The sequence below is a fragment of the Cebidichthys violaceus genome, unplaced genomic scaffold, assembly GCF_023349555.1.
Source record: "Cebidichthys violaceus isolate CVI_PGR_0920_01 unplaced genomic scaffold, fCebVio1.0.p SCAF_20, whole genome shotgun sequence".
In the NCBI taxonomy this organism is placed as follows: domain Eukaryota; kingdom Metazoa; phylum Chordata; class Actinopteri; order Perciformes; family Stichaeidae; genus Cebidichthys; species Cebidichthys violaceus.
Window position 1 is genome coordinate 12,377,661 of NW_027176373.1, and position 71,465 is coordinate 12,449,125.

Here is a 71,465-nt window from a genome sequence, read left to right on the forward strand (position 1 = left end):
AGATGAAAGCTTTAAATTAATTTGCCAATGAGTTGTATGGGACTTACTAGTGCAGGTATAGTGTTATCTGTTGATATTGTGCTGCTATTAATATGTAATATGATATGATATAATATGATAAAAAATGCACTTGAGAATGGAACCGGCAGACAAAAAAGCAAACCGAAAACTAAACAAACACTAATCAATTAGATATTTGTTTAAAGTGCAAATTACACCACTAGATATCACATTGCTGAAAGGGAAACATGTTTTGACACAACCTTTCTTTGTTTTACACAAGAGCCTTGCAATAGTAATATGGTCTTTAATATGAATGAAGCCTTTACTATTGCTAGTGAATTGAATTGCCCAATAAAACTATTATTGAAAACTATATATTTTCGTGTAAAGTTGCAAACTTAATTTTATTGTTAATATCACAGATTTAATTATGCATCATTTACATTTACCAGAATTTTGAGACTACCCAACAATTATAATTATTGTATGACTTGTTAAAAAAAGTAAAAAAGTCATATTGTCTCAAGTTTTATCTCAAAACGCCAGTTCTTTCTGCAGGTGCTGCTTTCATTTATATCCTTGCCGTTTCATTTCTTAACTCAGGTTTTCTCCTGTTCACAAAAGCATAGCCTGACTGCATTGGAGAAAAAAAACTGGAGCAGGCAACTTGAGGATTTGGAAAGTTGCCTAAATGTGAAGTGACAGGAGAGAGCTTTTGGCTCTTTGCGTGACGCCAGCGAACTGGCGCCGAGTCCGCCTTAATTAACAGATCCATGCACTTCATCAAAAACCTTGGGTGTTTTCAGAAGATGGATAAGTGAATGAGTCAGGCAGCCTTCCATGAATTCAGACAAAGAATGGTTTGTATTTTTTCATTTAAGGAAAACATTATTATTATTATTATTATTATTAGTCGTATTTCACATATTTCACACAAAATAAAAACACAAAAATGTATGAAAAGCTGGGCTAAAAAGATGAGTCTTCACTCTAGATGTTAGGTATTATTCTCATTCTTATTCACTATAACGGTATTTTTAAAAAAAAGCAAAGTTGCTAAAAGTACTGTAATTATAATTCATTCATGGTGTGCCACTTATTAATGCTGTTTATCCACGCTGCTGTCTAATCCACTAAAATCCGGCTGTGTCCCTGTGGTATGAGCGGTTGAACCCCCCCCCCCCCCCCCCCCCCCTCGGTAATTGGTACGGACAGTGAAGCGATGTCAAAAATATTTGGCTCATTATAGCGTACCGGGAAGAGCAGACGTGCGTTAACACCATCCCTTTGACTCTCTCTGTCCTCACTCCTCGGTCCCATTACTTTTATTTTTGCGCATGGCCCCAAAGTGCGCTGCCCTCTCGTTGGCGGATCTATCAGTGGACAAATAAAGGACCATCCTCACCTCTCAGCGTCTACTTCTGCAAATTTGTATTCCCTTCATTCTTTGATCTCTCGGGCATGCTACACAACTCTCAAACTCTCAAACTCTCAAAAAGGTTGTCGCAATTGGATGCAGACGCTCGCGCGCCGTACAGCAGCGACAGCATGTTGGGCTGAGACTCTATAGTATCGACTTGTCAGATCGGATGTCCTGATGAAAGATCCAATTGCCACAGCGGCTGCCATGGCTTACAATACTTTCCAAGCTCATCAACCAGGTGCCTTGCCATTACCAGCCTTCTTCGCCGCCGCTCGGCCCTCGTTTTTCCCCGCGCTGGCTTTCCCAGACGTCGCCTCCCTGTCCGAGCCTCTGTCCGAGCAGGCAGCCTCTGACGCGGGGCAGCGCGCAGCTCTGGGACGCCAGCATCAGCCAGTTCACCCGCGGTCCTGTAAGAGCCTGCAGACGGAGGAAGGGCTGGACGACGACCCGAAAGTCACGCTGGAGTCCAAAAAATTATGGACTGAGTTTCACAAAATGGGAACTGAGATGGTTATTACAAAATCTGGAAGGTACGTGAACAAAAATGTGCACATTGGAAGTGCCATTGCAGTCACGTGTTTGAAATGCCATTATTTTATTATACAGTCTAATATGATGTAATTTAGTATTATTATTATTATTATGGGGTCGGTAGTTTGTGATTTTCAAGAAGTAAATACATCATGTTGGGGCCCTGTACCTTATTTCAGAGGTCCAGTTCAATACTTTTTCAATTAGCTGCTATAATACAAAATAACTAAATAAAAGTAAATCTTCTAGCCTCTATTATTTTAACGGAAAAAGGGAAGCTCCTTGCATGCAAAAGTTACAAATCAAGGTTTCTAATGCACGAATACATCGATGTTTCGTTAATTCTTTGCCATAGGAGGATGTTTCCGGCGTTCAAAGTGCGGGTAGACGGGCTGGTTGAAACGGCTAAGTATATCCTGCTGATGGACATTGTCGCTGTTGATGACTGCCGCTACAAGTTTCACAACTCCCGCTGGGTGGTGGCTGGAAAAGCTGACCCGGAGATGCCAAAGCGCATGTACATCCACCCGGACAGCCCGTCCAAAGGGGAGCAGTGGATGAGCAAGCCCGTCGCTTTTCATAAACTCAAACTCACCAATAATATTTCGGATAAGCATGGATTTGTAAGTAGATATAATACTGTTTTATTATTGTAGCATAAGCATAGGACTTATTTTTGATAACCCATTTTTTAAATTAACTATAATTAAAATCCCATATCAATGAGTTCACAATAACCTGACTGACTATACAATTGTCAGTATGTGTCACTCTAGCAAATCATGTCCTTTACTAGCCAAACACACTGACTTTCGAATTTGTTTGTCTATATTTTTCCAGACAATTTTGAATTCAATGCATAAATACCAACCCAGATTTCATATTGTGAGAGCCAACGACATAATGAAGCTTCCGTACAGCACCTTCCGGACTTACGTTTTCCCGGAGACGGAGTTCATCGCTGTCACTGCGTATCAGAATGAAAAGGTACCCCCCCCCCATATCCTCCCCGCACATGCAAACACAGCAGACTTATGCACTTGGCAACGATTTTGTAGTGATGTTGATATTCTGTGTATGAAAAAACAGTCTTGCGCCTTTTGGGATGGTTTGGAAACTAACAGGTATACAGTTTAGGGTTATAATATAATGTAATATAATATAATATATACTGGATAGTGGAAGCTGTATTTTTGCAATGATTAAGTTGCTGATGTGTCTTCTTTCTCCACAAGATTACACAGCTAAAAATCGACAACAATCCGTTTGCCAAAGGATTCAGAGACACGGGAAATGGGAGGCGAGAAAAGAGGTATTTGCTTTGCCAGCATGATTTGTAAGGTATATATATATATATATATATATATATATATATATATATATATATATGTATATGCCTCTCTGGAAATGATGTTTCTGAAATATGTTATAATAATAAAGTTGTTATTTTGACTGTATATATATATATATACATACAGTATATGTATATATATATAGCTAATCTCAATTTGTGGTCCGCAGGAGTAAGCAGTTCATTTCTTCAATGCATGAGGGCCAAAACAAAGTGGACCCGGACTGTGCTGATTCTGATGACTCGTGTGAACAACCCAGTACCAGTGATCCGTTTTATTCCCCTCGGGAGCTGGTGAGCAGCCCTCTGATGTCCACACCAACCGGTCAAGGTGGGTGAACTCACAGTCTACTATGTCATTAAAGCGATGAACATTCACTCACTCATTCAGTCACTAAGCAGAGACAATGTTCATTTATGATTGACAAACAACTGAATAACCTTAGGCTTTGGGCTGGACGGCCCATCTGTGTGAAGTCTGCATGTTCTCTCCGGGTTCTCCAGCTTCCTTTAGCAGTCCACATACATGTGGCTTAGGTTAATTGATAACTCTAAATCGCCCGTATGTGTGAATGTGAGTGTGAATGGTTGTCTGTCACTGTATGTTGGCCCTTCGATAGTCTGGCGATGTGACCAGGGTGTTCCCTGCCTTCGCCCAGTGTCACCTGGGATCTGCTCCAGTAACCCTGCGACCCTGAACAGGATAAGCGGTTAAAGATGATGGATAACAAATGGATGGATGAATTACCTTTAAGCAGCAAACTAATCACAATGTCAGTGACGGTCCACACAAAAATGCTAAAATGGATGCAGCAGAACCAGAGATATCATCTTTTGTACGCCATGCATTCTTGTCCAATTTTCCGTGTCGAAATCTGGCATCTACATTAGCCACAACTCGAACACCAACGGTTCAGTGGTGATTTGGGTGTGTTACTAATAGGGTGTTTTACTATAGGCTAATGTAGCCTGTAGCCGCTAGCATCAAGCACAGATGAGGAGCGGACTACAGGTCTCATAAACTCATTCCTCTGTAACTCCACACCACCAGATAGTCTCTGTGACATCACTTGTCAGCAGAAGGTTCTTCTGTACAATTTTTCTTTTCCACGCATGCAGTGGCACTTATCAAGACTGATTGTGTGTGTTTGTGAGGGGAGGGACTCAATTTGGCAAAACAGAAATAGCTTTGCTTTAAGGAATCAACTGTATTGGCGCCTTGGGGTTAGTCAGAAATGATCACTTTCTCGCGCATGGCTTCCAGATGTAACCAAGTCATCTCTGTCCCCACTGTGTTCTAATAATATATTGCTCTAACAAGGCAGAAATATGCTCATACATTTAATTAATATAATGTCTTTTTTCCCCACAGGTGACGACAATATTGAAAGTGATTCAGATATTGATCAACAAGATGATGACATTGCTGAAGCCAGCCGTTCCAGGAGTGAATATATTCCTTCTTTGAGTCAGAAGAGCAAGGAGATACTGCGGGACAGGCCTGATCTCAGTAAGAGCAATGGCAATCAGGACACAACCAAAGAAAGAACAATGTTTAGATCATCGGATTTTATGTACTCCGTGGAGAGCGATTCTTCAAAAAAGCACATGGGCGAAATCCAAGATGGCGTCCTGCCGATGATGTTGCAAATGCAAAGCTCGTTGCCCCTCAGCGCTGGTCCCCTTCAGACTTTGGATTTCTCGAGTGCGCACAGCCAACAGTTTCTTAAGCTCGGGGCACCTTTGTTGTTTCACCCGGGACAGTTGTCAGTGAAGCCAGAGGGTATGGGACGTCTGTTGCCTTCTTTGCCTGTAGCAGAAAACAAAGGCCTGCCTTCTCAGAGCATCACCTCTCCATCTCCCTTCATGTTTCACCTTTCACAGCACATGCTGGCATCTCAGGTACGCTTCTTACATCACACATATTTCTTATGTACCTAGTGAACAGACACCGGAAGCCGGGGATGCCGGCTCCTCAAAGGGTACATTCACAAGCACATATTTTCCTCAGAGGAACGTCTGCCACCACTCCAAGGGAAATGGAATTTCATTGCTCATCAAAGAACTTGAGTAAGCAGAAAATTCAGAGGTGATATCTCTCGCCCTGCTGGGATAAAGTAGACATTTTTTTTTTGTGATTTGGGTGAGCTGACTCTTTAAAAATGTCTTTCTGTCTTGGACAAAATAATGCTATCAGCCTCCAGCCAACGCTGTAAGATCATGTTTGTAATGAGGTTTAAGCACTCCAATTTTAAGGCAGCATGCACATAAATTATGAAAAGCAATTTGTGTTAATTTGAGATTATGCCTTGACAAATGAGATAATTATACTTTTGGCAATTATATATATTTACATTCTGATCAATACAGTCCTTGACTGCCAAATTGTTCAAGTGACAATTAAGCAGGAAGTGCAGTGATGCCTTAGAAGAAGAAAACATATGTTATTGATCACTGAGGGGAAATTTGTTATTTTTACACATTACAAACACACACAGGCCTGAAATGAACACACATGCAAAAACAGGACCTATACACATGCAGTAAGGGAGAGATGTCAGAGAGGGGAGCTGCCCATGAAAGGCGCCTAGTAACCTTCCTTCCAATATTCCTCTGATGAAAGAACAATTGTCTTTTTTTTTTTTTTAAAGTGCTTGTAGAAGAAGTAAAGAAGGAATATCATTAAAATCATGTGATATCATTGAGTGGAGAGAGAGAGAGGAAGAGCCTGTTGGCCAGTAAGGTCGGGGCTTGAAGGGTATGGAATGGAAGGCCAATTTGAAGTTTGGAAAGGATATTTCTAATGAGGAATTGGATGGAAGTGGAAAGAGATCTGAATTGACAGGGTGTTAAAGCATGCAAATCTGCATGGCCAGGTTTTTTTACAGTCACACCAATATGCTAATCCAGGCCAATTTTTCCCAACCTACAAAGGGTCAAAGGAAGAATCTTAGTGGGTGCAAGATGAAAGAGGAAAAAACAAACAAAAGACTTTTCTCTATAAAACCACTCCTCTGAACTCACAACTCATAGACATGCAGAATGTGACGCTGCTGTACATGGAAATGTAGGAACATCGGAAAATCTATGGTGTTGGTAAAATTAACAATTGTTTTCTTTCGTGCAGGGAATCTCACTGTCACCCTTTGGAGGATTGTTCTCCTATCCATACGGCTACATGGCAGCACCAGCTCTCCCCACCTGCTCGGCAACCCCTACGTTGGCCAGAAACCCCTGTTTCCGCAGCTCTCGGCCTTGGTTGCGATTCAGCCCTTATCAGATCCCCACCTCTGCCCCCTCAAGCCAAAACCTGCTTTCAACCAGAGCGCCGGGCTCTTCAAACTCGCAATCTGAGGTGTCCAAGTCAGGGAGCAGAGAGTCAAGTTTAGTGCCTGACAATCACAGTCACCAAATCAAGGCCAAGCATAAGACTTCGCCACCAAAAATCATGAAAGGTTCCGCTGCAAAGCACACATAACCGGGTGGACTTGACAATCAACTTTATCCACAATACACTTTCTTACAGTATATGTTGTTTTTCATCCTACACCTGGTGGATACAGTGTGATGGACACAGACAAGTTTATAAAATTGCACGTAATAACCACCTAAAATAAGTATTTTGTCAGAAACTGCATGTGTTGCTGCTATTCAACTTGTCATTATATCATCAATAATCCTACCTAATAAATACTGATTTAGTGATTTGCAGGTCAAAAGACACCCACACATTTGTGTTAACGCTAAGCTTCATTGTATTTACTATTTTACAGTGTGAATATATAGTCAAACAACATTTATATGCATATCAGGGAGTCTTTTGATTTGCAAACATACCAAATCAATGCTTACTGGAATTTCTAAAGAAATACAAAATATATAGAAATATGCTAATTGGAATTCCTTTGGGGAGAACGAGCTATGCAAAACTATAGGACAACAATGTGCTTTAGATATGAATAAAACACATTTGTATTGCTTCATTCTGTATGATGGTGTACATATCTTGCTCGTAGAAACTGTAAACCACCTGTTCACTGTTTCACATTGTGTTGATTTACCAAAGCTGTTGACTTTGAGGAGAAACTCAGGATTCTTTTTTTTTATTTGTTTTTTACCAGCACTTAAGAAAAATGTCTTCAGTAATCTCGCAGGTTGTCTGCCAAATTATCGAGGTTTTTGCGTGTTTTTTTTCACAATTTAAATAAAGATGTTGTTCACATTTTCTTGATATGTTTATCATATATAAAGTATTGTTGATTTTGCACATTAAATATTCAGATGTCTATTCTCACAAACAGATCACAAAGGTGCACATAGTAGAGTGCAGATCTCCTCCAGGTGTGTCTGCAACGACTACTGCTGCATTGTGTCATTAAATGAACACAACCCACAATTGGCTAACCCCAGTCTAGAAAATAATGGTCTGTAAGGTGTCGTAAAACTAATTTCATTCAAACTCAAAAACAAGTGCCGATGTATGCAGGCAATTGGATCAAAGTCGTTGCATAAGACATAACTTACACTCCTGCCAAAAACAAAAGTCACCAGGCTCTCTGCCTGCCTGTAGCAGCTGCTGAGAGGTGGAAATGTACTCAGCAGTGTGTGCACCAAACACACCTTCCAAAACAATGAAAGTGTGCAAACTGTTTCTCCCCCCACTGTGTCTCTGGCTGCAGAGTAGCTGCTGGGGATTCGGAGATGCACTCAGCTGTGTTATCACTAGCGGCATCTACCAGCTGGGTGCCGGTCAAGAGTAGTGAGTGAGGAGTCAACAGGGAGTCAATGGCAGTATAAAACAGGCAATAAAATGGGTTTCGAGAAAATGTGAGTCACCACAACCACGAGAGGTTCTTGAGCATGCAGCTATGGCTGGCCAGCCAAAATATTATGCAGTTCGCTGAAGCATAATACGAGATCAGCCGTGGACGGACACAGAAGTGCACACTCACTCACTCACAGATGCTTGAGTTATTATTATTATTATTATTATACAAATTAAATAAGATACAATAAGCCGTTATTTATCCCAGAGAGGTGTCAGGTGTTACATCAGCCCAAAGATAGAAATAAGTACAAATGTACAGAGTAAAGTAAAAATTTGTATCAGAATAAATAAAATAAGATTAAAGTTAACATAATAAGTTTTATGCACGTGTTATTGAAAACATGTACACATGTTAAATATTGAATGAATGAACCCAGATGAATAGATTCCGGTGGAGTTAACAGGCTCATCTTTTTCCTCTCACCAGTTAAATAAACACAACGTAGGCTTGCCATTAATTTCAGATTTAATATTTTAAGTAGGCTACAATTATCAGAACAACATGAACATTCAGGCTCCTTCTTGTGGCTCAAATGTGTACTGCAGATATAAATGTTTAATAAAAGACAATGAAATTCAGCTAATTTATTTGGCGACCTAATTTATTTTCTCCTGTGACCCCCTGTGGGTTATGACTCTGTTTGTGGGAAGGACTCTTGTCAACACATGGACATATGTATTATAGATGTGTCAAGAGTTGGATTGGATGCAAGGGCTGGATTCAATTAAACCAGCTCATCCGGCACGGGACCAGGGTCTGTCTGGATGTCAGGTCTAATCCTTTAAGTTCATTTGACTAAATTAAGCTTTCGGTTTCTTTTGTACCTCCAAATATTGTTTTGGCAAGGCCTGCCCTAGTTGTACCCTTCCTGGCTTGTCACTAATTCTCTGTGTGTTTTTGTTGTAGAAGTATACTGTGCCTTGGCCCTGGCTGCCTTTCTCACCATATTACTCACTCTGTCATCTGTCTGCCACTGTAAAGGCACTGGCATTAAAATGCATCATCAGGCAAAGATTTCTGTGAAACAAATGATCTTAGTTCTGAAGTAATGTTTTTGGAACACAATCTTAGGATACATCTTAGCACTGCTACTCCATCTCTTCAGGGATCAATAATGACCGGGGTTTGTTTGTTTTTAAACACGCACATTATTAATAAATGTGTCACTTAAGTATTTTACTTCAGTAATTGCTGTTTCATTGTATTGTTTGTTGGAGCTTCACAGCAAGCTGAAAGTGGTTCTATGCAACAGCTGCTGTCATGCCCTTGGCCATAGCAATGGTGGCTGAGCAATAAAGGTGAATGAGCGGTTCTGTGCACTTCATTCCGTATGCATGACTGCAGCTTACTGCTTGCTAGGGCAATTCCCAAAACATCTCTGCTTGTGACAGCAAAGTTACACTTGAGTTGCTAATCCCTCTGCTCGTACATCTGCTCAAGCTGCACAGAAAAATACTTCTTTTCTGAATACATAAATGACATATCGACTCATATGGTCGATGCAAGGTGCTTTGAAATATTTCTTGGATATTTAAAAGTGTATGACCTTTCCACACACTACAGCTTTCACAGAGATTTGCCAACATATGTTCATGCAAACAGTGGAAGTGCCTGATTTTACATACGATAGGGCTCACAAAGAAGAGCTATGGCTTATGCCTCTTGACAAAAAATGTTAGGAAATACTTTAGCTATACACTTTTACTGTGTTTATACATGACAGGATAACGTCGTAGATTAAGGGGCAGAGAGAACAATGACCCCCCCTGCAAAGCTTCACATGGAGAGCAATGAAGCCGTGCATTAGAGAGTTGTGGTACATTGTGACAAAGGTCATGTCACTTAGACAATGAGGCTATAGTCCACCGATGTAAACAAATGTACTGTAGATAGCTGCATATGTATATGCAAAAGAGATGGTTGGTGCAATGTTTACTCGTGAACAAAAGCCAGAGTTCATCATGGCACATTATCACACTGGATACAGTGGGGAGAATTCTCACACACACCGAGTAATAACAGGCCACCAGTTTTCCTGGTGACGTGTCATCTATCTGCCTGACACCAGCAGGGATTTTACATTTTGGATTTTTTGAATGCTGCCTTAAACTATACCACGGGCTGCAATGCTTGAATTAGCAATGCAAATCAATCAAAGGCCCTAATAAAAATCTCAAATGTCTCACAGACTGCTGTAATATTAGCAATACTAATATCGTCACTTGTAAATTACTAAAAGAACAAAATCTGTGTTACTTCACATTCTCATATTTATGAAGAGAACGATTACATTGCTCAGCAGCACCCCTTAATCTGAAATACATTTGTGCTCAATTTTCTGTCATGACAAAATAACCATGGCATGGCAATCCATAGCAAAACTGTTCCTTTTTTTCCACTGTAGCTGATGGTGTGAAAAAGTCAGGTGGTCTCCCAGGAGGAAAATTGATCTGAGAGCCCTCCCACTGTGCTGGGCTCCTGTCAAACCTCTATTGTGTGCATTTTCTCCTTGGCTGAGCGTAGCGGTATACCGAATGAACATCTCCACTGGCTCAAAAACATGGCGAGGAGGTCAACCGCAAAGTTTTGCAGACAGCAGAAAAGTTCTCCCTGCAGTGCTGGAGAGTTTTTGGGGGGTTGTGGGGAGAGAGGCTCAGAAAAGAGAGGAGAGTTCTTGTCCTGTCAACCACATCCTGCCTCGCTCATATTCCTCTTTTTTAGATCTGTTTGACGGGGCAAGCAAAAGCATAGGTGTAACAGTTATCTTGCATATAACTCACAGATAATTAGTTATATAATGATAATATTTCAGCCACACATGGTGCTGCCCCTCTATAGGTGATCTGGAACGTGTCAAGAGAAGCGATATTTCTTCTCTGATCTGTAAAACTCAGATGGGATTTTTTTAAATTAATCATAACGCAGTGTCAAAGCAACACGGCGCATCACATATTCCTGGGAGAACACTAGTGCTCTAAATCTCCTCTGAAAGTATAAGTGCTGAGATAAGAAATGTCAACACAGATGGCTTTAAGACACCAGATGATAGTCATCTGTAGCATACAATATGAATAATGCTCTTTACAGGGATATCATCCGAACGCCTGTGTTATCATGAATAAAGCACCACAGCGTGTCTTGTGATGCTTTGCAAAAGTGCTGATACAGAGAGGTGTGTAGATGCTTTCTAAACACAAGTTTAGAAAAGGAAGATCGATGATGATCACTGAGAACTTCCTCTGACTATTCACAGTTGCATTGTGGATTTGCTCACCAAATGCATTCATAAGGATATAAAGTCTTAGTACACGAAAAAACAAATCAAGCCTCACGCTGTAGAGTCTGTTGGTAGACTGTGCAAATATTCTCATAGCAAGCATGTTACATTAAGGCCTACTGTTCTTTGCATGGAATAAATAAATATGCAACATTCTTTTTTTGCATAACACATAGATGTATCCCTTCCTTTATACATAGCCTATAATTTGCTTCTCAGGTATCTTGCTGTTAGCTCCAAGGCCCAAACAAATGAAATATAGTAAAAAAAAAAAAAAAAACGTGTAAATATTTTATTTGCATAGTTATAATAACCCAATTTGATAGAATACATAATGCTACCATTTCTACTAGGCCTTGCTTGTCTGGACCATTCGACCTAATTTACTCATCTTAGAAATGGCCTCTGAAGCCATCTAGTGGATCACAATGGCAGTTACACTGCATTTTCGACAAACATTCAAGTGGAGCTACTCTATAAAGATTAAATTTGGAATGTGGCATTGAGAGGTTATTTCACTAAATGCACATGTCCACATTAAAAACAACAGGTTGAAGTTATTTTTGGTTTCGATTCAGTATTGAGCTCATATCTTTATACTCGTCTGTTCTGATTGTGTGTGTCTTAAAAACCCCTGCAGCTGAAATCCACCTCAAACACTACGTAGAAACCACAACATATTGGGAAATTAAGTATATTTTTAGCTCCATTACTACAAAAATGTATTTTACGTTTCTGACTTCATCCCACCGCACTAATCTGATCTTTACCCTCAAATGGGGTGATTTTTGGAAGCTGCGCTGTAAATCATGTTACATTCAGATAACTAGTTTTTCCTGCTGCTACAATGTTGTGACAATTTCGTGGTATAACAGCGGTTTTATAACTCCAGTAGCGGTATTGTCGTTAAACATCATGTTAGATAAGTGGGTTCGTAGAGGGCTTCAAGCACAAGACCTGCAACTGTGTAACGTTTTATCAGAACAAAGCACACTTGAAGTCGGTCTTGTTTCAGACACCCAACAGAGCCCGACAGTAGGCTAAAGCTACGTTTATGCTTGCCGGTGCAGCTACATCGTGGATGTATAAAAAGAAGACAACCTCTTCCGGGACCCGCCCCTCCTATAAGCCCTCTAAACCCGCCCAATTAATCGCTCTTGAATGTGATTGGTTCCCTGCGAACGACACCATCCTAGATCTTGGTGTAATAGATACAAAAGTATTTACTGCGTACAATAAATACTTCACAGAACTTTATTAATGGGGAATTCTTATTACAGCAACCAAGTTACAACTATCACCAAATCAAAAGAAACGGATGGAGGCAAAGAATAAATAAAACAACATCATTAACAGTAACTGTATTGAACTATTTAAACTATGAAAATGAAAGTGCCCTGTAATTGGTTGGAGTTTAGTAGCGTTTATATTTTATTACAATGTGCATTGGAATTGTACAGATTAAACAATACTTCAAAACTACTACAATACTTCAAAACAACGTTCTTCACTTCACCTGTTATTTTTTCTGTTTGTGTAGCTGTTCACACATTTGACATTATTTTAATAATTTTAACACAATTGAGAGCAAGTTTGTATGCATGATTAGGAATATGACTATTTCTACAATACTTTATAATAATTTTGATATGGAAAAATAATTAACATTTTGTTTCAGCTGAAGAGGGTTTACATGTTTTAACACTACGCAATCATTATATTTTTATGTTATATACATTTTTTTTCATTTTTCCACAGAACATCTTGGGTGTGAAATATGTTCTACCTCAACTATTTCTATAGCGGAAGTTGCGCTCAGAGGTCAACGTCCAGGAGTAACCTGCATGCGCATCATCACATCACCCCACACTGCTGTTAAAGCGTCTGTTACCTCATCATGATGGGACTTTTTTTCCCCATCATCACTGGAAACAGAGATGTCTAAAAGACACCACTGATTCATCGATCTGTTGTACTCAACTTTTGTCAGGATTACTTTACGGTGCATCTCCACCGGTGAGTTGTCCGCCGAGATGTTCATGTTAGATTATGTCTGTCTGTCGTTAGTGCGTGGACGATTTCGACCACGCTGCGGTAACAGTAAACCTGCAGACAGTCGGCAACACGGTATCAGTGCCGCTGCTGGATTATTGTATGAGCTACTTCCGTAGACTGGCTAACACTTATCTGTCACGTTATTAGCATCTGCGCCTCCGTTTATCTGCGCCTGGTTAGGAAGCTAGCTTTGACTTGACAGTTTGCGTTACCGTTGATTAGTTGATTTAACGCTAACCGAGGCTAGCTATAAGGCGGTTCACCTTTTTAAAGCTATGCCATGAAATAATATGGCTCGAGTCAGAAGTTTCGGTCTGCTAAATGCAGCTCTAGGATCATTGTGTGATGTTCCCCTGGCTCACGTTAGCAGTGTGCGTGGCCGCAGTGCTCTGCTTGTTTTTCTGGTCCCGCAAGCAGCTATCGATAGGTAAGGTGTGCCATACCTGGGAGTCCACTCCTTAACCGAGCAGCTAGGGGGGAGAAAAAATAGTTGTAGCATCGTAAAGGAACAGAGGCAGGTAGAACACCCACCGTTATTCTTTCCATTGGGTGCCGTAATTAACGTTGTATAGGACGTCCTTGGTAAGTTAGCTAGTGAACTGAAGTGAAGGAGAAGTCCAATACTATAGAGCAGGTACAGTAAGTCTTGTCAGTGAAATGTGCCCTGAAATCAAGTTGAATGCAACAATCAGTTGTTATCATATAATTGTCTCCACCATTAAATTAGCTAAAATGTTTGTTTTTCTTGCCTACATGTAGGATTTATACATTTCTACATGTTTTATAGACAGTTTTAATATATCCTTTAACATAGGCAGTGTTTTTTTTTAATTATTTTTCATGCGTCAGATGCTTATGGTGAATGATAGCCGTGTGAACAGTGTGCATGTCATTATTTAAACCTTCTTGCACTTTGATATTTATTTTTGGCATCTTTAATAATTGCCCCTTTTCAGACTCTTCACACAATGTGCCATTGCTCCCAGTGTGAGTCCAAGTGTTGCAATATCGGTTGCATTATCAAGATACATAAGTTTATGTAACTCACTTTTGCAACATGACAAACAGCACCGCATGCCAGACGAGGCAGCCTTGTGACACACTGTACCCTGATATTTGGACTCTCTGTATCTCCTTTTATAACCGTTGCTGCCACTGTCGTGTCTCTTGCCAGTGTTAGCAGCCTGTTCGTGTCGCCCGGCCATGGCACAGCAGGACGGTGCTGCCAAGAAGAACCCCGTTGTGGAGGCGTTGCACTCGCACTTCATCGTGGGATCCGTGTCGGAGGAGAACTCGGAGGATGAGATCCCCGGGAAGCCCGGCTTGCAGCTGGAGGAGAGGGAGACCCGCTCCTTGTCACCATCCTCCGATAGCTCAAGCAGCACCTGTGAAATGGGATTCGACCACATTGACAACCCCTTGCACAATCTGAGGTTAGAGCGCAAACCCAGTCCGTCCGCATCACCTCTAGTCTCTTGATGTTCATTCACTTGGTTTTCACTGAATAGTGGTATCAGTTATGTGTGTGGATCCAGGTTCTTTACATATTATGAAGACAACGTTTTAGCAGCCTTGTATTGCATCGTTGCTTAGTGGCTAAAAAGGGAATCAGCAATTTCGAGCGCTGTCTCTGAGACTAGTCCCTTTAGTGCAGGCCTGTAGTCGTGGGTAGCCCCTTCACCAGTGCTTGTGAAAATATGTAGTTTCACTAGCTGCACGCTGCTAAAGGATTTCTTTGTGTCCTGACTCGTGGTGGGCCTGGAAGGTAGGCATAGACTTCAGCATGTTGGTTTGGCAAAGCTGGACAAGTGTTCACACATTCCCAATCTGACGGTCGGAGCTTTTCAGTACTGGGAGGACTTTGTTTAAAGCGTGCAGCAGTCTTTTAGTTTCTCTGTCAGCCCCAGGTCTTTCACTGGGCTGCCTGGGCTTCACGTGTCACTGTCACTTTCACATGTAAAGTGCTCGTGAATTACATTTTCCTTTTTAAAAGCCTCGCAGAAGATTTGGATCACATTAAAATGAGATACACGTGCTGACATACAGAACAGCCTTTACCATGATTGCTTACCGTTTCCTTTCCAGTGAGATCGTATACATGTTTCTATGTTAATCTGTCAATTTGGTTCCTAAACATTGTTATGTTAAGCAGCCTGCCATGTGGATAGTGGTGTCTTGTGCTATTCCAATCAATCATCATCTGCTGTCTACGAGACATGGGAATCATTGGGGCTTAACTTAAAAGAAGCTGGGGCGGATGTTTTAAAACTGGAAATACTGGATGGGGTGTCTGCCACCCCCACCCCACCCCTCCCCCCTGTCATAGGACAGAAAAGAACTCTGGCAGCTCCACAGTTGGTTTGAAACCAAGGCCTCCATTCATTACGGGCTTGTTTGACTCTTGTCAGTAACCCCTACAGTGATGTAATAATGCAGCATCAGGCCACAGAAATCAAACAGCCAAATGAGCCCCATAAGCACTGCCACACCCTCCAGCTGATGGCCAGTTTGCTCCCCATGTGCTATCCACTCCCCCCCCCCCCCCCCCCCCAATATGGTTCCCCATGAGGTGTAGATTGAGTCAAAGAGTCAAAGAGTTTGAGGACTGTCCTTTGCTCTTACGTACAATATGTTCTGCTCTGTCAGTTGTTAAACTGTAAGCTCCATAAAGATAATATTGTTGACCTTTTACTCTTTTTCTGTCCAGCACTTTCCTAAATCATTACCATCGTTCCTGTCATCAGTACGTTTTCAGGTTTTCTTTCATGTTTACTTATAGATTAAGCTGTAACTCACCCACAAGCTATAAAGTTCAAGTTAAGAGACGGTAGTCAAATCCTGTGCTCCTTAGACCAGTCGGCATCTTATCAATATGAGGTGATATTTTTTTTTTATTTTTTTTTTTTATAAATCTTCTGGGCTGTAAACATAAACCGTGGTTTTCTCCTGGCAGTTTAAAAAAAAAAAAGAAATATCTAAATTCATGTCTTGTGTTTTGCACATCTGTCTGCTTGTTATCAGAGCTACATAATACCCTATTCCTTCCAAAACTAGAGATGGTACGAATGGCTGTAACATTCTTCGCCCTGACAGGCCAAGTATGTCAGGGCTGCACCTGGTGAAGCAAGGCAGAGATCGCCGGCGTATTGATCTCCAGAGGGACTTCACTGTGGCCTCTCCCGCTGAGTTTGTCACCCGCTTTGGTGGCAACAAGGTTATCGAGAAGGTGATGATTTTTTGTTTAGCACAATATGTGCAACCTCTTTATTTTTGATGAGAACCAATTCTGTTAGGATCACACAGCCTTCAAATGTATTAACTTACAATATGAAGTCATAATGCATATAGACACAGCAGCATCTGTGACGAGATTAGACCAGCCATTGTTAATGAAGTATTTCAACCTATGTGAGCAAATCAACATCGGTAACTCAACTATTTTGCTTCTCCAGGTGCTCATCGCCAACAATGGCATTGCAGCGGTCAAATGCATGCGCTCCATCCGCCGCTGGGCCTATGAGATGTTTCGCAATGAAAGGGCAATCCGCTTCGTTGTAATGGTGACCCCAGAGGACCTGAAGGCCAATGCAGGTGAGCATTTTAGCCTCTGAACACATAAAAACACAGCCAAAGTACTATTTAAGAAGAGCCTACACTGGTACCCAGTGAGGAATGCTGACTTGGGGAAATGTGTGGTTCTGTTTTTCACAGAGTACATCAAAATGGCAGATCATTACGTGCCTGTGCCAGGAGGGACTAATAATAACAACTATGCCAACGTTGAGCTCATTCTGGACATTGCTAAACGCATACCTGTTCAGGTATGACCGCTCACTTATAATATCTGTAGTTTTCCCCACAGTAACTAATACTTGACTTAATACCTGTCGTCTCCTGGTCCTTACAGGCCGTGTGGGCTGGGTGGGGTCACGCCTCAGAGAACCCCAAACTCCCAGAGCTGCTTCACAAGAATGGCATTGCTTTCATGGGTAAGAGAAGCTTCTTACATTGCTTAACACTTTAACTAACCATCACATTATTTGTTAAATATATATTTTTTTAATTTATAACTCCTACCTCAGGTCCCCCAAGTCAGGCTATGTGGGCTCTTGGAGACAAGATTGCCTCATCCATCGTGGCTCAGACTGCTGGCATTCCAACCCTGCCCTGGAGCGGCGCAGGTATGTCACAGTTTGTGTATCTTTTGGCTTATGATGAGCTTTGAAAACAATCAATGATTGTTGAATGTAGTAGGTATTTGCTCGTATGCTGAATATGTTATCCGTCTGTCTTCCTCAGGCCTCACAGTAGAATGGACAGAGAGCAACCAAAAGAAGAAAATTATCAATGTTCCTACTGACGTGTATGAGCTTGGCTGCATCCAGGATGTGGAGGATGGCCTGAAGGTAAGCATGTCATTTAAGTGACGGTTTAAAAGAATGCCAAAAGAATTGCTTAAGTATACAGTGCATAGTTGCATGTGTGCTGGAAAGCTGTATGTTTTCTGTTGCCAGGCTTCGGAGAAAGTCGGCTACCCCGTCATGGTGAAGGCCTCAGAGGGAGGCGGAGGAAAAGGCATCCGTAAAGTCAACTCTGCTGATGATTTCCCTAATCTCTTCAGACAGGTGTGTGGAAACTCAGACCAAATCCAGCATTTCATTTGACACATCATGCAGGACATAACACATCACAGAATAGGGTTTGAATGTACTATTAGAGATCCAAATGGGGGGAAAGTTGGGAAATAGTATTGGCAATTTATAATAGGGTTTTTGTGAATTTGTTGACAGCGAGGGTTTACTTTCTCTTTGGTTCTCTAGGTCCAGGCAGAAGTCCCAGGATCACCTATTTTCGTCATGCAGCTAGCCAAGCACGCCCGCCACCTAGAGGTCCAGATTTTGGCTGATCAGTATGGCAATGCCATTTCCCTATTTGGCAGAGACTGCTCTGTGCAGCGACGGCACCAGAAAATCATAGAGGAGGCTCCTGCCACCATCGCCCCCTCTGATGTGTTTGAGGATATGGAAAGGGTACAAACCAGCTTGCGTTGCTTGTACTTGTATATCGCTGATAAGTGGAGATCTAAGACCAGCCAAGTGCATTCAGATGAATTAAATGCATTTGAACCTTGATAGGAATGGAGTTGTTTTCTCTCCTCAGTGTGCAGTGAAGCTGGCTAAGATGGTGGGGTACGTCAGTGCAGGCACAGTGGAGTACCTCTACAGCCAGGACGGCAGCTTCTACTTCCTGGAGCTCAACCCTCGTCTGCAGGTGGAACACCCCTGCACTGAGATGGTGGCCGATGTCAACTTGCCGGCCGCCCAGCTGCAGGTCAGTCCCACTCAGACCCAAGAGCACACTTTACTTCAAATCCAGTTACGTTAAGAGTCTGGGACTCGCCTGGAGCAGACAAAGTTAGCATGCTTCACCGCTTAACACTAGACGGGCCCCCTGTCTCCATGGCAACGGGCTGCAAAAGAAGGAGACAGTGCGCAGAAACACTGTGTAGTAGATCCATTGGTTGCAGCAGCACTGGGTCACGTGTGTTTAGGATTGTGTGGAAATAGGTCAGTGGCAGTCAAGCTGAAGGGCAGTGTTGCTGGGAAAGCTTTGTTACCAAGCTGACTGGATGTTGCTGTGGGAGTGACACACACTTTCTCTGGCACAAAGGATGAGTGTTGTTTTTTTTCTCTCCAGGCAACCGGACTCACTATCTGTCAGAAAGATGGTGTTTATCGGTTGTCTAGAAAAACTGTCAGATAAGCATGTCAGGAAATACGTATGTGGATCATTCAAAGCAAATACAATCATAATCCATGTATGTGCCCATGAATTTGTTTCTTAAATGTGCATTGACTTGGTACTATACCCCTATCTCCTGTCAGATTGCTATGGGTATACCTCTTCAAAGGATCAAAGACATCAGGATGCTTTATGGGGTTCAGCCCTGGGGAGACTCTCCCATTGACTTTGAGGGCCTGTCGACAGCCCCCTCCCCACGGGGCCATGTCATCGCAGCACGTATCACCAGTGAAAACCCTGATGAGGTAAGCCTCACTCTCTCCAGGTACACCGAGTAATTAGAATCCTGTTGTACCATAAATAAAGGCCATTTTTATCACTTCTTAATGTTACCCTTCTCTGTGTCGCATTAGCTGTTGTTTTGGTTCAGTTTACAAGATGAAACGCGGTGTGATTGCAGGGTTTCAAGCCAAGCTCAGGCACAGTGCAAGAACTGAATTTCCGCAGCAACAAGAACGTGTGGGGCTACTTCAGCGTTGCAGCGGCTGGAGGGCTGCATGAGTTTGCAGACTCCCAGTTTGGACACTGTTTCTCTTGGGGAGAGAATCGGGAAGAAGCCATCTCGTGAGTACACACAACATTTCGAAAAACATTGCTTAGTCTGAAAGAGCAACCAAAAAAAAAAATATAGGAGGACTTTCTTACGCAATTATTTAATCAGAGGTTTTTGCCGTTGACATATGTGGTTTTGTCTCATACCTTTTTCTAGCAACATGGTGGTGGCTCTGAAGGAGTTGTCCATCAGAGGAGACTTCAGGACCACAGTGGAATACCTCATTAAGCTGCTGGAGACCGAAAGCTTTCAGCACAACAGCATTGACACTGGCTGGCTGGACAGGCTCATCTCGGAGAAGATGCAGGTATGTTGAGATATTCCAGCTGTGGCCGCTGGGAAAACTATAATAAGAAATTATGTGTTTGACGTATTATGATGTCAGTGCTGAAACCACACTACATCTCGGATAGTAATTATACTTTTAGTATAATAATAAACTGAAATAAAAGTAAGACTTTAACCTACTGGTAGTGTGCAGTTTGAATTTTACCAGTAGTGAAATGTTGTGCAGGCGGAGCGTCCCGATACCATGCTAGGAATTGTGAGCGGTGCTCTTCATGTGGCTGATGTCAATCTAAGGAACAGTGTGTCCAACTTTCTGCATTCTCTGGAAAGGTATAAATGTGGCGCGTTGTATTAATCCATTTAATCAATTAATCCAAAAAACAATAAAAAAATAACATGAGATCCCCTCTCTACTCTCTGACTAGGGGCCAGGTGCTGCCAGCACACACACTTCTCAACACTGTGGACGTGGAGCTGATCTATGAAGGTACTAAGTACGTCCTGACCGTGACCCGCCAGTGTCCCAACTCCTACGTGGTCATCATGAACCACTCCTCTGCTGAGGTGGACGTCCATCGGCTCAGTGATGGCGGTCTTTTGCTGTCTTATGATGGAAGCAGCTACACTACTTACATGAAGGAAGAGGTTGACAGGTAAAGGGGAAACAATGCTTTAGAATTATATAATCATTCCTAAATGAGCTGTACCACAGGGTAGAATGAAATTGAATGATAATGCGATGACGTGTTTATTTTACTGATTGTGTATGATTGGCTTGGATATAACTTCATTCGGTTAACAACTTTACAGAAATTAGTTGATGCACTTAAGACTTCTGGTTTCTGTTAAGACAAAGTATCTTATCCCCCCCCCCCCCCTAAAAAGGTATCGCATCACGATTGGGAACAAGACTTGCGTTTTTGAAAGGGAGAACGATCCTTCGCTGCTGCGATCTCCTTCAGCAGGAAAGCTCATCCAGTACACAGTCGAGGATGGCGGGCACGTGTTTTCTGGCCAGTGCTATGCTGAGATAGAGGTACCGTATGTTATGGCTCATGTGTATGTTGGCCACAAGAAAGCCAAAATCAGTTCACGTTCACTTTAGGTTTGTTTGAGTTGTATAGATTTCAACTTTGTACTTGTAAATTCCAGGTGATGAAGATGGTGATGACCCTAACAGCTTTGGAGTCTGGTTGTATTCACTATGTGAAGAGGGCAGGAGCAGCACTGGAGCCCGGCTGTGTCATTGCCAAGCTGCAACTGGATGACCCAAGCAGAGTGCAACAGGTACTGTGTGTCTGACGTGTGCAATCTACACAGGTATACGCTGTATGCCAGGTAGGATTTCCCATAGGCCTGCAAAACGATATGTAATGTATACAGTGTAGATACGGTTAGTAAGTTCAAAACGCATATACAACTCGATATTTATGTGATTCAAACAGCTGTCTTAGCAGATTGCGCTTCATTAAAGGCGACAAAAAAGACTTGAAGAACAGAATACAGGGGTCTCTGTCAGCTTCTCACGGAGTCGGTGTGGATTGATACATTGACGAGCATCAAAAACGCTCCTAAAACGCTTTCGTTGGAGGTTGGTCGTTAGCCTATACAATAGATATTTGGTTGTGTGCCTTTTTGTTCATGAGAAAATGTATCTGAACAAAGCCAGAAAGGCAGACTTAATAGAGAAGGAGCACAGATCAACAAATGTAAACTACACATGACAATGATGGTGAATGAAACATCAGTGTGTTCTGCCCAACAAAGTTGTAAAATGTGTGCAATAAGTGTTCATGTTTGTCTTGTAGGCAGAGCTGCACACTGGGCCCCTACCTATTATCCAGGCAGTAGCTCTGAGAGGGGAGAAGCTACACAGAGTCTTCCACAACACACTGGATCATCTTGTTCACATAATGAACGGCTACTGTCTCCCTGAGCCCTTGTTCAGCGCTAAGGTAAGAATTCACACTCGCACACCTGGGTACGCGTCGGCATCAGCTCGTCCGACCGTGAGCAGTTCCTTAAACAACATACCTCTTGTGTCTGTCCTAGTTGAAAGACTGTGTGGAGAGGTTGATGAAAAACATGCGCGACCCCTCTCTGCCGCTGTTGGAGCTTCAAGACATCATGACCAGTGTGTCAGGTCGCATCCCCCCTGCTGTGGAGAAGTCCATCAAGAAGGAGATGGCTCAGTACGCCAGCAACATAACCTCCGTGCTCTGCCAGTTTCCCAGCCAGCAGGTGCTCCAGCAACTCACGCTCACCCCCTCAGAATTATTCTGAAAGTGTACCTTGCCAATAACAGTAAAACTCCAGTTGAGCACCTCATCGTTTTTTTTCTCTGCCATTTAATAATAATAATAACAATAGTTTTCCACGGTAACCCCCACAGTAAACAGTAATTAGTAGTTATATTTTGGTATATAGCACACATTTAATGCTGCCACATTAGATCATCTACAAAACAGCAGTAAACGCCTGTTATAATAAATGAGTGTTTTTGGTTTCCAGTGATTTATTCCATATAAAAGTGGTGTCTCAACTCTGGTGTTCATTTGCACTCTAATTTTCCAGTTGGCTAGAAAAATACGGTGTCCTTTTTGTACAGTTTTGTGTGCAAAGAAATTGTACATCAAAATATAAAATTTCTAATATCCTTTTATAATTCAGTCTAATGAGAAAAGATGCCTGTCTACCAGCAATTTGCTGGATTATACAAACAATCCACTGGATTTGAAGTGTTTTTACTGATAAAACCTTTTGTGCACATTCATATATTCATGCATAGTTTATGCAGAGCAAAGACAGGCCAGCTCACTAACATAAGTAGTAGTAACAGGGTCTTGACACACCTAATGAGTTTTTTTTTATATATATATATATATATATATATATATATATATATATATATATATATATATATATATATATATATATATATAAAAAATACCCACTCAATTAGGATCCCACTCTGGATATAATGGGAGCAAGCTAACTGAGGGTTCGTCGGTGTGACTGTGATTAAATGCTTATGACTCTCCACTGCTGGTGGGATTCAATTCTCGTATTGTTTGTCTTTCCAGATTGCAAACATCCTGGACAGCCATGCTGCTACTCTGAACAAGAAGTCCGAGAGAGAAGTCTTCTTTATGAACACACAAAGCATCGTTCAGCTGGTGCAGAAGTGAGTGCGATACTTGATCACTCACATTTACAGCACAGCACTATGACCCAAAGTGGCAGATTGCGCGGACCAGCTTCTTGAACATAATAAATAGGTCAAGAACAACCTTCCTGGCAGAAGAAAAGTTTAGAAGCCTCATCTAAATTTGCTGCTGCGTTCTTGTTTGTGGTTGTTTGTCTTGAAAAGGTATCGCAGCGGCATCAGGGGTCACATGAAGGCTGTGGTGATGGACTTGCTCAGACAGTACCTGAAAGTAGAGATCCAGTTTCAGAATGGTGAGCGACTGCACTTAATTATTGGTTTGAAGTGCTCATTGTTTTGACACGTTGCCACATGCCAGAGTAATGTGGTTTTAGCTTTACTGTCCTTCTAGTTTCTCGGAAAGGTTGCACTGACTCATTCTGTCCACTCGGTGGAGCTCTTACCCAATAAACTCCTCAGCATCTGTGACTCTGCAGTTCCCCTGTGCTAAGCCCTTACATGTGGGCTTGTTAACAGGACACTACGACAAGTGTGTGTTCGCGCTGCGTGAGGAAAACAAGGGCGACATGGCAAACGTGCTCAACTATATCTTCTCCCATGCTCAAGTCACCAAGAAGAACCTGCTGGTTACTATGCTCATTGTAAGTGTCTGCCCCATAGCTGAGTCAGAACTAAAGAGTTTTCAGAAATCTAGCTAGCGATACTACGTAACATTCTCCTCTCCTGTGTCTAGGATCAGCTGTGTGGCCGTGATCCCACACTGACAGATGAACTGATGGCCATCTTGACTGAACTCACCCAGCTCAGCAAGACGACCAACGCCAAGGTGGCACTGCGAGCCCGGCAGGTCAGATGTCAATTCCTAATTTTTGTTGACAAATTTATTAAGATATGGTGTTGTGCCAGCTTAAAGCCAAAACCAGATAAAGAGGACTTCTTCATGTTGAGATAGGATAAATGTTTTTATCCATGTTGTACAGTGAGAGTCTCACCACCAGATGTCACTATATTCTCTTTTTCATTTTTATTGGTGAAAAACAAAACAATAGAAAATTAGAACAAAACAATTGGCAATGCTCAGAAACATATTAAAGCTGGAGCAAAGATAGATGCTATAACTAATCATTTGATAATACATAAATTAACTGACAGTATTCCATTAATATGTTGCATCCAGGTGTTGATAGCGTCCCACCTCCCCTCCTATGAGCTGCGACACAACCAGGTGGAGTCCATCTTCCTCTCTGCCATTGATATGTATGGACACCAATTCTGCATCGAGAACCTGCAGGTAGGCGATAAAGGAGCTGGCTTCATCTAATGCTCTGATAATGGTGAAAGTGTTCAAGATGACTAATTCTCTGTTGTTGTTTTTTTCTAGAAATTGATCCTTTCAGAAACGTCCATCTTTGACGTTCTGCCCAACTTCTTCTACCACAGTAACCAGGTCGTCAGGATGGCGGCCCTTGAGGTGAGGGCAACGATGATCTTTATTTGCCTTTTTGTTGAATGCTAAAATGCAGGCGATTCACATATCAAACTAATATCTTCTGTGGCTTTATCTCTAGGTGTACGTTCGCAGAGCCTACATCGCCTATGAGCTCAACAGCGTCCAGCATCGACAACTGAGGGACAACACGTGTATAGTAGAGTTCCAGTTCATGCTTCCCACCTCGCACCCCAACAGGTATCCCGCACATAAAATGCCAGCAACCCTCATGTGCCATGCATCACCTCTCCCGCTGCTCCCCACTTAACCGGCACTATGGACAAGGATCAATATTAATGACAGGGATGGATATTGAATTTCACATCAGTGGCGGCAATGCCGGCAAGTTGGCAGCACTGCTATATATTTGACCATCGTATTGGTGGCTCCCTCTATAATTGCATCTCCTCTTGCCTCACATGCCACTGTGTTATGCAACTGTCTAGATGTTTGTAGCATCGGTAGAGGTGTGCTGTGGTTACACAAAACATGTCACTCCAATGCCTATTATTATTATTATTATTATTATTATTATTATTATTATTATTATTATTATAATAAGATGAATATTTAAGGCGCTGTTGATAAGTTCATTTTAAAATCACTGTAACAGTGAAGCGCTCCAGTTTACTTCACAATCTGACATCATCCATGGTCCCCCGGTTCCTCTCCCACCTTCCCAGCTATCTGCCATTGTTCATCGTTGTTTTCCATGTAAATGTTCCTCATGTGCAAAAGAAGGTATTTTGCAAGACTGAAAAATACTTCATCTTGGTTTGTCAAAAGTGTGTGTTGGCCATGAGCAACACAGCTTCCAGTTGCCCTTCCTTTTAAGTCCTGGGAGAACATTGGGGCGCTCTTACGCCACGTAAAACTGGAGAATCCCAGAGAAACTCGGGATGAAAAAAAAATAAGTTTATTCTCGACGATGTACTGTGGCATTTCTGGTGCATCCTACCTGTGTTGTGTTGTTTTGTCTGTATGTATGTTCCGGTGTATTTGCTCATCATCGCCTCGCAGTGCTCGTATTTTTCTTTTGCCATGTTCGGTTCAGCTCGTTTATGCAGTTTGTTTTTTTGAAAATCCTTTTAAAATGCCGTCACACATACATTTGATCGCATGCCTGTGATTGTACGTGTCTGAACTAACCTTCACGTTTCGCTCGTCGCTGTGAACTAAAGCCAGCCTGAGAGTGTGAAATGATTCGCTTACTTTATCAGGACATAATGCATGTTGTCAAGGGAGCAGTCAGGAGGAAGTGAAATGTGTGTTTACTGCTGGAGAGCCACTACCAATTTACTTTATCCTCCATTTTTCCATTAATTAAATTCATTTAGGTATTGATCAGCACAAAATACATCCATCACGTTAAAGGGCACACACACAGACACACACACACACACACACACACACACACACACACACACACGCATTGCTACACCTTGACTGTCTTCCTCTCCTTATGCCTGCCACTAACCACTTAGTAATCAATGTTGTTTGATTGCAGAGGGAACATCCCCACTCTAAACAGGTATTGTAAACATTCTTTTCATTGCATAGACTAATAGTGTATACTGTAGATTAGCTAGCTGCTAGGTCAAAGCAGCAATTCATGTTATAATTAATTCATCTGGTGATGAAGTCAACAAATTGTTTGGTTATTCAACTGTTTGGTGCTGGAAATATTTAGCAACTGGGATTTAGTCTGATCGAGAAACACAATGTTTCTAAATCTTACTGACAGCAGCATGGCCCTTGGCATTCAGCCTCTGTGTTACACATTTTTTCAGTGTGTGTGTGTGTGTGTGTGTGTGTGTGTGTGTGTGTGTTTGTGTCTTTGTGAAAGAGTGTTATATTGCGGTAACGGTTGCGTGTATGCTCTTCAGTATTGCGGATATTCAGAATTACCTGGGATGTCAGGTGGTGTTAAGATAAACTACATGTTGGGGAAATGTTGTACACCAGTGCGAATCCCCTGAACTGAAACCGTTGACTGTGACTGTCCTGCCAGGAGAATGTCTGCTCCGATCCTGGACATTGCAAGAGCAGCGGACACTAGATTACAGGCAACTAAACTCCAGGACCTTAAAGATAGTAAATCTAAGGATGATAATGCTGAAAAGAAAGAGGCCTCCGATTCGGAATCTGTGGACAGGTTTGACACACAAAACCTCTTAAATGCTTTCAGTGGGTGTAACTTCTGGGACAGCTTCTTTCAATTAAAGGACTAACACCCAACCAACTGAAACGTGGATACTTAGAAGGGTCTTTCTGGTGGTTTTATGTTTCCTTGTTCCTAGGAAAGGAACACTTTGTTTTAATTGGACCAACACGTGATCTTTGTTCACATGCAATGGTGTTTTATTTTTTATTCCTACTTGCTTTTTATAATTTCAACCTCATTCAGTTTTTATACTAACAAACTCCCCTTCAATTTACACATCATTATATCCCAGATTCTCAAATTGCCGAGAAACTGGGGTGCCGTGAGGTTCTTAAAGGTAGATGGGGAACATCTTCAGAGTCATTCTAGTGTTGTGGCAGATTCCCATTGTAACTGCTCTGTCGATACCCTAGGATGTCATTCTCGTCCAACCTGAACCACTACGGCATGGTGCACGTAGCCAGCGTCAGCGACGTTCTGCTTGACGCGTCCTTTACGCCGCCTTGTCAGCGCATGGGAGCCATGGTCGCTTTCCGCTCATTCCAGGAGTTCACCAGGTCAGTCCATTTTATAGTTTCTTAACTTTGATGCATTCCACCGGTAGGTGTAGACGACGTTTCCTGTGATTAATTGCATGCGTGATTTTTTTATTTTTTTTTAATTGTTTTTCTCCTCTACAGGAACATAAATGACGTGTTGAGCTGCTTCTCTGACTCCCCTCCGCCAAGTCCAACCTTCCCAGAGGGAGGCAATCCTGTCCTGTATGGGGAAGAGGACAACAAGGTGACGAAAACGGAGAGTCACAGGCCTGTCATTGACTGTGTACTTTTGAGTGTAACGTGTAATTGCTTTGTGATCCAGAGTGTCCAGGACGAGCCTATCCATATCCTGAATGTGGCCATAAAGACGGACAGCGACATCGATGACGACGGCCTGGCAGCTGTATTCAGAGAGTTTACTCACTCAAAGGTGGGAGCAGTAAACAACAAGACTTCATGGTTTCAGCAGTGAGAGTACATTTTTTTTAATGTCTCATTATCATCCTGATGTTTTTGCCTTTTTTGTCTGCATTTCAGAAATCTATGCTGTTTGAACACGGCATCCGTAGGCTGACTTTCCTTGTGGCCCAGAAGGTGAGGGCCCTGTTTAATATTTACTAAGTCAACTACCGGTGTCCACAATGTGCTGCCCTGCATGTCACCAATTCAGCAGTTCTGAACAGCATGTCTCCAGATTTTTTTTAAAATGAACTGTTTCGCATCTTTCTTTTTGTAATTACTAATACTTTATTACTTTGTTTGTATGGAACGACATCATGTGGTAATAATTTGCCTTTTGAAATCAAGCTTATTTTCCTGTTTCTCTCTGTATCTCTTTCTGCATGCCTTGCTTTTTGCTGCATTTATGATGACAGGATTTCAGGAAGCAAGTCAACTGTGAGGTGGACCAAAGGTTTCATGTAAGTAGAGGAGGACAAATGAAATGAGGAAGAGTGACTCTTTTCGTCAATGCATTTGGTTGAAACTGTTCAAACATGCCCTGCCAATGTTCACATTGAATATCTAGCCAGTCAGTTTTAAACCCCAGAACCACAAACTCATTGCGTAGATGTTGTTACCAGGAATGTCAGTCGTAAGTGCCATGCAGTAACATGAGCACACATTTTTAGCATAAATAGCAAAGCAGGAATTAAACCCCCAATCACAGCAGGTTTGTGATACGCTCTATTGTGCTGTAGTGCACAGGGCCACATTTATCTTTCCAGGATTGACCCTTTATCAACAGAACACCCTCTAGCCTTTGAATGATAATGACAGGGATTTAGAACAGGATTAGATTTGAGGAATGCTCTTCGCCTCTGCGGTCATTTTTTTTTTTTTTTTTTTACAATAGGCCTTGATTTTTCTTTTGATGGGACAACCGTCTCTGATGAGAGTTAATCATGCTAACTCGCGTCACCATCATTATGTGGCCCTTGTTACACGTAGGCGGTTTTCAGTAGTCAGCACCATTCTGCATACTCATACTAAAATGTTTTTTTTCCCTCTGTTCACGATATCTCAGAAGGTGAATATGATGTGTAATCAGTGTCAAATCATGGCTGTGAAGGTTTCCAGTGTGTGTCCCTGCAGTCCCCTTGTTATTGTATAGGCTTTGAGCCGATGAGCCCCAATCGGTCTGGCATTGTTTTGGCAAGTGGAGGACTACATCTGATAAATGGGGAATATTTAATTTACTGCCGTTGTGAGTGGTGAGATGGCTGCATGTACAACACGGTCCTGATCACTGCATAATACTCCACACTTACTGGTGTAGTAGAGCCCAGCTTAGCTTACTGTCCCCTGCTGTGATTAGGTTTATAGTTTGTACATGTCTAACTGATTTAGTATCCTTAACCCTGATGTGCCTACAACCATGTTTTTCTGTCATAGAGAGATTATTGATTTATTTGTGTTCTTTCTATCTCTGTCTCACTTTCTTCCACACAGAGAGAATTCCCGAAGTTTTTCACATTCCGTGCCAGAGACAAGGTGGGTGTTTAGATTATACAGTTTGTCAAATCATCTAAATATCTTCTGAATGGCCAAATCAGTGTTTGCTCAGGTAGAAATTGCAAAGACAGAGGATATGTACACGCATCAGGTTATTGTGTCATTGCAAATTAACCCATAAATGTTAAAAAGTAAAACCGATTGATTGACTTTCCTTTGGCTGGGAGAACATTGGGGTTATAGAAAACAACTTTTCACCCCCCCTGGCAATGCTGAATTTTACTCTATCACAGTCAGTGATGGCTCTTTCTCTCCGTTACCCCTGATAGTTTCACTACAATGACACCACCGAAACTCATTAAAGTAATGAACTCTTTAATTATGTCCCCCATTTAAGAGAAATGACACCCATTAGTAGCTTTCTGAGATCGAGATTGCCCATAATTTCATTTACTTAATACAGTGTTCGGCTCACAGGCATCTTTATACTCTTGCATCAACTCGGTGCTCCTGAAATTGCCAATTTTCTGTTAATGAAATAGATGATGGCAGGAAAGCCTAACTTGTAAAGTAGAAAGTTCTTCAGGAAAGTCTTTGAGCGTGTTCATTTAGAATGTTGTAGTGGTTTCTGTTTGTCATTGTGTCCGTTTCTCAAAAGTTTGAGGAGGACAGGATCTATCGCCATTTGGAGCCGGCACTAGCGTTCCAGTTGGAGCTCAACCGCATGCGCAATTTTGCCCTGTCTGCCATCCCGTGCGCCAACCACAAGATGCACTTGTACCTGGGTGCAGCCCGCGTGGAGGTGGGCACAGAGGTTACGGACTACCGTTTCTTTGTGCGAGCCATCATCCGCCACTCCGATCTGGTCACAAAGGTGAGACTACGCAGGCGCAACCTTTGCATTGTCTTTCTTTAAAGCGGTTTGCACAGGGTTTGGATTCTCCTTCACAATTCTTTGTCCTTTTTGTTTCATTTTACTCAGTCACACCTGCACCTGTTGACAGTTTCTTTCTTCTGTTCCTTCACCAGGAGGCCTCTTTTGAATACCTTCACAACGAGGCAGAGCGCCTGCTGCTGGAAGCCATGGATGAGCTGGAGGTGGCTTTCAACAACACGACTGTACGAACTGACTGCAACCATATCTTTCTCAACTTTGTCCCCACAGTCATCATGGACCCATCTAAGGTTTGTGAAACTATCACAAATGCACACGCGCACACACACATACACACACACAGTCATACCACAGCTCACAGTGTTATTAATGCGTTTGCTCTCTTTCCGAACTTCAGATTGAGGAGTCTGTGCGCTCCATGGTGATGCGTTATGGCAGCCGTCTGTGGAAGCTGCGTGTCCTGCAGGCTGAATTGAAAATTAACATCCGCCTGACTCCAACAGGAAAGCAAATCCCCATCCGCCTCTTCCTCACCAATGAGTCAGGCTACTACCTGGACATCAGCCTGTACAAGGAGGTCACTGATGCCCGAACGGGACAGGTGGGGCCCAAAGACCGACAGGTGGGGCACTCATACATCTTCCATCTCATCTGCTTATTGTCCAGCCGTTGGCTTAGGGTTTCAGCTCCCAGAATGCAGTTTACCAGCCTCTCTTGTAAAGTCAAAGATGGGGGTTGGCTTTTTTTAATACAGTAGACTACACAAATTCTGGCTTTAAGATTTTTGAGTTGGAGTAAAGATCTAGTATAGTGTTGTGCCCTGAGCCCGGTGGACAATTTTTTCAGTAATATCCTTTTCACTCTCAGCTGATCAGGTAAGTAAGACTTCATCCAGCCATTCATACATCTGTCCATCAACCATCCATACTAGTAAATGTGAGAGTTGTTGAGTTTGAGTTTCTATTTGAAGATTGAAAAAAAAAGATTGAACTTGAGTTTAGAATAAGTCCAGTTGCAAGATAAAGCTGGTGTTATTGTGGAGGGGAATGATTTTGGTAAAACAAAAAGTTTTTCAAGGTTTTTGTTGGCCTAGCTCAGCAAAACCTGTGAGTAGAAGTGCCTGCATCAAACAAACCTGCATGAATAGGTCACAATTGAATGGTCTGTTTGATGGCCCTGATCATGTATGATACAGAATGATGTGTATAGAATTGTTGCATCATTGTATCGCTTTATGCTTTAGCAGTGGGTACGACAGATGCTCATCATCATCATTCTCATCATTGTGATATTTAGGCACGGTCAAGAGGTCGGCATATCTTTAAAGTGACTATCTCTGTGCCTCTTTGTTCAGATCATGTTCCAAGCATATGGAGACAAGCAAGGTCCGCTGCATGGCATGCTCATCAACACCCCCTACGTGACCAAGGACCTGCTGCAGTCTAAGCGCTTCCAGGCACAGTCTCTGGGCACCACCTATGTCTATGACTTTCCAGAAATGTTCAGACAGGTACCAGACAAACATACCTAGAAATACTGATTGGCCAAATGAGGTTGACGGAATAACTTTATTTTGACTATTTTGTTTCTTGTCCCAGGCTCTGAAAAAGCTGTGGCACTCGTACCAGGCCTTTGCACACTTACCCAAATGCCCCCTTCCCTCTGAGCTGCTCACCTTCACAGAGCTGGTCCTCGACGCCCAAGATCAGCTGGTGCAGATGAACAGACTGCCCGGGGGCAACGAGGTCAGTCTTCTTAGTTTGATGCATGAATACAGACATTAAACAAATTAAAATATTGCTTTGACATGATCTTTTTTATTTCTCTATCCACCACCTCTTTCAAAATGTGCAATTTCCATTTCATTCTGTAGGTGTCTCTGTGTTCCTGAGTGCTTTCTAAATACGTTATTGTTGTATTGCAATGCTTAATGCATCATTGAAAGTACATTAAGACATATCACCTATGTCTAGTTATTATATTTATGCCAAGGCTAAAATGCTGTAGTCTGATTCGAATACAATTAATTTAATTGAAAAAAATATAGTATATTTATAGTGCACTATATATAGATATCTGCTCTTACAGTGCCTCTGTTCTGTCGGCACAGATTGGCATGGTGGCGTGGCGGATGACCCTGCGCACGCCAGAATATCCAGCGGGTCGTGAGATCATCGTCATAAGTAACGACATCACACACAAGATAGGCTCATTTGGGCCCCAGGAGGACATTTTGTTCCTGCGGGCCTCAGAGATGGCACGGGAGAGCGGCATCCCGCGGATCTACATCGCAGCCAACAGTGGCGCTCGCATCGGGCTGGCAGAGGAAATCAGACACATGTTCCACGTGGCCTGGCAGGATACAGCTGACCCTTATAAGGTCAGCCAACAAACATAACGAGATCAAATTTTACAAGCAGTCCCCAGTTGTATTTTCCTCATAATATTACTTCAGAGAATCACCTGCTGGCTGTGTCGGTTATTTATTTGTATATACCGCATGTATTTCTTTACTGTGGTATTTGATCCCAGTTATAAATTTCCGTTGTCTTTTCTTTCAAAAGATTTATGTTTTTGAATCATCGTCCATCATAACGAAGCATTCATTTCTATTTGCCTTCGCAGGGATTCAAGTATCTCTACCTCACACCTCAGGATTACAAGAAAGTTTCAGCCCTGAACTCTGTGCATTGTGAACATGTGGAGGATGAGGGAGAATCCAGGTACATCTTTTTTTACAACACAGTAGTACTTAACTTTTTACGTGAGCAAATTAGTATTCAAGATGCTGTAGTGTCAAAGTGTTCACGTCTTTAAGGTTTAAAGCCCAGGCGACTACAACAGAGGTGATAACGGAAAGGAAAGCTACTGGAGGGTCACCTCTGGCTGTAAATTAATATATGTGTTGCCATGCAGGTACAAGATCACTGACATCATTGGAAAAGATGAAGGGCTGGGTGTGGAGAATCTGAAAGGGTCAGGAATGATTGCTGGAGAATCTTCTCTGGCTTATGACGAGATCATCACCATGAACCTGGTGAGAATGAAGGGGGCTCACTTGTGTACAACAAACACATGCATACATGTAGCCACCTCCTCAGCTTTGAGCTGTACAATTTGGGTGATCTTTCGAACGAGGACTTGCTCTAGAGTTGATTAGCTCGCAAGCCGTAACGTGATTGTCTTAACCTATAGGTCACATGCAGAGCCATAGGGATTGGGGCCTATCTGGTGAGGCTTGGACAGAGAACCATTCAAGTGGACAACTCTCACATTATCCTTACTGGAGCGGCAGCACTCAACAAGGTAACAGTATCTACTATCTAAATGCATATCTCAGGACAACACAAAAGATGGGGGTTTTTTGTGTTTAAAATTGAAAACATGATGCTGTTGTGTGACTGTGTTCACTGCAACACTGAAAAAGTGTCAAATGAGTTATGTCTAAATTCACACAATTGATGCATCTACACTTTAATGAGGAATTCACTATAAATACTATAATTCTCAGTTGTCTATTCAGTTTTGTTAGCTAATATGGGAAGAAGAGCAAGCAGATCTGGAAGCGAGCTGTGTACGTGTGTTCATTTTTTTTTTTTAAATAATATTTTAATAGAAACTGCGGATTCTATACTATTTAATGACGGGGTTAATGTTTGTTTATCCATCAAAGAAAAGAAATCAGAAAAATGTGCTTTGGCGCCGTTCCAACTCGGCGATCAGGCCTCCTCCTGCCTCGTTCTGTTCTACCAGGATTCCCGCTCCGATCCCAGCCACAGGCCTGCCTGCCACTCATAGTGGAATAATTGAAAGTGAACCATGAAGTTGTATTTGCATAGAAATAGAGTGACATGCCGGAGGCTGCGGTGCAGGACACCCATATCATTTGTTTTTAATCAAAAGGAAAAGTTTTGCTGAGGCAGATTGTTTTCTGCATGCAGTTGATTAGTGTGTGTGTGTGTGTGTGTGTGTGTGTGTGTGTGTGTGTGTGTGTGTGTGTGTGTGTGTGTGTGTGTGTGTGTGTGTGTGTGTGTGTGTGCGCCCTCACGCTCCACTACCTCCTCTTGTCTTGCTTTCCATTCTGTGTCCTTGTCAGGGAATTAAGATGACTCCATTTCAAATTAGATGACAGATTGCAACACGACAAATCATGCAAATGGCCCCATGATGGCATACCTATTTGCTGGGAGCTCAATTGTTTTTAGATGGCCCGACTGTTTACCTCTATTTGTGGGGGTAGAGCCATAGTGATGTTTACTGACAAGTGTCAGCAATGTGCTGGTGATGTATTGCAAAATATCTGTTGTGTTTATTTTAAAATAGCACTGAGCAAGAAAAAAGAGTAGTGGTTTTCTCCCTGTTTATCATACGGTTTCCCGACTATTAGCTGAAACTTAATGGAGAGCAGGAGGCTGCCATCCAGAGATCATCATTCCATTAACTGCTGGAAAGCTCTCATATTTTCATGGGGAGTGGATAGTAACTACGAGCATAAATACCCCAGTGAGCTGTTACATCCCGTTGGCCCCTCATTTTCTTCCTCCCAGTCATCCCTCTCTGTTCCTCCTCCTGTATCCCGTTCTCTTCTCTCTGCTGTGGAATCCTAATGAAGCCGGCGATGGCCGGAGGCATAGGGGTTTTGTGTATGTCAAGGTGACTGCAATGTTTCCTGGGGCCGCACCATTTCCTGACAGCTTTAGGAGAGTGCCCTAGATTTGTAGCCAGATACATAACCATTAATGGTAATAAAGAAAGTAAATGATGGCTGAAAAGGTGAGAGCGGAGGGTAGGGATTGAGCTCCTCTCTGATTTTTATGGAACCATGTCAGGGCCCCGCCACCTGTTCTAGCCCGCTTATGAAAATAGGGTGGGCTGGGAGTGAGATTTTATGGCTTCAGGTTGGCATAGGGGCAGTTTTGAAGGTAAATAGTTTGGTGGCTTCCATCTCAGAACCAACCCTGATACAACAACAGCCTCTATCACAACTGGTAGATGGCAATATGTAGAGAGAGGAGGTCTGCTAAAGGGTGAATCCACACTAAATTAAATTAGGCAGAAAAGGGGTGCTCCTGTTTTCAAGCAGGTTTCAAGAGCGGTGCCTCTGTACATGACCTTTTGTGTTTTTTTGTACATGCCTAAAAAGCCAAAAATTAAATATCTGACAGTCTGGTATTCAGCAGAAATGTGTTATTTTTATAATTTTATCTTTTTTCCCATGATGTAAAATCCACACATTCGTCTTTTTTTCCACATCTCAGGTGCTGGGCAGAGAAGTGTACACATCGAACAACCAACTTGGCGGCATTCAAATCATGCACAACAACGGTGTGACCCACTGTGCTGTTTGTGATGACTTTGAGGGAGTCTTCGCGCTTCTGGAGTGGCTATCCTACATGCCCATGGTAATCTTTTCTTTTGAATCGGATGCTGCATCCCATATCGGTGTTATAAATTAACGTATCCAAATGTTTAGAGCTGTGTAGTTTTTGTCGTCGTGAATTAAAGACAACTTCCTTTCTGCAGTGTAAATCTAGTCCAGTGCCAATCCTCAATGCCAAGGATCCCATAGATCGGCTGGTGGACTTTGTGCCTACAAAGACTCCGTATGACCCTCGCTGGATGCTAGCAGGACGTCCCAGCCAGAGTGAGTGTCCAGAGAAATCTTTTTTAATGGGAACAGTTCTGGTAGATACTCTTCAGGTGGTTGTTTTGTGATGTAAATGGAGGTAAGTTAAAATGTTATGGAAGTATTTGGTTTTTATCATCTTTAATTATTACCACAATGATATACCTTATCCTTATTCCTCTCACATTCAACTACTATGTGAGTGAATTCTGCAATAGTATTTGCTAGTCAAGCTTGTCTATTGTTAGGATTTCCCGCTTTTCTCAGTTTTTAAATAAATATCTTATCATTTCTGATTGTTGATTGGACAAAAGAATCAATTCGGAGACATCAAATCGGCATTTTATAGACTAAATGTTTAACGTTAATTATTAATTAATCATCTAATTAATCTATAATGAAAACAATTGCTAGTTGCAGCCCTACATTAATACTGTACATTCAGCCCTACAGCCATTCACTGCCCCAGAAATGGCTACATCAAATACTGAGTTGCGCTGAAAGTTGTATTGACTTACAGTACATAGCATCCTGGTTGTAACTGCGATGATGATTGATATACGTTCACTTTTGCTCATTTCCTCTACTAATAATTTTTTATTCAAAATGCTTCATCAGCAGCTGTAAAGAGCCACACTCCCATTTAGTGTGTGTTATTTGTAAAGTATATTATTCATATACAATATTCATCATTTAATCCTAACATCCCCTGGGTTAAAGGTTGAAGTAATCTATTATTAGAGAGGCTATTAAGAAACTCACAGAGAAACGGTGAAGCCTAGCACCATGCTTCTAAAGGCAACATCGGTGATCCAGCATGTTTTACATTGCGGGTCAGGACTGAGCAGGTTCCACATCAGTGTTATTACAGCTTGGGACAGAAGAGAGATTGGGGGACCGTGTGGGAAGCCAGTCAACGTCTCTGGTAGTGATGAGAGGTGAGGCTTAATTGAATGGTAACCTCACAGGCTGGGCATGTTTCTCAGGGTGTGCATGCAGAAAAAGAGCTGAATAAGCCTCCTCCTGCAGTCATCCATCATGGTTTGCTGCCAGGACTCGACTCTGAGGAAAGAAATACACAACCTCGGACTGCAGGAGGAATAAAGCCTGAGTTTTTGAAAACGCTATGGAAAAAGATTGATTCAGCTGCATTTCCAATTTGCAATCATCAAGTCCATGTTCTTTCCTCTTACACCCCTTTTTTCACCTTTCTGCACTCACTCCTCTCTCTGTATTCAGCTCCAAAGGGTTCCTGGCAGAGTGGCTTTTTTGACCAGGGCTCCTTCATGGAGATCATGCAGCCATGGGCTCAGAGTGTGGTGGTAGGCAGAGCCAGGTAAGTCTCCCAACAGAGCACTAAACCACGATGACACACTGCCAGTAATGAATTTGTTTGCACTACAGATGTAGTCGAGGTGTTTTGTAGACGTCAGCGCTCTATGGCCTCTCTCCACAGACTGGGCGGGATACCGACTGGGGTGGTCGCCGTGGAAACCAGGTCAGTGGAGCTGTCGATCCCAGCCGATCCAGCCAATTTGGACTCTGAGGCAAAGGTAAGAGGGGCGCACATACTGAAACAAGTATTTCGACATTCACAGACACACAGCTGCTGATGCTGATTTTCTGATTTGTGTATTTAGATCATCCAGCAGGCGGGACAGGTGTGGTTCCCAGATTCTGCTTTCAAAACAGCCCAAGCCATAAAGGACTTTAACAGAGAGGGTCTGCCTCTTATCGTGTTTTCCAACTGGAGGGGCTTTTCTGGGGGAATGAAAGGTACTTTGGCTTGCGTTGTAACCAGTCAATCTGGAATTAAACCCATTCAGTGTCTCACATAAAATTCTCCTTTTGTTAGATATGTACGACCAGGTGCTGAAGTTTGGGGCCTACATTGTGGACGGGCTGAGGGAGTACAAGCAGCCGGTACTGGTTTATATTCCACCCCATGCTGAGCTGAGGGGAGGATCCTGGGTGGTTATAGATCCCACCATCAACCCGCGTCACATGGAGATGTACGCTGACAAGGACAGCCGGTGAGTTGGACTGGAAATAAGGGCAGAGTGAGTATCATCTTTATCAAACCACTTTAGTTCACTTGAATCATTCTTGTCTCCAGCGGTGGTGTTTTGGAGCCTGAAGGAACAGTGGAGATCAAATTCAGGAGGAAGGACCTGGTAAAGACCATGAGAAGAGTGGATCCCATCTACACCAGCTTGGCTGAAAGACTGGGTGAGTCCTCCACTTCAATTCTAATTATAGCCCTTTTACTGGTGTCTTTGCCCCCTTCGGCCTTGTCCTCATTTCAGAAAAGTAGCAATATATCAGGTGGGAGCATGTGTGCATTCACTGTCGTTCTTTATTTGGCGTTGATTGTATCATCTTCACTGCACTCCCTTGGGAGACGTGTCAATCACAGCCTGCTCAGATCAATCACCAACTCTCCTGTCTCTCCTGCACAGCCTATTGATTTTGCTCTGGGCTCAGTGCAACTGTGGTCCAATACTGTGTGTTGGGCTTGGCGCTGTAGGCGAACTGGTGGAATGGAGGGTTTGCCGCGGATGGTTTGAGAGATTACTGATTGGAATTGACAGAAATCAGTCTTTGGTGACAGCAGCCAGGGGTTTAGGGGAAGCTCTAAAACAAAATGCTGCTAGCAGGAGCATGCACCGCTGCATGCTCATGTACAACCCGATTTGATGGTAATGGGACTATAAAGGAAGGCCAGCTATAGGACTATGTGAGGATAGAATTCTTGGCTTTCACACCTAAACTCAGTCCCTCATACACTGTATTCCCTGTACCTATTAGCATCAACTGTGTTTCCATGTCCATAAACTCGGCTCGTAATAAAAAAAACCTGCAGGCATATTGCAGTCAGTTCTTGGCAAATGACCCGACAGCGGTATTTTACGGTATTGTTTTCCAACAGGAACGCCAGAGCTGAGTCCCCCTGATCGTAAAGAGCTGGAGACCAAGCTGAAGGAGCGTGAGGAGTTTCTCCTGCCAATCTACCACCAGGTGGCTGTGCAGTTTGCAGACCTCCACGACACCCCAGGTCGCATGCAAGAGAAGGGCGTCATAACGGTGAGCACTTCTTGCGCCCATGTATTTGCTACAGTGCAAATGTGCCTTATGTGGAAAAAGCCCACAGGGGAGTATCAGTCTAGCTGCTGCTGCTGCTGCACCTGCCCGGTGAATAATGTTTGGTCTCACTAGGCTGTGAGACTCATAATTATCTTGTGATGACCCTGGTCAATCACCTTAGAAACCACAGAGCAGCCTCAGGCGGGCCCCCATCTCATCCTGGGCCTTCCCAATCCCATCTTTCACATACAAACATACACACACTCACTTTGACTGCCATCCATCTGTGAAAGACCCCTCTGGCCGTGTGAGCAGTGCATTTTGTGCACACAGTATGGACTGGAAAGTCTTACCAACTGCAGTGGTCTGCGTGTTCAACTCAAGTACTTCTGCAGAGAAATCAGTGATTGTAGGTTCTAAAATCCTCACATCGTCAGTCCACACATTTCTGTAACGTACATTAACCTAATTAACAGTGTTACACTTGTAAATCCACGACAAAATTAAAAGATTCCCACATCATGAACTTGAATTTTAGTCATTTTAGGAATCCACTCATAAACGGCCTGAGATTATGTAATAAAAAATACTTAAACCAAGCCAAATGTACAGCACAGACCTTTTTTGCCAGGTATTTGGATTTCCTTAATGACTTCTATGTCATTGTGACATCCAAGGGATTGGTTGAGACAGGCAGATAATTATTCATACTCCCCCTATAAATTCACAAAGAATGAAATACACTGGCATTGTATGTTGACATTTAATAAATTGCAAAACGTAGGCGTCTAATTACAGTAGCTGCATTTCCGTTATTATTTATTTTGGCTTATCTCAGGATATCCTTGATTGGCAAACGTCCCGTCAGTTCTTCTACTGGCGCCTGCGGCGTCTGCTGCTGGAGGACACGGTGATGAGGAAGATCCAAGCGGCCAACAACGAGCTGACAGACGGCCAGATCCAGGCAATGTTGCGCCGCTGGTTTGTGGAGGCCGAGGGGGCCGTCAAGGTAAAAACCCACCACCGACTTACAGGCTTTGTTCTTTAGTCTCTCATTATTCAGTGACTTTGAGCGGAAGATGTAGAAAAAAACGTAGTTAATATCTCATAGACTTACATAGTACATGAGCTAGATTTTGAATTGAACTAAAAGTTGACAGCATACATACATGATGATCATATTGATGGTGATGATGATTTATTCAGCTTGCACAGATGCTAAACGGATATACAGTATGTCTAACATATGACTCTATGACAGTCAAAGTTAGCCAGCACAGCTTCATTTAAGTGGTCAGTTTGTGGTTCTTTAGAGTTTTATAAAAGGACAAAAATACCCTGTAAATACTCCAAACATCATGTCATGTAATGCAAATCATGCATTTTAATAACCAAGTCAAAGTAAAAGCTGAGCGATGTGATGAGAACGTGGGCAAACAAACCTGTATAGAACGCTATAGTATATTGTTTCAACATTTCCTAGATACACTGCCTCACAACCACACAGACATCTGGAAATTGCTTTTTTTTCTTCTCTCCAATGCCTTAAATCTGTTTCACACCAAAGCAGAAGGCTGTGATAAAGCATAAGCAACATATGTGTTTAGACTTGTAATTCTTACAAATTTATTTCTAGATTTCATACAGTTTAGGTATCTGCTGATATCCAAAGTTATTATAGTCAGTCCTCTGGGAAATGAATGATTGAGAGAGTCTTTAACTCCAGTTCAGAATTTAATACTGGCTGCAATTTGTCCATTCAGGTAAGTGTGTAGATGCTCAAGTAAACACCCTCTTAGCCTCTGGGAATGATTACAGAGGCTGATTCTTTGTATCCTGAAGCTCCCATTCCTTCCCTTCAAGCTACACCAGATAAAGAGGTAGTCGGCATTCCTGTTAAATCATCGTGTTGAAATACAGATGGTCTGATAATTGTAGTCAACGGAAATAAACATCCCTCAGAGATACCCAAACGCCATTCCTACCGGCCCGGTCTCGGTGCTCAGAGGACCAGCCGCAGGGGCGACAGGAGCCGGCCCAGCGTTTCAGATCTCCCTCAGAAGTGGCCTTCTTGTTAGCTAATATATTATCCCAATCAGGACTGGCTGTCTTAAGCCACAATTAATCACAGCCCTGGCACGTGCAGATAGGAGAGCAACACGCTGTTTCTTAATTAAAAGCAAACAGATTAAAAATGATTAATAAGGGCATTAAATGTTCTTGCGGACCTCAAGCAGGACTGTTCATAAAAAAGGCAAGAGCCCATTAAACCCCTCAGCCCCCAAATCTTTGCTAAGCCCTCCAGCCTGGCTTTGTTTGGGATCAGAGATGCCAGTACTCATGAATACTAATTTTTCCTATCGGGTCCAGTCAACACGACATCGAGGCCCCCACTTTGCGCCTGTCCATCTCTTTTGTTGTTGTTAATATTTACTTGCTGATTCATGATATTTTATATGTTTTATCCATTCATACGGTATTTAAGTTTTAATTGTTTCCTTTTAATTCCCAATTGTGTGACGTCTAGACCTAATTTACTCACTTGGAATCTTGCTAGTAATTATTAATCTTTTCTCCTGTAACACCCGCCTCCTGCATTATACAGGCCTATCTGTGGGATGACAATGAAGAGGTGGTGGCATGGCTGGAGAGGCAGCTAGCTGAAGAAGAGGGCGCAAGGTCCGTCATCGACGAGAACATCAAGTACATCCGCCGGGATCACATCCTCAAGCAGATACGCAGGTGACAATTCTAAACAGTGCAGGTGCAATGCAGGGAAGGGTTATACGATCGGTGGGGGGTGGGGGGTGGACACGTGGCTGGACACGTGAAATCCAGCCTTTCTTGCATGATTGTGATGTCTTCCTTTTGTTTTCAGCCTCGTTCAAGCCAATCCAGAGGTTGCCATGGATTCTATCGTGCACATGACCCAGCACATATCACCCACACAGAGAGCCGAGGTGGTGCGCATCCTGTCCACAATGGAGACGTCGGCCTCCTCCTAGTGGGAGCCCGGCCTGTCCTCCCTTGCCTGGCTGAAGATCAGCTCAGGCCGCAGCCGCAGCCAAATGGGAGCCCGGCTCAGCCAGACCTGCTCCTGACCGAGACCGGGGCTGGAAACCGAGGCTGGAGGAGCCAACATGATGGGCCTTGGCAGCTGCCAGGTTACTGATGAATCGTTGGCTATGATTCTCACTAAGCAAGAGTTCAGATGACAGACATCAATTTTGACATTTTGTAAATTGTCTTATGTGCGCTAGATGAATCTGTCTAATTTGCATTCAAGTGCAATTGAAAAAAAAATGGTGCAGGAAATATCTTTTGACTAATATGTTTGGGGTTTACACAGTTGGCCCAAGTGGATGTAGATGCTTCCATGATACAACAATACATTTAGAATGTTTTGTCATATTAAAATGCACCATGGTTTGTGACATATGCTTGTTAAAATTCACAAGTGTTTTGATGACCAAGTCGACAATGACAACACATTGCTAGGGGCATTAGCTCGAAAGGGGGTTTTACTCCTAAGTAGGGAGCACTTAGTTACTGAACAAAGACGGGGAACACTACAACAGAGCTGGACAGGAGAGCCCAGCAGGGAGCGGGGACAAGGTCCCTTTTAGACTCCAACTGTTTCACAGTTACCCTGCAGCGAGCGGCGGGCAGCTCGCCTCACAACAAAACCACAGCTGTCCCTTCTGTTAGCGCAGTACACGCATGCTGCTCTAGATGCACTTTACTGCTTACTGTTCCCGCACACACATTTGCACCCAGAATCAAATCTGCAGTTTTAACTGGTGCGTCTTGCATACATCCCCACACACAGGTACACGCACAAAGTGTTACAAAAAGTAATGAATACAGAGATGATAATCACTCAAATGAGCATTAATAACTGTACGACTAGTGGATAATAACAATGTTTAGAAATAATAGTCTGTTCTCCCTTGGGTTACTTTTTCTTTTCTTTTTTTTTGGACAACTAGTTTAAGTGGTTGCTCCTAAAACAATCTTCTTCTTCTTTTTTAACTACAGAAATATTTTTGAATTTGTGCTAATTGGATTGCTAAATCATTAAATGTTTGTGAAAAAACAAAGGCTACTGTTCACTGGATTTACATGTTATGTAAAATGTGGTGTCTAATTTTCACTGTAATCCACACTAACTGTTCTATTTAAAGGTAACTTATGTATATGAAATGTTACTTGTTTTTAATATTAATCTTTAGAAAACCATTTTTGAATCTCATATTACCTCTTTACTTGAGTTTGTTACCAATAGACGGGCAAATGGTGCCAACTGTATGAGAATGGAGTACATACTAGTTGGAAAATGGCACCATGATGTTGATTTCAATCCTATAGGTCAGTGTGTCATACGCTCTGCAGAAAATGCAATGTCAGCAATGTGAAATGGCTCTGTGTTCAGTGCTGTGCCTTTTTATGTGACTGTATTGACATGTAGCCCAGTTGCTTTATAAGTAACTGGTTGTTTCCTATTCAAGGATGGAGAACAATTGACAGTGATGAGCTGTAACTGTGTCTGCAAATTTAATAAAGCTTACCCAACTTTGTGTGTGTGTGTGTGTGTGTGTGTGTGTGTGTGTGTGTGTGTGTGTGTGTGTGTGTGTGTGTGTGTGTGTGTGTGTGTGTGTGTGTGTGTGTGTGTGTGCGTGCAAAAACGTAACTTTCTTTCTTTCACTCTCTTTTTAAGTAAGGCAGTTTTAACTAAACAAGTTTTTAAGAATTTGAAGTAATTTAATTTGTCAATTATTTTTGTATATTGATGATCCTCAGGACAGATAATCACATCACTGGAAGCCTCATTAATTTCAGCAGTCAGAACAAAGTCTATTACTCTGGAGAGACATTTTCTGATTACTCAAAAATGATAGTCTTCCCATTCCTCAATCCACAGATGATTAAAGTGGCATTTTCTTCCTGCCGTTTAAACTTCAACAGTATTAAAAAGGATGAAGCAGATCAAACAAACATTGAGGGATCTATTTCATCCTTCCTTTTTTTTTTATTTTGTCTCGTTCTTTCATTTCATTCCCTCGGCTCTGTCAATTCTTTTACCATCCTACCAACAAATATGTAAGACAAATTGAGTTGCATGCACCCAATACCCACCACAATTATAAGTGGCCCAGTAAGAAAATGAGTCATTTGGTGGTATAATTGGAAATGTGCCTTGCTTGGTCTCTGTGGTCTCCCAGAGGGTTTTGCTCATTTGTGGTGCCATGCTAGGCTGGCTAATTCTCCTTCTAATCACAGACAAACTGCAGAATCAGGCTCCTCCTCAACCACTGGGGTGGAGGGAACAGGTTTGGTGAAACTGGCATGAAACGGCTTAATGTTGTCCTTTTTTCTATTTACAATGTGGATATGAGTGTTGATTTAGAATAATATACATTTAGTTACATCAGCAGTCTTGAAAGGCTTTGTTTGCCTTCTATTGGTTTAATAAAATACCTACTTTTACAATAATAGAACTAAGCTGATATATGCAGAATTTATATCTATATTTGTACTTTCCGATTGCCAAGCCCCAGTGATGGCTGGTTTCAGGCAGAACTGTGACCAAAATGGAGCCGGGAACAGCAAGAAATATTAATGGTGGGGGGGGGGGGGAAGAAGAAAATCAGTGTCTGCGATGAGATTGAAATGGAGGCATTAAGATAGCGCAGAGGGAAGACTCAATCATGCATCTGAGGCAACCATAATTCCACATTCACCCGTCTCAATGACTTGACAGCACTTGAGAGACAATGCCCGTGACCCAGTTGCAGGATTCCAATTAGCAGGGTGTATGCAACAGTTGAGATGAAAAGAGAACAGGGTCTTTACAGAGCCCCAGGGCTGTCTGATTACTGCCTAAAAACAAGAGTCTTTTGCTCGTGACAAAGAGTAGACCGACACAGAGGGAGTGCCAGGCCCCAGCTGTTCTCATTCTCTCCAGACTGAGGATTCTGGAGAGCTCATCTCATCTCCGCCTGCCTTTTTTTAAATTTCTACCATATTAGAAAGTATACAGCAGGCCAGTCACAGTAAGACACTTTTCATATGTGACTTATGAGTTAAGTAACTGTTGGGAGATTTTTCAATCCTGGATAGAAACAGATGACCTCTGGATCATAAGCCTGCATCTGTCACATCAAGGCAACCTATTGTGTTTCACGAGTATATTCTATATTTCTTGTAACCAAAGTATCTTTTTATTATTTAAAATATTTAAAATGTTTTTAGTGGACTACTATAAAGTTTATTACCATTCTCAAATTGAGAATTTTGAAATACATTGCCAAAGTGCATTTTCAATAAGTAATATAACTTGCGCTAAGGTAAAGTTTACTTTAAGCACAACCTTTTATCAGTGAATATTTGATCATTATTAAGTAAAAATAAAGTAATTTTGCAACAACTTTAGCTGTATTTAACTATACCTATGAAACAAGTTCTAATTTAAAACACAGTTTTTATTGTACTTATGTATATTTTGATGCCTGTAAATCTGTGAAGTAAGTTTAGATGCTACTTATTATCAGTACAATCCCCTGCACCTTACCTTCCACTACATGACTCATTCCGCACAGCATCTCCAGTTTTCTTTTTTTACCAGAATGTTTTGTTTGTTTGTTTGTCTCTGCCCTATGTAAAGCATCTTTGGGTACTTAGAAAAGCGCTATATAAAATTAAAGTATTATTATTATTATAAATCAAAAGTTCTTATGTCACGTGGTTAGAATTGTTAAATACATATGATTGATTTTCAACCAAAGTGTACATGTAAATCCACATATCCAAAGCCCACTATCAACTTCCTTCACATAGTGAAGCAGATACATTATAAAAAAGTCCATTTCCATTCAATTTAGTACCCAGAACATGCTGCAATATAGTTTGATCAAACAGACTCCCAGTCTAGTTGGGTTCAAGCTGATTCTCTAATGGGAAGTAAAACACTGTTGTCATACTGATGGCTTTGTTTGCATACAGTTTTATGATGGTGGTGCTTCAGATTCCCCTATGCATTTCAAGGCTTTCATGATTTATAATGTTTGAAAGACTTCAATGATGAAGGGCAAACCGAATTTCTGAAAAGCAATTTCCATCTATAGATCAAGAATTAAAATGAATGACGTATTGTATCTTGAATGCAGAGAGGCCAGCGCGCTGTTCTAGTCGTGAATCTCTCCAGGGGCAGAGAGGCAGCCTGTCAGCCAGCTGCATGAGAGGCTTAATCTTCAATCTGCGTTTGGAACGTGCCACAGGGGTCAAAGATTACAACACCCTGTGATCATCGCCCCATAATGCATACATTCTCATTCTGTCAGGGCTTGGTAAACATTGGCCTGACTAACTGAGCACCAGGACACATAGAGGAGGGCTAACTCACAAACAGACAAGCGGACAGAAGAGGGAGAAGGCATCAGATCAAAACAGAAGACTTGAAGTTAAAAGCTCAGCACCGACTAAATGTTTTAATCTTGACTTCATTTAAAAATACAGTTTTTATTTTAATAATAAACACATCCACCAGCAAAACTCTCCTTAATAGCCTGATTTTCATCGTCAGGAAAAAATCAATATTGTGCTGTAGTCGAGTACACAATAACTATTGCTATTTGTCCTAATACTGCTGCTCATGCACTAGACTGTTACTATTTTTACTGCAACATTAGAGAAACATAGCTCCACCAATATGAACAATAATATGCAAAAAGCTCCTTAGCTGTGCATTGCAGACCAGGTGAAGCTGCTCCCTGTACCATACAGCCCCGCCCCCCCCCCCCCCCCCCCCCCCCCCGACATTAACATTCATGGAGCCACTGGAGTGTGGCGAGCCGCGTAAATCGAGCCAGCGACGAGATGCGGGGATGGGGGGGTGGGGGGATGGGGGATGGAGGGATGTTTGAGGAAGGCGAGGGGTGGGGTGTGGTGTGGTGTGGTGGTGGTGAAGGTTGCCCAGTGTGGGATTGTGGGAAAGGTCAGCAAGCAAGGTGCTATGTCTTTGGCCATATATCACAGTTATTAGTGTGGGTCATTGACTGGTATGGAAATTAGAGGAGCAGTGACAGGCCCGCGTGTCATGATGCTGTAAGAATGGGCAAGGCGGGGCAACAAGAAGGCACTGCATCTCAGTGAAAGTGTCATGGCTCCAGGGAATGGCAAAAAAATTGTCATTCCCATCAGTCTCAGCTTTATAGACCTAACTAACAAAATGCTAGCATGCTAGCTAACAAAGATGGTGAGCATGGCATTTACAGTACCATAGACTGTATATGAGAAGTGGACGTTATCGCAGTTTTGAAGCCTCGAGTTCAGCATTTTGGCCACAGCCATCTTGGATCCTGACACTAACTACTCGAGGTCAATGCCTAACCTTAACCAACTGTCTCTGCCTGAACCAGCTACGCAGGGCTGGTCCTGCCAAGACAAGCGGTGGGAGTCATAATCTCGCTAGCATACTCATAAGAAGTTATGGTATGCGCAGAGATGCTGACTAAAATAGCTGAGCTGAATGCAAACATCAGTCCAACAGCAGTGCTGTTTGAGAGGTGCGCCACATTAAAATGCATGCATTACAGGCATATCAGCGGAGCGTGGCAAGCCAACTCCCTATGGAAATGTTGGTCGGCTGCTTCTCATAGGGCCCGTGAAAGGGTTTATTTGTGACCAGTGTCCTCTGGCTCAGAAGGACAAAGGCAGCCAACCAGGGAAATCATTGTGCTTGACAACATCACATACAGTAGTTCCATCTGACAGCGTTGGTTTGAAACATTTAAATCAGACTGATGAAGATGTTTTTAAGTTATCGAGAAGCTGTCACTCCAGAAGGGTGGTGGAGAAAAGTAAAGATTGGGAAGGGTGACAGCAGTATTGCTGAGCATGGTCATACTGCTGCAAAAGCTGCTTCTTCTCTGTAATGTATTGACTGACTGGCTTTTGATCGCTTTGGCTGCAAAAAAGGCCTACGTTTCAGGTGAATGTGCTTTTAATGTGGCTCTTCACTTAGTGCTGTAAAAAGCTTAAAACAAACTTTTGACACTGGAGAAGACACCTGCAACACTTGATCAAACACTGAATCGATATGTGGTGCATTTCTCCTGGTGGCTCAGAGAAATGGGGGTACAAAGCAGAGGAGGTGTGGACCTGGCAGAAACACTATAGCTCATGAACCCCCCCTCCACAACTGCCGCCACCCTGGTCGTCAACCCCATTACACAGACGCATGCACACAGACGTTTTGCAGCGCAGAGCCTTTTCACACTTGAACATCACGCGCTTGATTGCAAATGAGAGAAGCGGCAATCTTCAATGTGTCTTTGTCATGTCTTTGTCTCAGTGTCCCCACGAACCACAATTACAGCACACAAAGAGATGTGAAGGAATGCAGCGGAGAATGTGTAGCATTGTGTCAAACCAACTGCAGACCAAATACCTCCTTGTGCCTCCATATTGCAGGATATTTCAGACCACTATTTTGCGTGTTGTTATTTGGCTTTTGACGTCTTTTGTCGAAAGCAAGATCATGACTAGTCAATTCCGCAGACTGGTAGTGATGATCATCTTCTAATTATGTCAGCAAGTTATCTCGACCAAAATTGGCAGCTGTTTGCCAGTTTCCAAATCATGAATTTGAAATTATCCAAAAAATGTATGTTGATAATTAATAATAATATCTAACTTTGCAAGGGCAGATCATAGAATAATTGAGAACATGTCACATTTGAATGCATTTTACTGTCATCATCCTCTCTAAAAAATGAACAGCAAGTGAAATGCTGATTAAAATCTTAACAAGCATATCTGCCTTGGCTTGTGCGAGTGAATGACTTGTCAGTAGCTATAACATGCTGAAATCTTCTCAGCACTTGGCCTTGCAGATTAAGCACTGCAGGAAAAGAAAGTAGGTGGGGAACACTCATGATTCTGTCCTCTTCAACTTTAATCAAAAGTACACTGACGCGCTGCAGCCCCCTCCCTCTCTTTCATAATAATGGGCCGCTAAAAATTCAGGAGGCAGGCTCCACATCAATCACTCGCCAGATTTGAGTCCAATGCAATAAATATGTAAATGAGAAGAAGCCAATGTCTCGTAGCTTGGAGATCAGCACAGGGAGAAAAAAAGGGAAAAACTGTATTAATTGCCCATGGCCAGAGGAATCCTATTACTGTGGGCATTGATTATAAAATTGTATGTGTGAATGATTTTCATGCAGAAAGTGGACTACCAAGCCTACAGCAAAATGTGAAGAAAGAGTCAAATTAGCAAACGAGGCCACATTTTGCAAGTGACTCAAAGGAAACAGCAACGACAAAAAGGCCAAATCTTAGTTCAAATAAGATTTAGATTAGAAAATGAAAAGGATTTCTATGTCAAATTACAATAAAGTATTATCCAATCAAAATCTCTGTCCAGTTGCGATGTTTAACGGCATTTACTTGCATTCAAGATTTACTTTCTCCCTTTCTCAGGGCAACCCAGGAGAATGGGGCACAGGATGTGATTCTTCTTTTACTCAATTCCATTGAAGTCGAGTCCATTAGTGCAGTGCCCTAATGGACTCTCCCCTGTAAGATAGTTGACATTTTCCCACACTACATCATGATGAGGAGTGACAAAATGGTTATAAAAAGTCTTTATATGAAGAGCTTTTATGCATTATGCTCACTTTTCCAAAACCAATTGAGTGAAACGACACCTAACACCTGACTACAGACTGCAAACACTTAGTAGCCAACAAACCGAGCTCACTCTAACATCAGTGTCATGTTTTGTGAAAAAAAAACATTAAGGGGACTAACTGCAAGTAGCTTTCAGCCAAGTCAAGTGCAGTGTATGTGAGCAGTCAAAGTGTCCAAGTGGTGGTGATTAGCACTCAGCTGTTTACCCAGAAGTGAAAAGACTAAATTCACTACTTGTTTGACAGGAATTCTCAGATTTCGGTGTGTAATATTTACAAAATACAAAATATGTACATACTTTTGGACACAGTTACATTTTTTCTGCAGTAACACAAACATATGTACTATATGTCACAACTCAGAGGACAGATTTATATTGTGCGTGGTTTGTCCTACAGTCGCCATAATCACTAGACTTTAATTGATTCACTGGCCTCATGTTTGACATGCAAATCTCTCACTTAATCATGGCATTTTGCTCAGATAAACAGGGATTACCTTGATTAACAACATAGCATTACCTCCAAACATTTGAAAGTAGTAGGCCTTAATTAACAGAACATGACCCCATTTAAAACCTTCAATAAATGTTTGTATTTTTATGAATATTTATATATTTATTTAAAATTCTTCTTTTAGTATAGCTATACTAGTGGTCTTTGGTATCCATCAACGTTATCTGAAAAGAGATTTGATATAATTGGATGATATATAAATATATGTTCATTAATTTACTCTTTGCTATGCACCTTTAACTTAATGAGGTGGACAACACAGTGACAACCAAGAATGCTATGTTAGAAGAAATACGGTCGCATTAAACTGAGATATGAGAAATAGACATCTCAACTTGTTTATTTGTATTATTGAGAACCACTCGAAATGCTAAATAGAGCATATAGGAAGTATGTTAAAGTCCACATTTTACTGCATCGCTGCAATCACTCTTCTTAGAAATGACTCCAACTCATAATTCCAACCTCTGTGAGAACTTGAGATGGCTGCCAAAAACCACTCTGGGACAAGAAACTCTCACTCTTTTGTCACTTTCCCTTGATACTGTATCATGTATATGATCTACTCATTTCCTCTGATTCCCACAGTTACAGTGGAATCAGCATCAAAACTCATGTACATTACTGAGCCTCAAATCAAAACAACTACAGCTCCCAATGCTTTCAAAGTTCAATCAGTTTCAATCAGCTTTTGAGAAAGGACGATGTAACGCAGAAATGCACTGTGAAATGAAGCCATGTGGAACAGATACTAATCCCGGAGCGGGATGGGACTGTCTGGAGTAACAACCACCAACTGATGAAGGAAATGGTGCCTCAAGCTTTTCCTCCATTAGCAGCTGGTCCCAGAAAGTCTGTATCTAACTGGACTCCATTTGTGGAATTTGTCTTTGAACAGCAAAATGATCTTATTTCCAGGGGAGGTTAGGGTCTAACTACGTAAAGGGTGAGTGATGAATATAGATGATATCTATATTTTTTTCTTACTGTCAACAAATCCCATGGAAAGACCAAAACAACAATGAATCTTCGAGCAAATATTCACTGTGTAAAGCCGGATATATCTTTAGTCCTTTGTGCCCGAGAGCTCCATTGTTAAAACACATCAATGAGCAACGCTGGGTGCCATATTCCTTCATTAACATAAACACATGTGGCACTGTAGTTATCTCCGCCAGGAGGATCATGCGATCGGTCGCGTGCATACGTGAGTGAGTGAGTGACTGTGCACCTCTGTCTGTCCATGCTACTCTCGCTTTGTGCTGCAGCAAACTGCAGGATACTTTGCGTGACCAGTGGCTGCATGCTCCGGGACCTCTCATGGTTGCGGTTACTCACTTTCTCAAAACACCTTTCATTGCCTGTTTAGGGGCCGCCAGTGATAACACAGAATGCATCTCCGATCGTCCATCCGCTACTCCGCACCCACAGTGGAAGGATAACAGTTTGTGGTGTGTTTGTTAAGCAGCTAACAGAACGGACGTTATGTTTGGCTAACAGCTAACAGACCTACCATACACACACTGCTGTAACTCTCGGCCGCTGCGGCTCGCTTTTAATGGTTTGAACAGTGTGTTTGGCCATGATTCTTGTTTGTGAGTTTGAATAGTATGTAGGTTGCAATGCCTTACATCCCCATCTGTGTCTAGATGGGGGGTTAGCCAATTGTGGGTTGTATTCATTCAACCACACAAAAGAGCAGTGGTCGTTGCAGACACACCTGGCGGAGATCAGCCCTCTATGGCATTTTTACTGTTGAAATACCCTATTTACTCTGATTTGAGTAATGTTTCATGAAAACTAAAGTGCCAAAGTTGAATTGAGCTATTTTTAAAAACAACAATGAGCAGGTTAAGGAAGATGGAAAGTATGAGATGGAATAACTTTTTGGCTTTGGTCTTTTCAGTGGATTTGTTGACAATAACAAAAATATAATTTATTGCCAGCTTTATCCTTTAATTTCACCCTTCGTGTGTCTCTTTTCTTTTGTTCATTAAGGGTGTGTTATAGAGAACTTTGGGGTATGTTGGCTTCATTGAAAGGTATCAGCTTGCTTCTCCAACATCAGGCTTGCCCTTCTTCGATCAAGTTTTGATCTTGTGGCCAACTGATGAGATATGAAGCCCAAAGTGAATCTTAAAAACATTCCAGTAGAAACAAATGTGAGAAATAACAGATCCACATCTATTTTGTCCAACAGTTCCCAGTTTGTGACTTGTCTCTCCTGCCCCTCCCCCAAACAGCTTCACTGATCTGCTCCTTCAGCCTCCTGCTTCGCTGCCCAGTGTGGTTCAATATTCAGCGTTCGTCCCGTCCTTCTTTGTGCTGCTCTCACCTTTCCCTGACTCTAGTCCAGTCGGTCATCATCCTCTTCTTCACTATCAACAGAAATGACTTTTCATTTCATGCAAGTTTATGGACGATTGCCAGATATATCAAGAAGGCTCTTTTCATAATGTAAACACACATGCAGTATATTGTGCTTAATAACTTTACTTTTTATAAATTTGTCTCTGAAAGGTCTCTTATAATAGAATGACTATGTTGTTGTTTGTTCTTAGTGTTTATGAACACCACTGTAAACTCATCGGATATATCGAGAAGAAAACAGGCAAAAAAAGGCATTGAAACATCTGTGGTGTTGTGTGTTGTCACAGTACTGAGCAGACATCAGCCACTCTATAAACCTGACAGCTCACTAACATTTGCATAGTGATCCGAAAAGAATGCTGACCAATTGCTCCTGGATTTGAAAGTTCATTGATTGCTGGCTATATGTTTCGTCTGGATTAGCCAACACTGTCAGTAACACCACAATGAGCAGCTCTAGCTTTGTTGACTGTGCTGCAGCAGACCGGTCTTTTTTTTAAGAGAACCTCTCCATCAAATTAATTTTAAAAATCCTAAATCTCCTTGTCAAGATGTTTTGGGTAAAGAGCTACCACTTAACAATCTGTAACAATAGAAAATACTAAATGTTACAGCAATTAAACACAGGTAAACGGGACACATTGTTAAAGGTGCTCTCCATAGAAAGAAAGAAAAATGTATGTGAATACATTGAATTAGGAATAATTAATAGTTAGCAAGTATACGTATGTATGTATATTTATTTAGATAACTAAGTACTGCCACTGGTTTCATCAGAACACAAGGAGGATGATAATGAAAGTTCCAATACTGTTTGGAAATTAAGTTGCTTCCTTAATTGATCCCCTATTTCATCTCAACAAAGCCCTGTTCATTACACATTTAAAAAGTCAAGAATCCCCCATACTTGAAAGAACTAGTACTATATTCCCCCCCAAAATAATTAACAAATAAAAATGATCAATATGTGTTTTATTATACAGTGAATGGTCGTAAACATCGGTCTCATAAACTTAATCAGAACAATCAAGTATGTCTCATAAAAACAACATTGCTGCTGCTGGCAGTGTGTGAGACCATCAATGTGAGTAATATGACATTTTGATCCATTAAGACAAAAAACATTTTGATTCTCGGCTGTTCGGCTAACTGAGCTGCAAGTGACTGTTTTCACCAGAAAAACATGCTCAGATAATTAAGAGAGGAAGTGAACACTTAAAAAAATGTTGCGTCTCACAACTAAAGGTGCAGGATTTTGCCGTGCCATCATTTGGCAACGGTTTATTAGTATTCTCTGTTTTTTAAAACTTTTTTTTAATGAGCACATAGTACAAACTAGCACAGTGAGTGAAATAGAACGGCTACAAAAGTTTGGTTGGTTTGCATTAAACGGTCTGTCCATCAGTTTTATACAATGCTGATATTCAAACATCTGAATACTGGAGCTTTAAGTAAACAGTTGACTGTTCTCTACACTTGTCCATCATTCTGTATATACTGTTGGACTAATGTTAAAGTCAAATCCTTTTCTGTTACATATAACATTTTCAGATTAATAAAGATATCCCTTTGAAGGCAAATATGTGTTGGCAATGAAATAATTGAAAAGGGAAATGACTAAGAAATAAATAGGAAAAAAAACAATGTTTCCACAGTCCTGAGAGAGGTATTTGGTCAAATGTATTGAACATCACAATCATAGTCTGTTATTAAATGATAAAATCTTGTATTACACATGAACTCGTGGATGGAGGGGGCTATTTGTCAGTATGCTTTAAACGCTGAAAGGTGATTTTAAAAAATGCACCTTCACATTAACTTTTCATGGACACTTGCATCAAATATGTGAAAGACCAGAAAAAAAACAGATTCTGCAGCATCTAAATATGTTTGTTTATTGCTTGATCAATGAAGCCCAGCACTGCGAATGTATTAATGTATTTAATGTATTAAAACAATCTATTGATTGGCTAGTCAATAAACAATTATACTGACATACAAATATAGAGATTTATAAATAGTTAAATAGAGCTTAACAAAAATACAAGGAGATAAATAAATAAATAAATAAATTAGTGTATTTAAATAAAAAATAAAAAAAATATTTGAAGTTGAATTGCCTTCAAAATCCAAGTGTGCCTTGTAGTTGGGTCTCGGCCGGTTTACCAGACAGTGCCTTCGCTCATTTCTGAGGAGGGTTGTGACAGCTGGTTGGTGTATCCGTTGTCACTGAGGGACACAGTCGTGTAGGGTGTGCTGGGGCCACACATCTCACTGGAGATGCTGTGCATTGAGCCCGGCATATTGGGCTCTGGACTGGGTGAGTCCGCAGGATGGTGAGAGACTGTGTCAGAGAAACAGTGCACCTCTCCGGGACAGTGGTGCCCTGGATGGTGGTGGTCCATTGCTCCTAACGGGGTGCCAGCAGGGACAGAGGAGGGCACAAAGCCCAAGTCTGCAGGAGTCTGAGCATGGGATGATGGTGGGCCTTGGTAGTACTCATAATTCCCTCCTGAGCCATAGTATTCACCAGGATAGTCTGCATGCATATAAATATTTAGACAGAATGTATCAGAATTTTAAGAAAAAAATATACACACTATAAATTGATTTTTTTGTTTTTCAAAAATTACTACTGACTACATGAATCTAAAGAAGAATATGTGATTGATATTAGTAAGCAAGTTCATCAAAATACTTTTTTTAATTTCCAAGGAAATTATCAACCCATCCCCAAAACATACAGCTCACCTCCATAATAAGAGAAGTGTCCAAGCTCCTCTGCCTCCAGTCTCTCTCCCAACGCCCTCATCCTCCTCTGGCCGCGGAAAAACACGTGTCTCCGGCCGCCCAGAGAGCTCAGCTGCTTCATGCGTCTCTCTTTGGACCTCCGGTTTTGGAACCAAACCTTTCGGATAAAAAAAAATGACAAAGTGAGCAGCGTGAGTGACACAAGCAGGAAAGCAAAAAGGACAAACCACAAGAAAAGACGTCCCCTTGTACCCGTTTCTGCTTTGCAGGGCCCTGTGAGCGTCACATCAACGTTTTCGGGTTTCTCGTTGCTTATAAATGTGTATATTTCGATAATTTAAAGATCGAAATGAGTCAGTTCCTTAGTATTTACTTGCACTTTTTGCCATAAAAAAATGGAAATAGGATTCAGGTCGAAATATCACATTATTAGGTTGTCTAGAAGTTGGAATAAGGATTTCTTTTTTAAATGCGTCAAAAATAAATGTGAACTGATGGCCATTTAGCCGACTGAAACACAATTTACCTTTAAGCATTTCGATGTCGAAAACGAAGCATCAATCCAACAGGAAATTGTATCAGGGGAGCCTTTTTAAAAATGTCCACAAGGACAAGAAGCTAAGTGAGTCCTGCTTTTAAGGGTTTTAGGAGTGCAATGGGAGTAAAGATTATGGATAAAATTGGTTTGGAAACCCTGTTTGAAAAAAAAATATATATATATATATATATATATATATATATATATATATATATATATATATATATATATATATATATATATATATATAAAAAATCTGCAGAGGATTTAGAACCAATCCCCTAAGAGTGTGCCCAAAAGTCACAAATCACAACCGTTTTTTGTGTCCATAAAAGCTTTTCAGTGCGTTTTGGTATAGCCTAGGCTAAACTGGTTTTATTCTCTGTTGTGTTAGTCCTCGAGGCATCATGTAATGTTAAAACACTGACTGTGGATGGAAGTGATGCGTCCTATGGATGAAGATGGATCAGCAAATGTCACTCGTTGTCAACTTTTTGTTTTATTTTTTCTTCCTTTTCTCCTTTTACCTGAATGACTCTCATGGTGAGACCGGTCTCCCGTGACAGCTGCTCCCTGATGTGTCGGGTGGGTTTCGGCGTGGCCGCAAAAGCCGCTTTCAGGATCTCCAGCTGCTTGGCTTTTATGGTGGTCCGAGGCCCGCGTCGTTTCCCGACGGCACTCTGCTCGTCATTCTCGTTGTTGTTGTCTTTATCGGATAAATGTCCCGTTTCCGAGTCCTTCCCGTCGTCCTGCGGGTCCTGGGAGTCTGGAGAGAGACTCGGGTCGCTGCACGTCGTGACTGCCATGAGAATTTGATACGCTGTGTGTTAGCACATGGGTCTGATAACCTAAATCATTCCCGCAAAACCCTCCAGGAAAACAGTGGCATTTCTAAAGTGAGTTATTAACATAGCACCAATTCCAAATGTGTTCATCATAATGTATTATATTACCATCGATATTCGGAATAGCCCACTATGATGGTATCACTATAAATATATATTCTTAAAGGATTACACCAAGAAATCTGCTGCTGCTAATACTAGTAATACTACTATTAATAATAATAATAATAATAATAATAATAATAATAATAATATTACAAATTATTTATTAAAAATACTTTCAAAACATTAAACTACTTTCTGAATGGCTTGATTGATCACCTGAAAGGAGGATTGTGTCTTTTCCATTGTTATTCTGATAGTCCTCCTTACAAACAAACTTGAATTCGTCCAGGATGTACAGTTCCTCTCCGGTGGAAAGCTGTTTGTTACACATCACACACGTGAAACAGTTCAGGTGAAACACTTTGCTCTTGGCCCTGCGGACAAGATCGCTGGGTAAAATCCCTTGGGCGCAACCGTCACACTTGGTCCCAAACGTCCTGTTGAAGAGGGAGAGCAACAGTCAGGGGCAAGTTTCAGCAGCATATATGTTGTAGAGTAATGACTGAGATAACTTTTTTTATTATTATTTATGTTGAAGAAAATGAAAGATGGGTTCACAACAGAGTTCATTTCTATCAGAGGACAATAGTCCACAAACAAAATGCAGCCTTGTGATGTATTTCAATTCAATTAATTTCAGAAATAATATCAAATATCTAAAGCCTAATCTTAAGTAACGTGAAGAATAAATATTACACTAATATGATATAATAACCCTATTATGAGTGCAAATTCATTGTAGGGCGTGTATAACTAACAGGCCTACTGTGACAAAACTATATCATGTTTTTTCATTAATAAACTATTTGTTCATGTAAAACAAAATTCTAATAAACAAAAAACTGACATCTGCAACATTTACACAAAGTACCAGCTCCATCGGTGTTTATGGAACCCCTGGTAGAACACAGTCCAGTGGTTTTAATACAACAGGCCCCATCAGCGTTTGATCAACATCCATTTTTTCTTTATTTTGAGCGGTTTTTTTACCTTGCGTTTCTTTTTTATTGGCTAAAAAAATACATTTGACAGCAATTTTATTTCTCCATTTTTTTGTTATTGTAAATACTAAAACACAAACACTTTGGATGCTTACCTAAAGAAGTCGTTCTTACAATACAGTCTCCCTTCTCGTGAAAAACACTTCTCTGACAAAGTGCATTTGCATTCGCAGCACTGGACACATTTGATGTGCCATGGTCTGTCCAAAACTTTCAGCAAAAACCTATCAAGAATAGGCTTTTCACAGCTGGAACACTGAAGCATTGTCCGGAGTTATTCCCAGCCCCGCGTGAGGGAAATATACTACTCTGTTGATTCTCTTTCTCCAACGTCCCAGTTACCTCGGTGTTGACTTGCTTGGGTATGATCCCGGATATCCAAATGTATCCAAATTAATCGGAAAAATCACACCACCATCCGTGAGATTATATGCAGCTCTTCTGTTCCACGAGGCAACAATCCACATGTGGCCGACAGCTCCGAACGACAGGTTGACTGTTGAAAAAACAGCATTCCTGGTACAAAATTATAGGTTCATCGCGGGCCCATCGAGATCATCTGAAGTGTGTGAATTCACGGGTTAGTGCAGAAAAAATCAACCTACCCACACTGCGATGTATCCCGAGTGGTGTCTAAAGTAGAAAAAAATAACGATGACATGCTATCAGTGCGCTCAGCCTTGTCATTTGTGTCCCATTTTCCCTCTGATGAGCTCTCAGTCCGGGAGAAACGCTGTAATGAGCGCACCTCTTAAAGCTCAGCCTATTGCCTATTAAGAGACGTGTGACGTCAGCTTCACGAGAAACCTATGAGCAGCCTTTTCAATTCACTCCACCACATGTACTTCAGTATTATGTAAAGGAAGTACAAAACTATGGTTGTGAAAATAAAATAAAATAAAATAAAATAAAATACAGTTTGAATCACTTTGAATTAATAAAATAAATTATGAAACAATATATTTTTCTATGTCTGAGAAGAGACACAGAGAAACAGGTATAACCAGAACTTTAAATAAAGACATGACAATAATGCTTAATCATTGAAAATTAAACGGGTCCAGAGGAAGTTTTTTCTATGGTGACACTGGCTGCCCATGGAGCTGTAACGGGAAAGAATTAATAAGAATCCCCCCAAAAAATGATATCTCCGCCCTCCATCAACGCTCTCATTACAATAATAACCAGTTTCTCTCTCAAGGATAGCCTGCTGAGGGTCGATGATATCATACGAATAATGATTGCCTGGATTGTGTGGGAGAATAAGACTGCATCAACGGCAGATGACAAATGATCAGCAGGCCCTAACCCTTCAGTATGGGGACAGATGAACATGCCCAAGCTTTTCACATGGATGAATGTTGCGCCCCAACATTATACTTAAAGGACATGGATCACTAATGGTCAGAATATCTGCGCCATAGGCTGTCTGCTAGATGTTATCGCGCCGTGTTGGTGCACTGGTGAAGGAGATAGCGCGTCTCCCCGTACAAGCTCCCAGCTTTGGTAGTCCCTGATATCTTGTGATATCTCAGCTCCCGACAGATAACGTTAAACGCGAGTGAGTGAGTCAGCTTTATCCCACCCAGAGTTTTGTTTTTTGTTTTTGAAGGACAACATCACAAGCTGAATGAAACATGTGCGAATGAACGGATATAAATATAGCTAGTAGAGTGCCAATGGTTGCATGTGTGCACGTGCATGCCTCCAGTTTCTGTCTATTTAAAAAAAAAAATCAAATTTCTTTCATATACCTATACTGCATACACTCAAGAATACCATTTTATAGCCTAAATTCATACAGGCTTACAGATCTTTTTATTGGATAAAAATGTATGTGTAAAGTAAACGCATAATAAACTGTATCCTAAATGCACCACAAGTAGTTTATGCCAGCAGTGGGCATGCTTTTAAAGCATGTACAACACCTCAATGCACTCTTGAATCCTAATAATACACAAATGACATGATAGCATGAAGACAATAATCTCTGAAAAATATAATGTGTGACTTTGTCTCTTTTGGTGAATTACTAAATGTTAAATTGAACACTTTCTACTGTCAAACACATTTGCCAAATATGCTTTAACTCATTAAGGAATTAAACTGTGTTGAATGCATGACTTCATGCACACTATGTTGGTGCACACATCCCTGCCAGGAAGATCTCCAAAGGAGAATGCCTCATGTTGCAATGTGTTGTTTTTCAGATGTGAGCATAGAATATCCTCTTGGTTCCTCACATATTCTGTATGATGCTAATAGCATTAACCTACAGATTACTAATTCTAAAGGCTTAAGACTTCTCCTACATCTGTTCTGTTCCAAAAACCTGATCTCACTAGCCTAAATGTAACAGTGGGTGACAATGGAAAGACCAGAGGGGAAAGTAATTATCTCTGTGGTATCCTAAGTGCGAGTCGTGTGGATAAGTGTCTCCTTCTGGGTTTGTGTTTCTCCATTAAAGGTGTTGATTAGAAGCCTAGCCCAGCGAGCTGGCCCCCTGCATCACTCCAACACACAAGAGGTCTCTGTGCAGCACTGGATTCTGGCAGGGTGCACGCTGTTTGTTTTGGAATGAAAAAAGCATGTCATTAGTGTTTGTTAATTGCAGCTAATTGGCCCTAACAAGATGAACAGGCCACCCACTGGGACCGTTCATACAAATAATTTGTAGAAAACAAAATTAATTACTAGATGCTAATTAAAGTCAATTAAAGCTGATTAGGTAGTGGTGGAATGGGGAAGTTATAGACGGGAGGGAAATACCTGGCAACACAATATGGCATGGCAAATAAATCCGACAGAGAGCTCCCCACTGTGAAACAGGATGGCCTTTACCCTTTCACTCCCTGTATGTTCTCAATGCAGCTTAGCAGAAGTCTCAATTGTTCCATCAGAATCTCACCTAAGGAAAGTGATAACATGATAACTACCTAATAGGATGAGGATTACACTTGGCAAAAGTTTGATCAAGAAGACTCAGACTCGTCGTCAGCCTCATTCACTCGCTCTTTCTAGAATCTTATCAGTTTGAAATTATATAGGCAATTGGCTCACAGTTTTACAACCTTTAATGGTCTTCTGTACCATTTGATACGGCATAGTTTGAGCTAAATTTGTTATATTTAGCTCAGCCCGATGGAGCATTTTTAGCGCTGGTGGAAGTATGTTACTGTAAGATAAAAAAAAAATAAAAAAATCAGGGGAGCACTCAGCTTGCTATTTTAAAGATGTTATTTAGTTTCAGAGGACTCACTGAACAGAATAAAATGTATTCTGATCGAGTACATTTTTTTAGAATAATTATTCATCCTAAAAAGAGTTTCTTGTAAAATGTTTTATCATTGTGTACTGAAAATGTCTTTTAAATAAAAATGTGCCTTAAATGTAAAAAGGCATCTTAGCTGTTTAGTACATGCTCATGAATGGAAATGAGTGGCCAGAAGATGAAAAAATTTGAAAGGAGAAACTCAGAAATGCAAAAATAATTACATTTCTATTGTTTTTGTGTAATACTGATCTTTCCGGTCTTTCTAATATTAAGTTTACCCTTATTAATATATTACAAACATTTAAGTGTAACGTAATACAATTCAACAACACACAAACCGCCTCATAAATGAAAGTTGATCCAACACCTCTCTGAAACAGTTATAATGTTATAACCTGTATGAAGGCAGGATGTATTGAATGAAGGGTTATGGTATCAGTCCACATTAGTTTTTAGCTCATAAACTGGTGACTGAAAATGTGTGGTACCAGTGTCTCTAACTGTCATTAAGCACAGTTTAATATCCATTTCTGGCCAAGGAACATACCATCTGCACCCTCCCTGCTCTGTGGTGGAATGAACTTCCCACTGACGTCAGGACAGCGGAGTCGCTGCCCATCTTTCGGCGCAGGCTGAAAACCCACCTCTTCAGGAAGTGCTACCCTGAGCCTTCCACTTAGCACTTATTGTATTCCTTCTAGCTTGTTGCACTTATTGTATTCGTATTACTTATAACACTAACTGTTTTTCTTGTTTCTGCCCTGTACTTTGGCTCTGAGTTATGGTCTGCTTCATGCTCTTAGATGCTTGTTTGGAAAAGGAAATGTACTTATGACTTCTGGTGACTAGTAGTTCTTTTGATTACCAATGTTGATGCACTTATTGTAAGTCGCTTTGGATAAAAGCGTCTGCTAAATGACTGTAATGTAATGTAAATGTAATGTAATGAGTCAGCTGACCTCCTGCCTTCACTGTTTTTTAGAGCTGAGAAGTGGAACAGCATGGCGTGGCATTTGCAGTGCTCAGCATACAACACAGAGCTATACTGTCTTTGAGCATTCTCTGCTTGACTGAATTAGCATAATACAGGTAGCACGGAGAAATGCAGGGGGAATTCAGAGGTACGGTCATGCAGTATGGGCTGAAGAAATACAAAGTACAATTACTGGTTTCTATCCATTTGACAATAGCAACACATGGTGAATACAATGGTCGCATTTAGAGGTAACAAAATGCCAGAAAGGCAGCTCCTCTACGCAAAAACACACATTACTAAAGCAGGAAGAGCCATCAATGCTGGGCTGACAGCCATAGAGTGAGGGGCAATCTATATTGCACCTCTACACTGACTTGTCAAATCATATTCAGGGTTTTTGTCTCATTCACACATGCATCTCCATCTCCATCAATCTAACACCTATACATGTATGTTACTGATGGTTTCCGCTGGCCTCATTACAGCAGTACCAATAGTGGCACAGAGGGAGTGGGAGTAATTTTCTTTACAGACTCCAAGAGAGAAAGGCAGTCCACATTAAGTCAATGTTAAAAACTCTCTTCAGAATCAAACAGCTGTTGTGGAAAATTCACCAAGAAATTAATCCTGATGATCATGGTTATTTTGTGTTAGAATACAGTACACCTTTAAGAATAATTCTCCTTTTGTCAAAGGTGTGCTGAGGCGGCGAGAGAGATCATTTCATGCACACCAGAGCTGGTAAAATGCTAGCAGCGCCGAGTGCAGCGAGCGGTGGGGTTCAAGCAGTGTCGCGTTGTTTTGCACGAGTGAGTAAGAGGAGACCGACAGAGGTGGGAGGGTTGGGGACCTACCCCATATGAAGGGGACGGAGAGTGATCTGCCTGAGGGGCTGTTCAGTGAGAGGGCCCAAGGGACAGAGGCCCGCGGCCCCCGACGATGATGGTGATTGATGCAGGCACAATTCAGACACCCCAGACGCTGCAGCAAATTAAAAGGCTATTTTGTAAAGTTGTAAAGGGGCAGAATGGCAAAAGGGGAGCGATGAGTCCCTTGCTCTGTCACACCATCAGCCGCTGTTTGGTTGCCGTGGTGTCATCAGCCCCTTGGGGAGGAGAGCTATTACAAGCCTTTCACGCTCACTCATACTGCACCGCTGAAGCTGCTTGTGCACATATGGGAGAGTGTGTGTGTGTGTGTGTGTGTGTGTGTGTGTGTGTGTGGAGGGACGGTAAATATGGATCCATGCACACGAGAGAGACTGTAAGGCTATCCGGGAGTCAGTGGATGAAAGTCAACAAGAAAATATTGAGGAAGCATCCATGGGGAACTTAGTATGAATATTTTTAAGAAGTTCTCAACTAACAAGAGTGACAGCAGCAGTGCTTCCTCCCTCTGGCGCATTAGCTCCTTATCTGTACATGATTTACAAATCATTCATCCTCAATTTGAATTTCATTGACCTGGCTGACCTGAGGATGCACCCATCGCTGGGTGTGTGGGGAGAGGAGATAGCGTCGGGCTATAGGCAGAGCCGCCTTCGGGGAGGACGGCTCACATGCCAGAGGTCAAACCAGTGTCAAGTGGGGAGTGAGGCCAGCTGAGCTGCCTTGGCCCACGCATTGTGCTCATCACCGCAGCTGCTGTCAGTTATCAAGAGGGCTTGTGAAAGAGGAGGCACAGAGGGCCGGGGGTGGGGAGCGCAGGCCGCGTTGACAGAAAGGAGCGTGCTTGTGTGTGGGATGGGGGGGGGGGGATTGTTTGTTGGAGCTTGGGGGCATATGGTCCTACCACCGGAGGAAAAGGGCCCTTTTCCACGCAACACATGCCAAGTCTCTCACAAGCAGGTCACCTGCCTCGCATCTCCAGGCTGCTCAGAAGAAACAGGTTTAAATGTTGTCAGCTTTTATTTTAGTTATTCAAAATAAAAAAGCTCTAAATATATAAGATAGTCTAGTTTCTATAGGAAACTATAGATTGAAATAATACTCACTAATCAAAACCCAAATATTTGAATATGTAAAATAACAAAATAAGGTTAAAAAAAGAAATAAGTTAGGAGTAAAAAACAAACAAAACTAAATTGTAAATTTCCATAGGGAAAACCGATATGGAAACAAGTTCCATGTTGCTAGTCGGGGGAATGTATTTGAGGCTGGAGTGTAGAGGCTCGATTCTCAGACCCAGCAACCCCGGGTGAGGTATAATCAGCCTTACTGCTGTAGGGTCACGACTCTTGCTGGAATGGCTTGACTGGCCTGTAGCAGCTTGTCACTTGCTCCCACTCTGCCCAGCCCCTTCCACTGAATACTGACAACAAGGAGGGGGAGCCCACTGTATGAATCGATCTGCGCTCACACAGATATGTCCCGCTAAGAGGTCACCAAGGCTGGGTAATATGTACACTGCCGAGTCAATAGGAAAATATTAGCCAAACAGCTTAACAGAGAGGGAGAGAAAGGGGGGGTGGACACAGGACACAGACACTGCATGCATGAAAGGATGCATGTGTCAGACATCCCCAGTCTGCCTCCCCTGGTGCATCTGTCAGTCTCTGATCTCCGAGTTGTATGCAAGCAGGGGAGTCGTAGCTGCGGCATTAGAATAAGACTGCAGGAGTGCCGCAGACAGACTGTGTCCTGATGCTGCCGCCCACCCTTGTCTTTTCAGCTGGGCCTTCTCATGCTCACCCTTTCATTCCAGCAGCTCTTTGGGACCGGCCTCGTCCCAATGCACTAAACAGATGGGCGTCTCACAAAGGGCCATGCTTCTTGGCAAGCTGGTGTCCTACATGGCTGATTACACCTAAACACCAAACCTAGGATTGATACAGTGACTCGCGGTCGCGTTGTGCAATGGGCAGACAGAAAAAATTAAAATAATAAATAATGTAGGTTGCAACCTGTCTGTATTGTTTGCAAATATTCATTGATACCACTACTGCTACCTTAGATGAGGGGGTTAGGAGCTGTTGGAAGACATCATGCATACACGTCAACAGTAGAAACCAACATAAACATTGACATATTTGATTTGCTGAAAGAGAATTTTAAGTGAACAGAGCAATCTCTTTTTTTTCTAAATACTCAAGCCATGCAGAGTGACAGACAGAGAACTGACAAAAAAGGGGATAAATCCAACTAAACTTAAGCAACACTGTCGAGAGATCAAAGCGTTGTAGTCAGTGAAATCACCATTCTCATAATTCTTCTTTTACAGCATCCTTAATCATTCACTTCTTGCTAAATATTAAACAGCTTATTTTGAAAGCACCTGTTGGTCTATAATTAAGTTATATATCATGTACAAACCTTGGGTACATACACAGGTCCCTCTTCTCTTAAGCAGTGTTTATTTCTCAAATCCAGTCTTTCCCTTCTCACTGATAGGAGTGATGTCACTGTATATGTGTGTGTGTGTGTGTGTGTGTGTGTGTGTGTGTGCGTGTGTGTGTGTGTGTGTGTGTGTGTGTGTGTGTGTGTGTGTGTGTGTGTGTGTGTGTGTGTGTGTGTGTGTGCGTGTGTGTGTGTTGATGTGCAGGTGCATCCCTATGTCCATTCTCATCTGCGTATGTGCACAAGTGATAGAGAGCAACAGAAAGAAGGGAGCGAGTACATGACTGTATAGCCAGACTATCCACATTTTTAATCAACATAAAAAAAAGAATAACAAACCAACAAACTGGGCTCCTTATCAGCAGCTGTGTCCTTTCCTTCCTCTCAGACTGCCCTCCCATCCCTGTCTGGCCTCCCAGATATGCTAATCGCTATGTAAGAATATCCTGTTGGATAATTACCATACATTACCCTGTGCTCATCTCCGGATTAATTCTTCATGTGAATAATCGCATTTGGACTCCTTTTCCAGCCCAATGTTAAAGGTGAAACATGGGTAAATACAATTTATACCGGTCGTACATTATAGTACGGAATGTGTTACCTCCAGGATATTGTCTGCAGACAGAGATGGCTGAATGAAGAAGATTATCTCTTCAAACATAAACTGTCCAGACTGCTGGATTTTAGAGGGTTGTAAAACCCTCACCAGAGGCTGTTTTCAGGGGTGGGTATCCTGGTATCATCCTTTGTTATTTGTTGGTTTTATATTTGTGTTTTGTATTGATATCTTACAGTGTAACTGTCAACACAAAATACATAATTACAGCATGAATTAAGCTTTTTTTATTGTCTAATTCAACAGTACACATTTACAAATTGATATACTCTAATTGTAATTAATTTTCACACAAGCTTTACTATGTAAAAGTATCAAACAACCAAAAGCATGCAGCCTAATAATCATCAGCTCTTTCATCTTTCTTTATATCATTCTATATTTTCAAGAACCTACAGTTTGCATGAAACAACAGATTCCATTTAATATACAGGCTGAGCTATCATAGGACAAGACCTAAATTCGGTGTTATTCAACCTTCCATTTTATCACAGCCATTGACAAATCGTTAAAGATTTAGAATAAAATTGTTGGGGCCATTACAGAACACTTTCCAAATCACTTACAGACATTTAGACACATTTTGAAAATGTGACATCTGAAAATGTGTCAATGGATCAATGCATTCTCTTCACATGATACTACACATGGAACCATCCCCTTTATTGAAAGACCCTCCCCTATTTTTATATCTCATTTGAATATATTGAGTGAGCCATCTGTAAGCCATTTATCTACATCAAAAAGCCGTTAGAATTGCCGTCTCCTCCCCCTGGCCCTGCCTCCAGCCCGGTCGGCACATACAAATCAACACATGCATGCATATGTTGCTGCAAGCAAGCGCACACGTGCACAAATGATTTGTCCGACATGCCTCAAAAGCCTTGATGTATCTTATCACCATATTCTTACACCCAGGATTCATTTTTACCACTCTCTTTTCATCATCTTTCAGCCCTGCAACAGGGTCAGTAGATGTCTGTCTGACATTCACCAATAGCCTTCGTCATGGACGCAGGAAGCTGTTTTAATATGATCCTCCTGACAACTGCCTACGTCTCTGTCTGCAGACCTTTCCACAAAGACCTGCTGTGGCGGTTGCACACATGACCCTTGCGAACACAACATGAAAAGCACTATTGCAAGAGTAATGACCAAATTTAACACTTTGCCTCAGCACACCTGGGTTCCAGACAAGGACCGTATATTTCCTCTGACAGTCCCAACATCTCTGCAGAGCGCAGCCAACCAGAACTTAACTGGCAGGGTCAATATCCCTGGAGAGAGAGGAGTACTTCGGAGAAAATAGTGCATTTGCGGGCTCTCATTTGTGGCTGCATAAAGGCCCAGAGGGCAGAGAGGAGGACAGAGCTCTCTGTTAATTCCTACAACTCTGGAATGAGACGGGAGACAGCAGTATGAAAGTGTGTTTTGTACAAGGGGACTTGTTATTAGAAATTGGTCAGGTAAGGTGGATTACCTCACGCTGACATTTTAAATGCTGTCTGGAAATAAGTTCTATAAAGTCTCATCTTTAAATGTTGTGCATTAATTGTATAGTTCCCTATTGACACGCAAACATGCCATAGCTGGAGAGATTGATATTAAAACCTTTCTATTTCAGGCAAAAAGAGCTGGATAATTGTCCGCTGGTGTCAGTGAGCAGCAGTGGCTTTAATAGCCTGCAGGGCCCGAGGCAGAGGCAGAAGTCTTCATTCAGCCCCTACAATGCTAATGTGCTAATCTGTTTCCTTCCAGCACGCCCGAGGGCTTTACACAGCATTATGGCCACAAAATAGTATTTTCCCTAAATTAGTTAATTGGTCACACGATAGGGAGAGGTAGGAATGGTAAAATACTTTTTGTTCTAACTACATTCACCATAATATTAAAGACCTGGCGTACTTTTATGCTTTACACCTTGTAACTGTGATGTGAAACATTAACTTCTATGACTGCTGTTATTTGAGAACATCAGGTATACCAAGCCAAAAAACACACACATTAATTGAGATCACAAAATGGAACTTTTTTTCTTCGCATTAAAAGCCAAATATATTTGTCAATCTGAACTGATACGCATCATAGTATATTATTCATATCTCATTTGGTCTCCCTCTGAGCTGCCACAGTGACGGAGTCAGCGGGGCAGTGGGTGGTGTGAGTTGGGGGAGTGCACTGAGAGAAGTGCTAATGGTTTGATACAGTAGAGTGTCTGCCAAGCCCAATACCTCTTGACTAAGACATATGCTCATAACAAAACTGCTCTTTAGTCAAACCTCCGGCATTGTCCTGGCTCACCTCCACACACCCCGCAGACCTCACCCTCCCAATACAACACCTATAGGAGATAGCAGAGGGCAGGACTGGGACTGGCATAACGCAATATAAATATATAGAAGTTTCCTAGCCAAAACAACATACACATTTTACACAATAGCATATGTGCTATTAACAAAGACAGGGAAACAAATAGTACATTTTAAAACATTTTTATTTAACAATTCATTTTGGCTTATTCTCCAAAACAAGTTTGTCTCAGTCTATTTAATGCTTTTAATATCTCCTCACTTGTTTTGAAAGCTATATTAAATTTCGAGATCCATTTTCAGACTAAAATATTATAGATTTTTCACTTGTTTCTGTGTGGATTAAACAAACAGGATGACATGTTTGTTGGTGAGCTTTAGAGACGCAGGTTGGCAGACCTTGTTACCTTTGGACAGAGCCAAAGACGCTCATTTTTGTTTTTTAAATTGTTTACTTATCTTAAGTAGTAAGAGAATTTTCTCAACCTAAGGAACATTAAATATTTCAGTTTATCTCCAAATCTCCAAATTTAATGATACAAGGTTTTCTTTGGCCAGCAATAAAAGAATAAATACATGATCTCATATCACAGCGATTTCCAATCCATATTGGTCATATGCTGCATCTGACACTACTTCACACTACCACCACCACTGTTACATTAATGACAACTCTTTGTCCAAACAGGCTCATCAATGCAGATGTTTCATTTGTCATGTCAATAAAGCTATTTGCAAGCAATTGATCAGTTGGAACCTCCCGGCTCCCGCGAGGGGCGAGTGAGAATTAAAGAGGGAGAGATCAGTAGAAGGAGTGATTGACTGATTCGTCACATCTGACCCCAGATAATATCACGGGGCCTGCGGTGAGCTCTTGCCTGTGGCCTCGCTGCAGCACACCGATTGGTTCATCTCTCCATAGTGAGAGATAAAAGAAGCCATGACACTGTACTCTCCCATCAGGAGTTGTCAGAGATCAGCGTCAAACCACTGGGGAGAAGGAAGGGCCTCAGTGGAGAAACCACTCTCTGAATATTGCAGGACCGATAGCAGGGTTGATCCACTCTCTGGCATTTTCCCCAACAACAGTCAGACTTTTTCTGTTCCTGCTCAAGCACTTCACTGCATTCCTGCTTATACCTACAATGCTTTTGGGTGTCCACCTTGGGAGTGAAGGAAGACGTATACGTCAGTTGAACAAAGCCTTCCTGTTTTTTGAAAAGAAGAGGGAAAATCAATGGCTATTTCCAGTTTGTGGAGACACAATCAATTCCGTGTGGGTCTTATCCTCTCAATGGAGATGAGGGAACAATAACAGAATATGGTCATTTCAGGGTTACAGCAAACTTGGGGAGATGGCCTTTGGTTGAGGTGTTTGTGTTGGATTCTGAGTGTTGTGTTGTGTATTGATTTCTTCCATCCTATGTGTCGGCAAGAACCTCGGCTCCTTAACACAGAGAGGAGGCAAATCAACCCTTCGTGGCTCCTCAATTCTGTCTTTAGGTAGCTGTGAGGAGACCTTAGCCTGCTGTATTCTCCTTTTCTCCAAACCAGTGCCCTGTGTAAAAATAAATGTATATATTACACAAATTTTGAAGAGCTCATAAATCTGCAAGGATCCTGAAGTCAATGCTCTTCATCATTTTGAGAACATAGTGACGATGGAGTCACTGAATTGACAAATATTTCATTATCAGTTTAATCATTATATTTTGGAAATATAGCAATTTTCAACTTCTCTCTAATGCATCAATTAGAAAACAAGTATTATCATTAATAGTGCTGTAGCACATTTATGGGTATTTTATGATGACTTAATGTATCCTACAGTATTCTCCTATTAATATACTAAGAGTATAATAATATCAAGAGTATATTTAAAAAAAGTATGTTAAAGTTTCAGAAAAATAACATTCACCTGGTTGGAGTTTGTATGATGTCAGATTATCATTTTGATTTTATATTAATCCCCAAAAATATTTTTAAATCTATTCCCACCCAGGGGGATTAGGCTTCTTTATTCCACAGCATCTGTTGTGTACCTCCTGTGATTTGATACACCTCAAAAACTCTTACCCATCATTCCATTTCTTTTGTTTTGAACCCAGGATTATCCATGATTGGCATGGTATGATCCTCTGATGTGTTACATCATGTGAACACAGCTTCAAAATGATTGTCTTTGTACAGATTAGTCTTATTCTTTATGTAAATTGAATCTTTGTTGAGGTGCATTCACCAACACAATCGGTTTATTTCTGCAGATGTTGGCCATGGTCATATTTCCCTGGGTGATGCAAACACATTGACAGGCAATGTATCATATCACACGGGGCAATGCATCAGACAGGTTGCAACCTCGTGACCTTTGCCTCCACATCAGAGACCGTCGGCCACTCTGAGGCACGTGACTACTGGTCCAGAATCAGAAAGGACTAATGCGTGCACCACAGTTGAAAAGTCATTTGAAGGGAAAATCCATTTTTTACCTGCTGCAGAAACATTATCTCTTCAATAGTGGTGAAGGCAAGTCATGATAGACCCTTTCATGCACTCGGAATTAAGATCATAAGAATGACAATGCAGCACACTTTAGTCATTACCATCCATTAATGTGCATTTCCGTTGGTCGGTATCTTAGTATTACAACCACCTACAACTGAGAACTGACATACCCACTCACTGCCATAATAAAACTCATGACTTACATGTTTATTTTGCATGTAAGTATAGCTGACAATGAGTCTCAATGTTAAGTGCAGCAAAAAGGCACTTAAACACTTTCTACACAGTTTTTTTACATCATACAGTGATCCTTCTCATTTTAATATTGGCCCAACACTTTCAAAAACATAGTTTGCTTTCTCAAGTGGTGGTAAGCACCGACTTTAAGTGGAGAATAAATCAACCTGTAGAGGATGTAGAGCATTAATGAGCTGAGGGACGAGGTATAGAAAGATGGAAAATGAGAACAGGGACCATCTGTCAGTGCTTGAGATGAATAGAAATGGACGTCTCTGCTCCATCCTCAGCGCTCCGGCATTCTCCACCACCTTGGATGACATTTCTCTGATCAGTCGTGTTTTGCACATTCGTGGCAAATT

General features: G+C 41.7%; 3 protein-coding genes across 14 annotated transcripts; 2 read left to right on the plus strand and 1 right to left on the minus strand.

The window, feature by feature from the left end:
- The first annotated feature begins 1,600 nt into the window (after positions 1-1,600).
- On the plus strand, positions 1,601-6,786 carry LOC137876785 (T-box transcription factor TBX2b-like). The gene is made up of 7 exons (XM_068716588.1): positions 1,601-1,956; positions 2,313-2,580; positions 2,798-2,944; positions 3,193-3,269; positions 3,479-3,639; positions 4,681-5,210; positions 6,436-6,786. The coding sequence occupies exons 1-7, from the start codon at positions 1,601-1,603 to the stop codon at positions 6,784-6,786; spliced, it is 1,890 nt and encodes a 629-aa protein (XP_068572689.1).
- Positions 6,787-13,292: 6,506 nt separating this feature from the next.
- acaca (acetyl-CoA carboxylase alpha) lies at positions 13,293-43,605 on the plus strand. 12 transcript variants are annotated; one of them, XM_068716411.1, is made up of 55 exons: positions 13,293-13,430; positions 14,644-14,902; positions 16,524-16,695; positions 16,922-17,060; positions 17,181-17,290; positions 17,377-17,458; positions 17,552-17,650; positions 17,769-17,875; positions 17,984-18,094; positions 18,290-18,499; positions 18,630-18,800; positions 19,355-19,516; positions 19,672-19,835; positions 19,981-20,131; positions 20,339-20,442; positions 20,538-20,765; positions 20,998-21,148; positions 21,265-21,399; positions 21,921-22,067; positions 22,165-22,353; positions 23,196-23,296; positions 23,483-23,571; positions 23,795-23,919; positions 24,012-24,125; positions 24,456-24,569; positions 24,660-24,749; positions 24,847-24,965; positions 26,275-26,298; positions 26,779-26,922; positions 27,345-27,488; positions 27,612-27,714; positions 27,793-27,900; positions 28,008-28,064; positions 28,346-28,390; positions 29,421-29,462; positions 30,082-30,297; positions 30,453-30,608; positions 30,716-30,940; positions 31,673-31,828; positions 31,917-32,063; positions 32,429-32,698; positions 32,944-33,041; positions 33,235-33,355; positions 33,514-33,624; positions 35,577-35,720; positions 35,842-35,962; positions 37,184-37,280; positions 37,401-37,497; positions 37,585-37,720; positions 37,800-37,977; positions 38,061-38,173; positions 38,874-39,028; positions 39,867-40,037; positions 41,634-41,770; positions 41,907-43,605. In XM_068716411.1, the coding sequence occupies exons 2-55, from the start codon at positions 14,673-14,675 to the stop codon at positions 42,031-42,033; spliced, it is 7,257 nt and encodes a 2,418-aa protein (XP_068572512.1). In that variant the 5' UTR covers positions 13,293-13,430; positions 14,644-14,672; the 3' UTR covers positions 42,034-43,605. The 12 variants fall into 12 exon arrangements, with proteins under 12 accessions (XP_068572512.1, XP_068572513.1, XP_068572514.1 ...); XM_068716412.1 differs by having other exon boundaries at positions 16,563-16,695; XM_068716413.1 differs by lacking the exon at positions 28,346-28,390.
- Positions 43,606-54,695: 11,090 nt separating this feature from the next.
- On the minus strand, positions 54,696-58,550 carry LOC137876786 (LIM/homeobox protein Lhx1-like). The gene is made up of 5 exons (XM_068716589.1): positions 57,944-58,550; positions 57,064-57,284; positions 56,425-56,696; positions 55,360-55,516; positions 54,696-55,147 (listed from the first exon to the last, which is right to left on the minus strand). The coding sequence occupies exons 1-5, from the start codon at positions 58,111-58,113 to the stop codon at positions 54,771-54,773; spliced, it is 1,197 nt and encodes a 398-aa protein (XP_068572690.1). The 5' UTR covers positions 58,114-58,550; the 3' UTR covers positions 54,696-54,770.
- Between the last annotated feature and the right edge of the window lie 12,915 nt (positions 58,551-71,465).

Bases quoted from the DNA above. Each gene is read 5' to 3' on its own strand.
- LOC137876786 (XM_068716589.1), bottom strand. From the start codon at position 58,113: ATGCTTCAGTGTTCCAGCTGTGAAAAGCCTATTCTTGATAGGTTTTTG. The intron at 56,697-57,063 runs GTGATCAATCAA...TTCTCATGGCAG, and splicing joins AGACACAATCCTCCTTTCAG to TCACGACGTGCAGCGACCCG. The intron at 55,517-56,424 runs GTAAAAGGAGAA...TTTATCCGAAAG, and splicing joins TCACCATGAGAGTCATTCAG to GTTTGGTTCCAAAACCGGAG.
- acaca (XM_068716411.1), top strand. From the start codon at position 14,673: ATGGCACAGCAGGACGGTGCTGCCAAGAAGAACCCCGTTGTGGAGGCG. The intron at 23,297-23,482 runs GTGAGTGCGATA...TGTCTTGAAAAG, and splicing joins ATCGTTCAGCTGGTGCAGAA to GTATCGCAGCGGCATCAGGG. The intron at 24,570-24,659 runs GTAGGCGATAAA...GTTTTTTTCTAG, and splicing joins TCTGCATCGAGAACCTGCAG to AAATTGATCCTTTCAGAAAC.
- LOC137876785 (XM_068716588.1), top strand. From the start codon at position 1,601: ATGAAAGATCCAATTGCCACAGCGGCTGCCATGGCTTACAATACTTTC. The intron at 2,581-2,797 runs GTAAGTAGATAT...ATATTTTTCCAG, and splicing joins TTTCGGATAAGCATGGATTT to ACAATTTTGAATTCAATGCA. The intron at 5,211-6,435 runs GTACGCTTCTTA...TCTTTCGTGCAG, and splicing joins AGCACATGCTGGCATCTCAG to GGAATCTCACTGTCACCCTT.